The sequence below is a fragment of the Aegilops tauschii genome, chromosome 2 (assembly GCF_002575655.3).
Source record: "Aegilops tauschii subsp. strangulata cultivar AL8/78 chromosome 2, Aet v6.0, whole genome shotgun sequence".
In the NCBI taxonomy this organism is placed as follows: Eukaryota; Viridiplantae; Streptophyta; class Magnoliopsida; order Poales; family Poaceae; genus Aegilops; species Aegilops tauschii.
The window spans coordinates 184,811,439-184,883,527 of NC_053036.3; the positions used below are offsets into that span (position 1 = coordinate 184,811,439).

A 72,089-nucleotide genomic window follows, 5' to 3' on the forward strand; every position below is an offset into this window, starting at 1 on the left:
GCAGTCCACTCTTGAAGCTAAACACTGCAATGACTTACAAAATTGGCACCAAGGCATTGAGTGCCATTCTGGATGCAATGAAACTCATACGCTCCCCACCTGTTGATTCTTGTTCAGAATATGATCCTAATGACTATTCTAACCTCGAGGAGTCAAAGGCAGATGGCCTGTCCTGTTCACCCATCAAGGTGCCTGTTCTAATTTGGCAATGTTTTATTGATTGCGGGTATCTTGCATATGTTGTCTTGCATTTCTTCTACTTTGTCGCACCGCCATCTGCTTAGTTTACTCATCATATATGTCGAGATGCCATGCCCATCCATTATCAATACATATTCCATCTGTCATCATACCATGTTTTTCCACTCAAATGCTGTTCTTGTGCATCAGACATCAAAAAGGAAGAGGGTGATTGCCGAACCTGAAGGAGCACCAGCAAAGTCCTTGAAAAACGTGGTGGTGCCGGAGAAATCAGACAGCACCCCACTTATATTGCCTATACAACCAGTGACACAAAACGTAGGACCGACTCCAGCAGACTGTACCCATACTTCACTGGCCACACCACTAGCCCCACCACACAGGACCTGCACTCCAGCAAAAGGTATACCGATTTCATTTGCCATAGCACCAGCTGTACCACAGAAAAATCCCACTCCAGCAAAAAGTACAACAAGTCCACCGGCCGAAGACCTATCCCAACTGCAGAGACAGCCAATTCCTGCAGATTGGAACCCCATTCCATTTATTCCCAGTTTAAAAGACAATGCTTTCAATGTTGTTAGGGACTACGTGCATATATTCCCATCATGGGAAGATTATTGTGAAGACAAACACCATTTTCACATCTTCCTGTCCAACTTACGTGTAAGTGTTATTATTCATGGTTATTATTTTCCTGTTTTCTGCTGATTGAACACATCAATGATTTACATTACATTGTTGTAACTAGGCGAGGGTCAATCTGGATAGTCATGACGAGCAAAGCTTGCTTGTGCTTTTCAAGGAAGCATTGCAGCAGTATCGGTGTTTCCTGAGGAAATCACACTTTGATGGCAAGTCTATAAACGAATTTCTGGTGAAGTCTCCTGTGCTAAATTTAGAAGACATTGAATGGAAAAACCTTGTTATGCACTGGTCTCGTTCCCAGGATGAGGTACTATCTATGAAATCACATGACAATTTGAACTTCTACTTTTCCGCATGTGCCTTACGGATCTTTTTTGCAGGAAATCTGCTCGAAGAAGAATTCCGGTTTGACAAGAACGACAGGATATCGCAAATATGCTGCCCGCTGCTTTGCTCTTTTTAGTACCTGTTGTCCTGTATCACTGTACTTGCATACATACCTGGTTCATTATGTGACAGAAGTATGCATGATAGCTTGCTTATCAATTGTTCGCTCCAAATTATCTGATCTGTATGAATGGTTACATTAGTGTAGAATATATCCAATGCCAATGTTTTTTTAGCTCTGCATTGTTCTTGTAAGTACATGTTGTCCTTTGTCAGTGTACTTATAATGATAGGTAGTTGTTCATGTACCATCACTCTGCAGCTTATTTTCCTTTGCCCTCCATTTTCTACACATCAGATCTATATTTACTCTTGCCATAAGGTTGGTACTGAAGAAGTTTAGTTGTGCATTGCTCTTGGCTGTACCTTTTGCCTGTATCGCTGCACTTACATTTAGCTAGTTGGTTATGTAGCATCACTCTTCATCTTATCTTAAATATTCTCCATTTTTTCGTATATTATCACATCTATGTTTACTCTTAACAAAATATAGAATAAAGGCAATGCTTTTGAAGAAGATTCTGTGGTAAACTTCTTGAATTGCCCCCCCCCCCATCAGCATGGACAAGGCCTTTATAGAGCCTGTCTTCGCCAATAATGTAAGTTTGTCCATCTCAAGCCTTCAAACTTTGTTGTATATATTTGGTTAGGCATGACTGCAATAGCTGTTTATTTTTGGTGTTTGCATCAAATTGCTTGTTTAAAGTTTATTATGTAGTTCATAAACAAAAGTTTGTCCTTTCTCAATTTAAGTTTTCAGTTGTACAACCAATTTCCTTCTTCATACCATGTAAATTAAACTATACAGAGCAAGTGATCTTCTTTTGCACTGCATGTATGCTTCTGTTCTTCATCGTAATCCAGTGGTGTGGTGAACCTACCCACTACAGCACAAGTCATATTCTGCAATGTCTTAACTATGAACAATGTCATATCATTCTACTATTATTTAAACCATCTCTTTATCTGCCAATCTGAAATGGTATAAATTGACAGCACACTAACCATTGATACTTATGAGTTCTTGATCTGTAATCCAGTGGTGTCGTGAAGCTGCCAACTCCTTCACAATGTCATTTCCTGCCATGTCTTGACCTGAACAATACCATATTGTGTTAATGCAATTTTAAACTATGTCACTTTATTCGTCAGTAAGAAATGTGATGAATTGTCATCACTGATACTTTTATGTGCAAAACCTGTCATCTGTCTGCTTGTTTATCTTTCAGAGTGAGGAAGATATAAGTGTTGGACAAGCGCAGTCTCATCATCTTGCTCAGCTGCTTGCGCTGCAGCTCCCCAGCAGGGCTAACCTTTCTTGAACTCTATTGAAGTGCTGTCGGTTTTGTATATTATTTTGTCGGCATGTTTATTTGCACTAGTGGCGATCTTTGATGCCCAGTGTATGTAATCTGTTGTTTGCTTGTGCTTTATTATCATAGTGGCGAACTTTGATGCCCAGTGGATGTAATATGCCGTAATTTCTTTATTGTATAGTCTAGGTTTTTTCTTATTCACGATGCTGCAGTTATTTTACTGTATATATATCCTGTCTTCGCAGTAAACCGGCCAAACCATAAAATTACGGTACATAATCGGGCCGTCATGCAATCACGATGTAGGTTGGGCCTGAAACGTGCCGAACAGCTCACGGGCCGGCAGCAGCCCGAAATGAACCCCGGCCCATGATTGTGCGAATCAAATCACGGGATTTTAACAGGCCAAAATTGTCTCGGTCCTTGTTTGGCCCAATCAGATATCGGCTGCGAGCAGGCCGGATGCAAACTGGGCCGTAGTTAGGCCCAACTATATGACGGGATTTTAACAGGCCGAAATTAATATAGGGCCGAAATGTTAAACGGGCCTTTAACAGGCCAAAACTAATATCAGGCCGAATTACTAAGTGGGCCTTTAGCAAGTGGGCCCAAAAGCATAGTGTCCAGTTGACGGGCCGAATCTGATATGGGCCATAATTGAGCCCAAAGCCTCTTAAAGGGCCGGACCTGATCTGGGCCGTAATTTGGCCCAGAACGTGGTAGGCTTTTAACGGGCCGGATCTCATATGGGCCACTATTAGGCCCGGAGCGTGGCAGGCCATTAATGGATCGGATCAAATATGGGCCGGCATTTGGCCCAAAACATGGCAGCCAGTTAATGGGCCGGCCTACTAGGGTCCTCAAAATCTTGTGGGCCTACAGCTGGGTCGGCCCATTAATGTCAGCAAAATCTCGTGGGCCTTTAGCTGGGCCGGCCCATTATGATCCGCAAGAATCTTGTGGGCCTTTACCTAGGCCGGCCCATTATGGCACACAAAAATCTTTTGGGCCTTTACCTGGGCCGGCCCATTATGGCCCGCAAAATCTTGTGGGCCTTTAGCTGGGCCAGCCCATTATGGTCCGCAAAATCTCGTGGGCCTTTAGCTGGGTCGGCCCATTATGGTCCGCAAAATCTTGTGGGCCTTCAGTTGGGCCGGCCCATTTAAACTTGATGGGCCGGTCCACGTGTCAACATATCATAGGCGCGTCTCACCCATTGAATGAGTGACACCTGTGCCAACGCGGACCTGACACATGTCTCCTCCAGCCAATGATGATTTTACACGTGAAAAATCCCCATTGGTCGGGGCTGTTAACGGGTTATCGGATCCAAAACCCGACCCGATAGCTTAACGGCGTTCCGTTACGGTGGATGCCACGTGTCGGTCACCCTTGACGAAAGCACTTCTGTGACGCGTGATTTATCGTCATGGAAGTGGACACTTCCGTGATGATAATTTTGGTAATGTCATGGAACACTTCTACGACAGCACAGGTATGACTATCTTGATTCTGTCGTAAATTTGTCATGGATGTACATGCATGACAAAAAACGCGGCCTACTGTGACAAACACGTATCATCACGGAAGTGTATTTTTTGTAGTGCAACGAACGTGGACAGAGGAGGAACTAGAACTAGAGGGAGGGGGCACCGCACACGGCTTAGGGATCGTGGTGTGTGCTGCCCCTCTCCGTCCTCACATATATATAGGTGGAGGGGGAGGGGAGGCAGCCTACGGGCGCCCCCAAGGGGGTCGGTGGCCGCCCTGGGCTCCAGCCCTGGCCGCGCCCCCCTTCCTTCTTAGGCGCGTGGGGGGAGGCAGGAGGGGAGGCGCCCCCCTTTCCTTTCCCTGCATGTGGAAGAGAAGGAATGAGGGGGTTGGCCCTCTCCCTTCCTTCCCTAGGGCCGGCACCATGAGGTGGGGGCGCACCAGCCCCATGTGGACTGGTGTGCTCTCCCTCGTTGGCCCGTTTGGCCCAATATGCTCCCATGGCCTCCCGGAACCCCTTCCGGTGATCCGATAAATACCCGGTGCATCCCGAAACCTTTCTGGAGACCAAATACTATCATCCTATATATCAATCTTCACCTATGGACCATTTCGGAGCTCCTTGTCATGTTCGTGATCTCATCCGAGACTCCAAACAACACTCGGTCACCAACTCACATAACTCTAATAATACTATATCGTCAACGAACGTTAAGGGTGCGGACCCTGCGGGTTCGAGAATGATGTAGACATGACCGAGACACTTCTCCGGTCAATAACCAATAGTGGGATCTGGATGCCCATATTGGTTCCTACATATTCTACGAAGATCTTTATCGGTCGAACCTTTATGACAACATACGTTGTCCCTTTGTCTGTCGGTATGTTACTTGCCCGAGATTCGATCATCGGTATCTCCATACCTAGTTCAATCTCGTTGCCGGCAACTCTCTTTACTTGTTCCATAATACATCATATTGCAACTAACTCCTTAGTCACTTTGCTTGCAAGCTTCTTGTGACTGTATTACTGAGAGGGCCCAGAGATACTTCTCTGTCACACGAAGACAAATCCCAATCTCGATCCATGCCAACTCAACAGACACCTTCAGAGATACCTATAGAGCATCTTTATGATCCACCATTTATGTTGTGACATTTGATAGCACACAAGGTATTCCTCCGGTATCCGGGAGTTGCGTGATCTCATGGTCGAAGGAATATGTATTTGACATTACGAAAGCAGTAGCAATAAATTGTACGATAATATGCTATGCTAACGGATGGGTCTTGTCCATCACATCATTCTCCTAATGATGTGATCCCGTTATCAAGTGACAACACATGTCTATGGTTTGGAAACCTTAACCATCTTTTGATCAACGAGCTAGTCTAGTAGAGGCTTACTAGGGACACGGTATTTGTTTATGTATCCACACATTTATTTAAGTTTCCGGTTAATACAATTCTAGCATGAATAATAAACCTTTATCATGATTAAGGAAATATAATAATAATGACTTTATTATTGCCGCTAGGGCATATTTCTAACAGTGTCCCCTTTGGTACTCTAGCGAAGGGGTAAGTTGTGATTGGAGCCTTCTTCATCAACTTTGTTGCTCCGGTAATTATGCATGCGTAATACTTATTGGACCATGGGTCCATAGCAGTAGCTCTGTAGTATCTCCTCTCTTTGTTCTTTAATACCAAGATCGCATGAGCTTCCTAAGAAATTATGTTGAGTTGTGATAAATTAATGTTCTATGATCAGATTATATATTATAGATGTTTTTTTGGTTATTTTCTCATGATTCATATATATACACGCTCGCCATTCTATTAGTCTTGTGATGACCATGTTTAGATGAATGATCTCCATGAGGGAGTGGTGTGTATTGGTTGGGTGTAACCTTGCAAGTAATATATCCCAATGAGAAGGGAAAAAGGCATTTAGTGTGTTATTTCCACTAAGGACAAGAAGATAGTTCCCTAGTTGTCTCGGCGATGGACTCAGGTGAGGAGAATGATGAGGGAGTGGTGTATATTGTTTGGGTTCAACATTATGTCATCTTGTTTAATTCAATGCACTGCTTTTACTTACTACTTTGAGATGCAAGATGAATCTCAATCTTGAAGTAGAGTATTAGATATAGATGCAATTAGAAGACGGTCTATAGATATAATGACAAAATGCATATATGACATGTATTATCAAACATAAACATTGCAATTTAATTGATACATAACTGCAATTTATTCACCATACATATGTTGTTTGGAGAGATGACACTTGTGAAATTATGGATTGCGCTCTTGTATTCCTCCTAAATACATTCTCGTTCTCTTACTTTATTGTTGTTTAATATTATGAATTTCAATTTCATTTGCATATAAAATAATTTCCATATAGTCGATACATTAATCCTTGTAACTAAAAAGCTAATGAGATTGACAACCTCACTAGTTAAGTTGGAGACCAAGAAAAGTTTCTTAGTTGAGTGCAAGACTGATCATTGGAGCATAGGAGAACTCCATGAATTTATACTTTGGTTCTCAAGCACTGAGGAAGTATTATTCCGATACTACAAACTCTTACTTTTGAGGACCCAATAGACATTCAACTAACAAACACTGCTAGTTGGGATATGAGGAAGCAATCATTGGGAACGAGCTTCGGAGGAGTCCAAGATCATCATTATCCTTTTGAAGGTGTCATCAAAGAGTTCACCTTGACACAAAATCATTATTGGTTGGAGCTAAGGTTCGGTGGCTGCCGGGTGGTGTCCAGATCCTCTCTCACGGGGTTCGATGAGACCGTGGAGTGTGGAGATTAGAGCGAAAGCTTTGACCGAATGGGGGTCGGTGCCAGTGACGTTGGCGCTTATGGGAACCATTTACTCCTTGAAGGCGTTGTCGTAGACCTTCTTCTTCCCTGTCGGGGTGTCATTATCCCACAATCGCTGGCATGCGGTACTGGCAAGCTTGGCTTTTGGTGGTGTCTATTTGTTTAGGGCTTGTTCGTGTTCATCATTGGGTTTTTGTCTTGCATGTTGTCCCATGATCAACCATATTGTTGTGTGATTTTGGCCTCATTTTTCTTATACCTCATGAATTCTCTTTTTCTGAATGAAATTGAAGCACCTTGCACCTCTCACGAGGTTCTGTACAAAAAGTAAATCAAACATATGAGGCACTAAAAGAGCACACATTTGAGGTGCCAATTGCAATCCATATCGTTTCTCGCATGTATATTGTTCGGTTGTCCCTCCGAGCGAAGGATTTGTTCCCCTAGGGAGAGAGTGATGAACAAATGTTTTTGTTCGCTCAAAATAGCCACTAATAGCGAATGTTTCAGAATTTCCATGTGAAAAAAAAATTGTCATGGTATTTGCTATGTTCTAAAGAAAAAATTGCCATGTTGTATAAAAAATTGTCATGCTGCATTGATGTATTTGCCATGCGTTTTCGGGGATTTGCCATGATTATAGCATGGAAAATTGGGAGCCTAAAAAAATGACAAGAATTTTCATGCTTAGGATTTTCCATGTTGATGAAAAAATTACATTCTACATCAATGTAAAATGGTGACAATTGCCATGCTCCAGTAACATAGTTTGCCATCTCCAAAAGTGTTCGCTCATTCCATCTAGAGCGAACCATGAACTACCGCTAGCTCGTAGATCGCTTGAAGCAGTGTTTGGGGACGAATACTTTGGTACTTCTGCACGAGATCCAACGTGCCTGAGGGTGTTCACTTGAATGCCAAAAAAATCCGATGTCGGATCTATAAGCTTTCTGAAAGGAAAAAAATCTGCCGCTGCCCACCTATATGATGTTTTTTTCAATGTTTAGCACTCAGGCAGAATGATCTGTCATCATTTTGTCATATTATTTAAGACATTTTCCCGAAGAGTTTCCTTTTCATCAACTTCAAGGCTAACATACACCTAAGTTAGCCTTTACCCCCCTAGTGTTTGACATTGACCACTTGGAAAATGATTATTTCTCCGACCAAACAACCCTAACTACTCTGTAACGAGTGTGGCACTCTGGAAAGCATTTACTGGACATTCACGAACGTAAAATGGTGGCAATACCCATGCCCCGACAACATGATTTACCATCCCCAAAAGTGTTCGCTCGGATTGCCATCTAGAGCAAACTGTGTACTACTGCCAGATTGTAGTTTGCTCAGAGGAGCACATGCTTTGGGATACATCTTTGAGATACAACGTGTTTGATGGTGTTCGCTCCAAATGCTAAAAAATACGAAGTTAGATCTATAAATTTTTCAAAAAACATCTAGCTGCTCTGCCACCCCATCTCCATTTTTCATCCCCATCCCTACACGCAGGTATGCATCAATTAGAAACCATGATTCTTTCTGCGGGAACAACCATGGTTTTGGTACTATTCTGCCACTCAAGAGTCCAAAAATATGTTACTATACCACAATATACAAGTTCAACTAATTAAGTCCCTTCCTTAAGGAGATATCTTCATTTATCATAGTTGTCCATAGAAAAGTATGCTAAGGTACTTTCTATATCAACATGGATGGAAAGAAATGTAAAAGGAATGTATGGACGCCAATGTACATCAATGAAGTGGACAAAAAAGCGATGGGTAGTAAGATGAAGAGGATTCCGGTTCTCTTGGCCCATCTTCCAATAATCGCCAATGCAAATGGGTAAAGAAGCACCATAATCCACAGGTTGAATAGCAGACCCAGTGCACCATGCCTTTTCTGCGCTGCAGACCATGTCCCCATGTATAAGATTGATTTACCAATTGCTACACCAATAGCCAAGATGTTGGAAAACAATACCACAACCGCCGGTATCATCATGGGAACCCAATGCACTTCATACATCTCAGCATACTTGTCATCTGTATCAGCCACTGGTTGCTTTGTGGTGACTCTGAAGTGTATACCTTTTTTTGTAAGGATATTCACCACCATGTGCAACACCGCTGTCGGATATGCAGTTACCGAGCCAATCATGAAAAATTGCTCGTTGCGCCACCAGTCCAACCATGTGATTCCTGCCCACATTATCTCAAACATGCCAATCACATGGATCATCACAATGACGATGATAAGGTACACAATGTACCTGGTATATGGTCTCTGTACAAGTATTTCTGTAGGAAGAAGCCACATCACTGGACAGAAGGCGTACATTAGGATAAAGAGTGATGTTAATGGGTAGATAGTGAAATTGATGTATGAGAGTCGCTGCACCAAGCTGAGTCGACGACCAGCAAACAGAGGGCTAATGTGTGAGAAGAACATCTCTAGGGAACCACCAGACCATCGCACTATTTGGCGGAGGCGCTCTGTTAGATTGATGGGTGCAGTGCCACGGAACGCTTCACGTTCCATGGTAGCATACATGGAGCGCCAGCCTTGCCCATGGATGCGAAATCCTGTTACTATGTCTTCTGTTGCCATATTGTATATGTAGCCAATTCCCCTACCCCAATCTGTCGAATCATCATAGGAAGATGACACTACTTTTGTCATCTCTTCAAGAAATGAATCATCTAGTGTTGGTGGTAGTGTGACACCTTCTTCTTGCTTTATGGCTGCTAAAACTGAGTTCAGGAAGGGTAATGAGTTACCGAACCTGTTACTGTCGACTATGATGTCCTCGGCTCTCCAGCAAGGTGGATCAATACCATAGAGTGCAAGGCGACGAAACATGCAACCTGTGCCAAGGTAAGTAGGCCCTTGCTGACCATTGAGGCCGTACATGGCGCCATCAAAAAAGACACGATTATGGTTTCCATACCGGTCTGTAGGGTCGACATTATCAAATCTTTGCGGGAACTGAACAAATCCAGTATTATCCCCTTCCCGTGGGTCTAGCATGAAGCAAACAGCTGCATGCAGGGCTTCTGAATTGTTGATGTAGTGGTCACAATCAAAGTTGATGAAGAAAGGTGCATTTGAAAGTAGAGCTGAGATACGTAGCTCTGCATTTAGAGCACCTGCCTTTTTGTTGTGCTCGACACCTGGGCACTTTTCACGAGCCACATATACCAGCATCGGCAGGCGCATATCAACACCGTCAAAGTTGAGTGAGCTGTCATTGCTCTCGTGTACACCTAGTGGAACCACATGTTCTGGATGGCTCTGCACAATCTGTTGTAAGAAACAAGTTACATATTTGTCAGAAAATGAAATGTTGTTTGCCAATCTACATATGTTATAAAAGTAATAGTTACTTAAAAAGACTTCTATACCTTAACAATTCCTGCATGGTGCCCAGCCCTATGTTTTTCTGCTGGGTCAAGCCATGTGCCTGGCCATTGTGTTCCATCAGCCATCCAAGTCACTTTTGCATCTTCATCCTTTGTCCCTGTTTTACTATAAATATCCGCCCTTTGGCGGATGGTGTTAGGAAGCATATCTAAATGCTTCTTGAACTCCTCATATTGCGTGCATACATGCTTATAATCCTGAATGAACTCCTTATGTGAGGCCCCTCCGCACAACGGGCCCTCTAGTTCAAAATAGCTTTCCGGTGCTCTTGGGTCAATCTGATGCTTTCTACAGAAGGGAACCCACAAAGCAGCAAACTTTGCAGTCTCAACCAATGCCTCATAGAGGACCAATGAGCCACTGTCATCTGATAGGTAGCAGTTGCACCTGCCAATATGATAGTCGGCTGCAAGGATAGAGAGAACACAATTCATGGTGTACAATATGGGCTCATCAGTAGCACTAGCAGTGGTGACAATGACATCGATGCCTGGCAGTTGGGAGCTCCTGCCTGGTGTGTCAAATTGTTTCCTGAGTGTAGCAAGGTCGGGTATCATTTTAATGGGATTATACTTTGGGAGCTGATAGCTTAGCCATGATAAGCTAAACCACACATCTGCCACGACCGAGATCACCCAAAACCACATGACATCAGAATTATTATTCTTGATGCGCCATCCGACGAATAAGATGACGGCGATTACTCGTATCAGGATCAATACCCTGTTTATCATGAGCGGAGAAAAATGTAATCAGTGGATGCAAATGTTTGCAAATGTATAGTCTAGCTATGCAAGTGCCTACTACTAGTACTTAGTGTTTATTAACACAAGCTATTTCATTTTATATTCTGAGAACAAATCGATCTATCTCAAACGAGAATGTTTCAGGACTTCAGAAGAGTGTGGTGTTTTGGATCCCATGCTCCAAGGAGCCTGATGTTTTTTCCCAACTTATACACATTGATTTGTTCTACATATTTTCAGTTTTCTTTTACTAAAAACACATTAATGTGCGAGTTGCACACCCAAAAAAATTGATCGACCCATAGTAGGAAGTGCCGGATTCACTTTTGATACACATATTTGTCTTTTTTATGTAGCCCATAAATGACTAGAATGTATTTCTTATAAAATTTATGGACCCATGATAGCAGTAGAAGATTCACACATATTTGTCTCTTATATGTAACCCATAAATGACCATATGTATTGATAAATTATATGGTATATGTATTTTTTTAAATCTATTATATATGTGCATTGTATTGTATATGGTTCGCACCCGTAGGCCATATTATATATAGTCTGTCAAAAAATAAAGAAGATACTTTTCTACGGAACTAGACTTTTGTAATATTGTGCACTAGAATAAAACAAACGTTTGATCATTACTACCCCCCCCCCCCCCCCCCCCCCCCTCCATAATTCTTAGAATAAAACAAACGTTGATTAATACTCCAGGAGTACTTTCGTTTCAACCCAGAAAAGTTTTTATCTCAGTTAATATTGAAAGGTCCTTTGCCTCAAACACTTAAAAACTGATGTTGCTTGCGGAGATTTAAGATAAAGTTCACTGGATTTCACATTTCAGACACAAAATTTGCTATCAGTTTAAAAAACATACACCAAGCTGGGCCCCTTAGATTACTGAAGATAGATGCACTGCAGAGCGAATTGCAAGGAGGAAAGCCCACCTGTACGGGTACAGGATGATATTCTTGACTCTCCTGTTCGAGAACAGCAGCGGCCGGCCGCCGCCATTCTCCAGGTCTGGCGCCACTGCCATGTCGCCCGGCTGGTCGACGTCTTTCCAGTACTTGTCCTTGGCTTTGCCGCCGTGACCATTGGCCGCGACCGGCGTGACGACCAGTGCTCCTGCGTGGACGCCGTTGCGGTTCGAGAGGAGTGGCTCGCTGAGTCCGGTGGCGGCGCCGGCGTCTGTCGCCGGCGACGTCGTCATTGCCTGCATGGTGCGTGCATGCACGTAAATGGTAGGAAATCCTGCCTTGATGTTTGTGCTAATGCGCTCAACTGTCACACGCATGCACAGAGATATGATAAGGTAAGCAATAATACGTACCTGAGGGCGATGATAATGCTACTAGCTAGCTCCGCGTATGTGCGGTGCCGGAGCCAATAAGAAATAGAGAGGAAGAGGAGACAGTGCTTTGCACGGTACGGTATAGAAAGGAGGTCACGGGTGTATTATATACACACTCTCGCGTGTCCAGCTAAGGCCCGCTTGGCATGGGCGTAAATTTGCACACCCGGATTTAATTTACAGATGTATATTACCGGTTGCATACGATTTCCAGCTGGAAAACGACGCCTTGATATGTGTATTCTTTACGGGGGGTATTTAGGGGCCAACCGACGTTCCAAGCGGGGCCTAAGCTGGTACACTGGCGTGCAACGCATGCACAGATGCACTGCCACACATCAGGTTCCAAGTATCTCGACCAACGCACATGATGAACAGTAACAGGACATGACGTGTCACTATGAGGACAAATGGCCATTAAGAGCATCTATAGCCGGACCTCTCAAAGTCGCCTCATACGCCCGGGTGGGCTGCCTGGTCACTGCCCGGTCATATTTTTTCGACCCAGACAAACGCCTCAAACGGGCCTCAAACGCCCAGCCTGAGCGGCACCCACCCACTACTAGGGAAAAGCCTAGCAGCAGCGTGGGTTCTAGGTACATTAGTAGCGCGGGGACATGCGCTAATTATAAGGCGCTACAACTAACCCGTAGCAGCAGCACGTGCACACCCGCGCTACTGCTATACAAGTGTAGCAGCAGCGTGCTTCATGGAAGCTCGCTACTGCTAATAGCTCTTGCGCGCATTGCCTGGACGCGCTACTGCTACTGTGACGCTGCTGCTAACTTTCTCCACTCGCTACTGCTAATTTTAGTAGTTTTTTTTTGCATATATTTTTTGTATTTGAACATGCTGTATACAAGAATCTTTAGCGGATACAAATGTCATCATGATACACATACAAATGGCTGCGAGACCACAAATGTAATCATAGCATATACATACAAATAGTCTCATCATAATCATCATCCAACACAAAATGGTATTTCGTATCATCTCGAAAATAGCGATACATGCAAGTCTCGATTACTTGCAACTACATCGTCATCCATCTAAACAGTGATATACGCGAGAAGAGCTATCACTTTGAGTGAGAGCGGAACTATGCAGTACATGAGTTCGTATCCCTCTCTCGCATTAGCGTGAATCTAAATTAACTACTGCATGTCGCTTGGAAACCGGAAACCGGTACACCTGGGCCTGACACTCCGGCCACTCGTCGTATATATATTCCTGGCGTAGCACTTCTTCGCCATCGATGATCTATGCACCTGCATCGTCACATGAGTCGATGATATGCAACATATATAGTTGAGCAACAGAAAGAGACAGACTTGGCAAAAATAGAAGCAACATATCATAAGCATAAATAACAAAGTTGATCGTACCCAAAATGCCCTAACTAGAGTGATCGTCGCTAGTCGAGGAGGACGGTTTAATTACATCATAAATAAAGTTTCGTCGTGCATAACTCAACGTTTCGTCATACAGAAAGTATGGACTAAACGGACACATTGTCATATATCGACAATCACTCCAACATGTCGTGCCATCCATCCAAGTCGGGGAGATAGTCCCCGAGCCTAGTGAAAGGCTTCAGGTCGAGACGCTGAGAGGCTACCCGTGTTCGGACGTCTTCCCGCGACATTTGTCCTTCTTCGTAGAACATCCCTGTTTTTCCAACGACCTCCTTCATGATGATTTGGGCAAGTTCGCGCTGAATGTGATAGAACTCAGCTCGAAGTCGATGATCCTCGATATCTCCTACGTTCTTTGCCCATTGCAGAATATGGGCATCGCCGGATGTAGGTGACATGCGAAGGTTCTGGTGATCCTGTCTGTACTCCAGCATGTGGTGTAGGACATAGAATCCATCATTAAGAGAATCACTCGGTTGCTGGATGCAGCAGAAGTCGGTCTTATGGCCGAAGGCGAGCCTGCTGCCCCTTCTCTTCTTGTCCTTGACCTCTCCACCCCGTGCTTCGTAGTAAAACATAGCACTGTCGAGAACATCCTTAATGTGGGTGTAATCCTTTTTGTTAATGTTCTTCGACGAGTCCAAGTGAAGAGCGTGGGAGTATCGGGGGTAGAGGATGATGAGGACGGCGCGCCCGCCATTGCGCAAAATAAGTACACCTCAAATTAATTAGCCTCCACCGTGCAAATGAATGATTGAAATCGAAGGAAGGATATCCGCGCGGATGACTTACAGGGGATGATAAGGCACGAGAATCGCCTCCTTGTCCTTATTGGCGAGCATGAAATTGACGATGTATTCCCTCGCGTATTCACGGTGCTTTGCGCAGACTCCCAAGAAGCCCTCGTGCATGAAGTACGGGTCAACGACACAGATATGAGGTATCTGCTCAACCCCGATGATGTAGTTCATGTGCAAGGCATAAAGGCGGACAAACGTAAAATCCAGCTTCTTCACGTGAAACATGTCGAATATGTAATCGAATCGAAGGAAGAACTTATCCGCGGGGAAGAAGCCGACGTACGACAATTGCCGCGGAATGTTAACCACGTAGAGTGGGTATCCTGGATCTTTCGAGGCGATGAGGCCTTTCTCTATCCGCAGCACATCGTCATGAAGTCTCCCTAGATCGCCGAATCTGGCCCCTAGCGCTGCTGCAGGTAGGATTGGTTGACCAGGGATATGCCATTTATCTGCACCGGGGTTATCTATACGGTCTTGAACCCGAGGCTGCTGAGGCGGCTGGATCATAGAACCAGCTTTTTTGCCTTTCCTCGATCTCTTCCTAGACTTCTTTACTACCGGAAGGTCGTCCATAATACGTTCAGCCTTCGGAGACGGCAATTCAGGCACCGACTCATGACGCTCAAACCCTAAGTAGGGGCCAGTATAGACATACTGTTGATTGCCATCGTCATCCTCATCCTCATCCATGGCGACGTCATCAGCGACTAATGGAGCCTCTTCCTTACCCCGTGCGCTATCACGCAACCCGACACCCGGCACTAATTGGGTAGGTGGGGTGTTGATGTTCATACCTTGCTGAGGCTGCGTGCTCATGGGTGTGCTCCCGGCCGCCTCCAGACGAAGCAGACTCTTTGGCCACAACAGGACCCACCCATTGCAACAATCACCAAGCCGCCGCGGGGTCTCGTCATCATCCCCCACTAGTACCAGAGGAGGCAAATTCTCGTGGCCCGGTTTGACACTGGCCACGGAAACCTTGAAGACTTTCGGGGGGATCGGCCGGCTGTGGAACAATGGTTCCTTCGGCTTCATTATCGTCGCCTTCCCCACGTCCACCTTATGGTCGCCGATGGTGTACAATATGGTGCACGGGGTTTCGTCGGGCTGCAAAGAAAAGTCTGCAACGTGAGACATCCGGAAGGCAACGAAAACGGGAGATTATACATTTATTGAAGGGGGCCGGTGTGACAGATACCGTGAGGGCGTCGAGCTCAGCCAAAGACGAAGCACCGCTGAGCACGTCCGGTGCGGGAGCAGGGCTAGTCGAGCTGCTCCCCAAGAAGTCAGCAAGGGGAAAGTCCGCTGCATTTTTTTCTGGATTTTGCCTGGTCCAATTTAAAACGGCCGGAACCAAGGAAGTATACATATCTACAACCACCTATTTTGTGGAAGCTACCGCTGTTGCGACTGTCTGAGATGATTTCTTCTCAACCGCAATCTCAACCTTCTTGTCGATATTTTCTTCAGTTAACCTCTGTCTTTCCTTTCTCTCCTCCGTGATCTCACGGTAGTACTTCTTCCACGTCGCGCCGTCTCCGACACCGTGCACGCATCCATATGACAGTCGAGTCTCCACCGGGAGTCATTTCAATATGTTCAACGCCCGGTTCAATGGAGTGTCCCACTTGGGCCTCGCCAACGCCTCAGAAGGCGAGTCGCTTTCAGCCGCAATCCTGTGCTGCTCTCTCTGCAAAAGGCACAAGGATCGTTTACAAATATGACTAACATGCAGTCGAATTGATCAGAAACTAAAATTACCAGCAGTCTTATGAACTCCGTCGTGACCGCGTTCGTCTCGAAAACCTTCTTCACTGGGCCCCAACGGTGCCGGGCCCTGAGGATGTCACGCTCCTGCGGGACGGTGAACTCCGCCAAGGGGTCTGGGATGCCCAGACTCGCGGCTTCCGCGTCCTCCTTGGCACATTTGGACCTCTTCCCGCCATAACCACGACTTCCGAGGTGGTGGCTCTCAATGTTCCTCTCTTGAAGCCCCTTCATGTACTTAGACTTTTTTTGGCAGCTTCGGCCTCGCAAGCCGCCTTGAATATTTGAAACTGCTCTTCCGTGATTTTCGGATTATCCTTTACAATCTCGGAGTAGGGTTCCTTCTTGCCGATGATCCTTTGCTTTCACCCTTGTTTTCCAGGCGGCCAACGCGTCGCTAAACTTGGTCATGGCGTGTTTGCTTATCTTCTTCATTGTCGGGTCCATATCTGGATCTTTATAATCCTTTTCATTCCGGTCCGGGAACAAGAATATCTGATGAAACTTCTTTAGGAGGGAGGGCCTCATATTATCTATCTTCTGTAGTTTCTCATCGTTGATGGTGGCGGTTGTCCGTACGATGCAGCCTATTTGATTGCCGTAGCACGCGCGCGCTTCCTGGGGCGCTTTTGGCTCAAAATTGCCGTCGTCCACCTCCATGACCACCAGTCTAGTAGTCCCGAGCTTGTTAGGAAGCCGGTGCCTCTTTGCTTTCGGTTCTACACCGGCTCCGCTAGTCTCGGCGCCGGTCTCAGTCTGAGCGCCGGTCTCGATGCCGGTCTTAGTCTCAGCGCCGGTCTCGATGCCGGTCTCAGTCTCAGTCTCAGCGCCAGTCTCAGTCTCAGCACAGGTTTGCGTGTCAGTCTCAATCCCCGATGCCACCGGTGGGCCCAGCAACAACATCGGTTGATCGTCGGCAAGGCTAAAAAATTCGTCTGCCGCCCGGTAGACGTCGTCGCAATCACCAGAACCCTGTCCTTCATCGTTGCTAGCCATGTTTCCTACGATTAAATCTAGTCAATTAATTCTAGACCTAATAAAATAAATAATGACATAAAAAGGCCTATTGTTTTGCAGGAACGTTGACTCCTTCCCGGTGCGGCAAATCCCGGGCACTCGATATGTCCTAGTTTGCAGCACAAGTCATGCCGAAATTCACGAAAAATTTCGGCAGGACCTTTGCTAAAAAGTGGACAAATCGAGAACCAGAAATTTCCGGAAACGGAAATGAATTAACATTCCGGCAAAACATAGGCCACTCGGCTTCATTCCCTGGAAACAACAAAAGGCCACTTGGGCACAATCGAAACATGTGCAAACACAATTGAGGAATTTGCATATATCCTGACCACTTCAAATTTGCATGTCCTAGCGTTTGACACTACAAAAAAAATCTACACAAATCTCATGCTCTCTCAAACTCAATTCAAAATATAGATTATATTTAGTTAACTACTGAACTAAACTTTACTCTAAACTAAACCCTACTGCCCTAATTAACATCTAGTTAAACAAACTCAATGCAAAAACTAAACCCTACTGAACTAATTAACATCAACATTATCTACTACTTAACATCTATTATTACCGTAACTAAAAACATCAACATTATCTACTACTTAACATTAACATCTATTAACTAAAAAGGATGGGTGGGGGGGCTTACAGAGAGGTGAGAGACGGTGGCGGGGAGGTGCTCGGCGACGGAGGTAGGGGCGGCGAGGGCGGGCCCGGGATCGGGAGGCGGCGGTCCTGGGCGGGCTCGGGGGCGGTGAGGTCGAGGGCGGCGGCGGTGAGGTCGAGGGAGGCGACGGTGAGGTCGAGGGCGACCCGAGAGGCGGCGGCGGTGAGGCTGGGCGGCCTCGGGCAGCGGCGGTGAGGATGAGCGCGGCGTCGACGCCGGCAGGAGACGGCGGCGAAGTGGGGGCGACGGCGAAGTGGGGCGAGGGATCGATTTGGGGGAGAAGTGGTGGCCGGGGGAAAACCGTTTTTGGTTAAGTCAAAAATAACGGTAGCGCGTTACAGAAAACGCGCTATAGCTAAGTTAGCTATAACGCGTTTCAGCGAACGCGCTACTGCTACATCTTCATCATTTTTTCCCTTTTTCATTTATTTTTCTTTACATTTTATATTTTTCCTTTCTTCTTTTTCTATTTCTTTCATTTTCACTTACTTTTCTATTCTTTTTCATTTTACTTTCTTTTCGTTAGCAGTAGCGCTTTATGCATAAACGCGCTGCTATAAGTATATTAGCGGTAGCGCGGTTTTTGGAAGATCGCTACTACTATGTGTAGCCCATCGGCTAAGTGATTGGAATTTTAGTAGTAGCGAGTTTTCGGTGAGACGCGCTACTGATATATGTGCATCTGCAGCGCGCTTATTTTGCACGCGCTACTGCTGTCTAGCAGTAGCGTGCTTTTTTAACAAGCGCTACTGCTAAAGTTTTGTGTATAACGTTTTCCCTAGTAGTGACCATATCCAGCCCAAATATGGGGCGGATATGGTGTGGCCCAGGCACGCCTGGGCGCGTCCGCCTGACAAGCCCGACCCACCACCGACCCCACGGATGTCCCACAAAAAAACCCATCGCCCTCGTCGGTCTGAAACCCTAGCTCACTCACTCTCCTCTCTCGCTCCGTCCTCTCATCTCCCCTCACCGATTCCAACCGAATCTGGCGCAAATGTCGAGCTCCGGCAGCCGCTGCGACGACGAAGTGGATATGGAGTATGAGCTAGCTTGCCCTCCGCATCGCCTTGGAGCGGTCCAAGGTGGAGACCGGGGCAGCTCCGGATCTGCAGCCTCGCCCCGGCTTCCCCGTTGGCGCATCTCGGACGCTGGCGCGGGCCCCTCCCGGCCCATTGGCAGCTGCGACAGGCGGCCATCGCATTCGGCGCCTTCGCCACGCCGTCACATCGCCCTGCCGGCTGCTGCTTCCCCACGCCGTCCCCTCGCCCCGCCGGCTGTTGCTCCCCCTGGTGGACAGCGGTGGGTGCTTGTGCCCACCCCGCCGGCCGGGACGCGCACGCCGGAGTTGGAGGCGCGCGCCGCCCGCTGCGAGAGGCAGCGGGCAAGGGAGAGGGAGGCTGTGGAGAGCTCTGTCCGCCGCCGGCGTGAGTTACCGGCGAAGCCCAACGAGGTCCAACGGCTCCTCGCGTGGGTCTACCGCCGGTCGCTTACGACGGCGGAGACGGACGCTCGGCGGCTCCGTCGAAAGAACGCCAAGGCTCTTCGGTTTGCCGTCGAGCAGTCCGAGCGGGAGGCGTTGGAGAAGGCGAAGGAGGCGGCTCGGCTGGCCAAGCTCAGGCGCCAGCAGGACCGGGCCGTCTAGTGCCTCAAGGGCCTCGTCATCGTCGACTCCTCCTCCTCCGACGACAACGGCTCCTCCTTCGACGAATCGGACGATCCTCCACCAGCCAATGACGGATACAGCTACGCCGGCGACCAGAAGGGGAAAGGGCTGGTCCGGAAGTTGTGAAGTTGATTTTAATTACAAGTTTTAGATGTAGTATATAGTGGTCCGTCGTTTGTGCGAATTTTGGCGGATCTTTTGGAGAACTATTGTGCAATTTCTATGTCCGGAGCTGATTTACGTAGTTTGATCGACATTGCATGCTATAGTATGGATATAGATGTTCGGATATGATAGACACGGATGTGGACCACGCGATTTGTGGAGTGCCCGATCACTGTCCGCGGACGCGTCCGGGCACGTCCGTGGGCGTTCGAGGGCCCGGATTTGGCGAGTCCGGCCTTAGATGCTCTAAGGCGTGGCGTGTAAAAACAATAGTATAGCAAGTATGCGTGGCGTGGATAATAACATTCGTCTGTTGAAGTTAGGCAACATAACAACATTACAGTTTCAACTCAAAAAATTACAGTGGTCTGTTGAAGAACGTGGAAGAGGAAGTACCGGTAGTAGAAGTGACAATATATCACGATCGTAGCACCAACGCATACAAGCAAAACAGGAGGTGGGCTGACGGCGAGTGGCGTCCTTGGAGCCAATCCGTCGTGTGCAACGCTTGCAGCAGTGCACCCTCATCTTCCTCCACATATGGTGCACGGGCCTCAACTGCCTCGAATCTTCTACGCACGCGCGGCACGCTTCCTGTTTGTGGGAGAGATACAACTAGCGATGTGGCGGGGGCGCCGTGCCACGTTCTTACGACGTCTGACAGATGCGCCTCATCGTCGTCTTTTCCTGGCAGCTGGATGTGTTTCTGACAACAACAAAAATTAAAAGGGTTTCTAACATTAGGAAAAGGCTTTAAATCAGACGGATGATTTTACAGCGCGCATCAGCCGCGCGGAGAGCCGTCTGATCATTTGATCCGATTTTAGCTAGGCGACCGTGCACAACGTTGTTGTCTGGCCTTCTGCACCACTCCGCAGGGGCTTGACTACCAGGACTCCACATGCACCCGTAGACCATCAAATGACACCAGCCATTAACTCAAGAAGACAAAAAAAGAAGAAGAGAGAGACAAGACCACTATTAGGCCAACTACAACACACGACTCCAAGCGAATGTCCGTTTTGTTCTGATTTTGTTTGTTTGGGCCGGCAAAACGGACAGGCACGTCTGTTCATGGTCGTGCGGCCGTCGGTGCGCCCAACCGCCCGTCGCATCCCAAACTGTTCACTTTTTGGACTTGAAATTTGACACCAAAACAAACCCAAATAGACATTGCAAATAATTTAAAAACATTAATATAAACATTAACATCCACAAAAGTCCAGTCCAACACTTGAAGCCTATAACGAGCCTAACACCTCCCTACGGCCCAACCGACGACGCATGAGCTCCACGATAACGCCCCCAAGAGGGTGACAGTGCTAAGCATCGCCGCTGCTGAGTCCGAGCAAACAGACAAAGGTTTTCACCCACACCGTGGCACAAGAACAAGACCTACAATGACGTCTTCGGGAAGCAAGCAACACCCACGAGCGCTATCGCCGTCAGCGCTAGAAAGCGTGAAGCTTTCGCTCGAAAACTTGCCTGCACCACTTGGAGGAGCCCTAGTCACCACCACAACGAGGACCAGCCCATCCACACCATATCCGGGCACCGTCAAGACGGGTCGGAGCCTCCCGCCACTACACCCCTTGTCACACGGCCAATAGGTGGAGTTAGCACGGCCACCACGAAGCCTGCTCGAAAGCCAACCATGGAGTCCGCCATCCAGTGTCGTCGCCCCGGCATCCTCAAACGAATTCATCACGGATGCCATAACATGCGGTCGCCACCCAACCAACCAGAGAACACCGCCCCGACATGGGCATCGAGTGACCAGAGCCCCCACATGGAGCAACCAACCCCTGAAACGGTGGCCAGCCACGCCGGTGGCCATTTGCCAGCAAGCGCTACTGGGAGGAGAGGGTGTCGCCCTATTAGATATGGCCACTCCAAATCTAGACGCGGGGGGGGGGGGGGGGGGGGGGGAGGGGGCTCTTTGTAGTCGGCAACTTTGGCCACCCGATGGTAGTACATCCACCCGCCAAAATACTACCTCCTTCGGCTCCCCGCGACCTGCTATACCACCATCGTCCACGGCCGGGGGCTTCCACACCCTCCTACAAGACCCGCAACCACATGCCGCAGGAGAAGCCCATCACCGCCACCCAAACGCCACCTAGAAGGCCTCACCTCCACCACACCGCAGCCTCCCACGACTGGAAGACGCCGCTAACCGCATCCCAAGCCGCCCCACAGCCCGCGCCGACCACACGTCAAGAATACCGCATGGACACGCACCAACTACCACCTTGCTGCGCCGCCGACTCCACCAACAAGGACACGACGGAGCCGGACCCCCGCGGCCCAAGCCGCACTCAACCCGTGCCGCGAGATGGCCGTCGGCCGCAACGACGCGGGGGAGGGGAGTGGGATTTTCTCCTGGTTTTGTATACATGTAATTAGGTTGGCAGAGAAGTGAACATCCGATACATGGCCAAGCTCTGGGTAGCCAGCTAGCCACATGATGGTGCGGCAAGCTTGGTGAGGTGCGATGGACCCGGAAAGTGACCGGCCGAGAGCTTACATCGACAAAAAGAGGGCACGGAGGAAAAGGAAGGATGACGTGGACAAATAAACCGGTGTGGTCGTTGTGTTTACCACTTGGACGAACCACCGTCGACCACCCAAAGTGCCAACCTAATTTTTAATATCACTTTAGCATTGGGAAACATTGCGTACTGGCGGACTGGCCGAAGCTTCGGCCGGTCGCGCACGCGCCACTCGATCGTGTAGCCATCCCGCTCAGCATCTCCACGATCCAAGTTTTTTTTTGAGTGGACTCCCGGATCCAAGTTTGCATCGTTGGTTTTCCCTTTCTTGGCCCGTCATGTGCCCTTGGCCCACCACGGCCGCTTGATACGTCCATTTTGCATCACACTTTTATATTGATATTTATTGAATTATGGGTTGTTATTACACATTATATCACAATACTGATACGTGTCCAACATATCTACTTTTCCTAACGCTTTTCCTCTTGTTTGGACTCTAATTTGCATGATTTGAATGAAAATAACCCCGGACTGACACTGTTTTTAGCAGAACTACCATGGTGTTGTTTTTGTGCAGAAATAAAAGTTCTCGGAACATAACGAAACTTTGCGAGGATTTTTTATATCAATAAAGAGAATTTCTGGAGCCAAGATCCACCAGAGGGGGGCACCTGGGTGGGCACAACCCACCGGGGCGCCCCCCCTCCAGGCGCGCCCAGGTGGGTTGTCCCCACCTGATGGCCCCGCAGACCCTAAAATCGATGCTATAAAATCACATTTTTCCAAAAAAATGAGGGAGAAACAATTATCGCGTTCCATGAGACAGAGCCGCCGTCACCTCCTGTTGTTCATTGGGAGGTCAGATCTGGAGTCCGTTTGGGGCTCCGGAGAGGGGGATCTTCGATCCTCATCATCACCAACCCTTCTCCATCGCCAATTCCATGATGCTCCCCACCGGGAGTGAGTAATTCCTTCATAAGCTCACTGGTCGGTGAGGAGTTGGATGAGATTCATCGTGTAATCTAGTTAGTTTTGTTAGGGCTTGATCCCTAGTATCCACTATGTTCTGAGATTGATGTTGCTATGACTTTGCCATGCTTAATGCTTGTCACTTGGGGCCCGGGTGCCATGATTTCAGATCTGAACCGTTTATGTTATCACCATTATATCCATGTTCTAGATCCGATCTTGCAAGTTATAGTTACCTACTACATGTTATGATCCGGCAACCCCGGAGTGACAATAGTCGGGACCACTCCCGGTGATGACCGTAGTTTGAGGAGTTCATGTATTCACCATGTGTTAATGCTTTGTTCCGGTTCTCTATTAAAGAGAGGCCTTAATATCCCTTAGTTTCCATTTGGACCCCGCTGCCACGGGAGGGTAGGACAAAAGATGTCATGCAAGTTCTTTCCATAAGCACGTATGACTATTTACGGAATGCATGCCTACATTATATTTATGAACTGGAGCTAGTGCCGTATCGCCCTAGGTTATGACTGTCACATGATGAATATCATCCAACAAATCACCGATCCAATGCCTACGAATTTATTTTATATTGTTCTTGCTAAATTACCACTGCTATCGTTATTGTTGCACTTGCTACAAAACTACTACTATCACTGTTACCATTACTATTGCCGTTGTCACTATTATCAAAACTATCAAACTACTTTGCTACTGATTACTTTGCTGCAGATAATTAATCTCCAGGTGTGGTTGAATTGACAACTCAGCTGGTAATACTTACAAATATTCTTTGGCTCCCCTTATGTCGAATCTATAAATTTGGGTTGAATAATCTAACCTCGAAAACTGTTGCGATCCCCTATACTTGTGGGTTATCAAGACCTTTTGCTGACGCCGTTGCCAGGGAGCACAACAATATTTGTTGAGTCACTTGGGATTATTATCAATTTATCACTATGAAGAATCGGAAGGATGCTAAGACTAAGATTTATCCCTCTAAGACGAGGGGAGGTAAGGAACTGCCATCTAGCTCTGCTTTAGATTCACCTTCAGTTATAAGTAAACTTGCAACACCACCACATGCTATGAATCCTGATATTTCGCAAGTTATTGATGATGCTACTTCTACTATGAATGATACTTACGATGATGCTAGTACCTTGCTTAATGATGATGATGTGCCATTAGGTGAATTTCTTGAGGAACAAATTGCTAGAGTAGGACAACATGATATTGTTGAAACTGATGATGAGCTTGAAACTGAAAATCTTGAAACACCTACTATAACTAGTCCTCCTAGATATGAATTGCCAAAAGTACTGGAAGGTTATGTTATGAATGAGGAGACAACTAGAGATATTCTTGCTTGTAAGGATAGAGATGATCTAGAGAAATTATTATGCAAGTATAAAGAAAAATCCTTGAATGCTAGAATGCAATATGATCCTAAGTTTGCTACTTCACCTATCTTTATTGATGATAAGGATTATGAATTCTCTGTCGACCCAGAGTTAATTACTTTGGTTGAATCAGATTCCATGGTTATGAAACTGAAACTGTTGTGGCACATCTTACTAAGTTGAATGACATAGCCACCCTTTTTACTCATGTTGAGAAAAAATCGATATTACTATATTCTAAAATTATTTCCGTTCTCATTAAAGGGTGATGCTAAAGCTTCGTACAATACTCTTCCTCCTGGTTGTGTGCGTAGTCCCCAGGATATGATTTATTACTTCTCTGAAAAATATTTCCCTGCTAATAAGAAACAAGCTGCCTTGCAGGAGATATTTAACTTTGTGCAAATTGAAGAAGAGAGTCTCCCACAAGCTTGGGGGAGGCTTTGCCAATTGCTTAATGCTTTGCCTGATCATCCTCTTATGAAAAATGAAATACTTGATATCTTCTATAATGGACTAACCGATGCTTCTAGGGATTTCCTAGATAGTTGTGCTAGTTGTGTTTTCAGGGAACGAACTATTGGGTAAGCTGAAGAAGTACTGAATAACATATTAAAGAATTATGATGATTGTACTCTTCCTGAACCACCGCTTAAACCCACTCCGAAGAAGAGGGGTATTTTATATCTCAGTCCTGAAGATATGCAAGAGACAAACAAATCCATGAAGGAAAATGGTATTAAAGCCGAGGATGTCAAAAATTTACCTCCTATTGAAGAAATACATGGGCTTAATACACCACTACCATCTAAGGTGGTAGAGGTAAATTCTCTAATGAAATTCAATGATAATGATAATCCTCACAATATGCACCCTTGCCAATGCCTTTATGAGTTTGAGAATTACATTAGAAAGCAAGATCACTTCAGTGCTAATGTTATGAAACAATTGAAATACAATTATGATATGATTGCTCGCTTGAGTGACTTGTTATTTAGAATCTCAAATGATGTTAGAGGTGTGGGAAAACATGCTTCTATGGTTAAAACCCAGTTAGAACAAGCTGCTAAATCTCAAATAAAATTACTAGATGAAATGAATAATAACATAAGTGACTTTGCTGTTAGAGTAGCAACTAGAGGAGGTAAAATGACTCAGGAACCACTTTATCCTGAGGGACACCCAAAAAGAATTGAACAAGACTCTCAAAGAGCTAACACTGATGCACGTAGTCCTTCTAAAAAGGAAAAGAAGAAGAAAAAATGATAGGACTTTGCATGCCTCTAGTGAATCTGAAGTAGAAAAACCTCCTGATAATGATAATGAAATTTCTATCTTTGATGCTGAACTCAGTCTGGTAATAAACATTCACCTTCTAATAATGAAAAAGATAATGATTAGGTTCACGAAGACACTCAAACAAATAATAAAGAACCAGACAATGATGTTGAGATAGAACCTGCAGTTGATCTTGATAACCCACAACCTAAGAATAAAAGATATGATAAGCGAGATTTTGTTGCTAGAAAACACGGTAAGGAAAGAGAAACGTGGGTTCAGAAACCTATGCCCTTTCCACCTAAGTCAACTAAAAAGAAAGATGATGAAGAATTTGAACGCTTTGCTGAAATGCTGAGACCAGTCTTTTTGTGCACTCGCTTGACTGACATCTTAAAAATGCCTCCTTATGCAAAGTACATGAAAGACATCATCACCAATAAGAGAAAAAAAATCGAAATCTAAAATCTCCACCATGCTTGCTAATTATACTTTTAAAGATAGAGTACCTAAAAAACTTGGAGATCCGGGAATACCAACTATACCTTGCTCCATCAAAATAAATTATGTGAAAACTGCTTTATGTGATTTAGGAGCTGCTGTTAGTGTTATGCCTTTCTCTTTATATAAAAGACTTGATTTCAATAAACTCACACCTACTGAAATATCTTGGCAAATGGCTGACAAATCAACTGCCATACCTATCGGTATCTATGAGGATGTGCCCGTTGTTGTTGCTAATGTTACTATTTTGACTGACTTTGTTATACTTGAGATGCCCGAGGACGACAACATGTCGATTATTCTTGGTAGACCCTTCTTGAATACTTCAGGGGCTGTTATTGATTGCAATTAAAGCAAGATCACTTTTCATATCAATGGTAATGAGCATATGGTGCATTTTCCGAAGAAGCAATTTCAAGTGAATGGTATTAATGTTATTGAAAAATCTCTGACAATCACTATTGGAAGTTTTCAATAAATCTGGACGTCGAACTCGAGCTTTCTGGCTCGGCTCGTTCTCGCCCAGGCTCGTATCGTGTTTGATTCGGCCCAAGAAATAAAAAGGCCAAGCCGAGCTGCGTTATTGGGCTTGTTTCGTCCTCGGGCCGAGCCCAGCTCGGCTCGAGCCATCCCGTGAGCTCGTCCAATTCTGTAGCCCAGAATGGCCCAGCCTCACAGTCACACTTGACCTAGCTAGCTCCCACCTCACCCCGAGCAGCATTCATCCTCATTTCCCCCCGGGCTAGGTTAGCTAGCCGCCGCCACCGTAGCAATTCCTCGGCGTCCTTGCTGGCTCGGCACACCATACACTAGCCGATGACACACACGCCGCTTGTCCAGATCGCCCAAGGAGCCATGGAGAAGAAGAAAGAGAGGTCATCGACCTCCATTCTTGGGAAGGAGCCAGCGATAGGAAGGAAGAAAAATGGCAGGAGCAAGACCTCCATGGGCGCCGGCTTCGAGCCTTCCGTTCGCTCAAGGCCAATCCAAGCATCGTCCTTGTCGACTCGCATGTGATGGCAAAGCAGCAGGTGCAAGCACTCTTGGGGAACGGAGTATTTCAAAAAATTTACCTACGATCACGCAAGATCTATCTAGGAGATGCATAGCAATGAGACGGGAGAGTGTGTCCACATACCCTCGTAGACTGAAAGCGGAAGCGTTTAGTAACGCGGTTGATGTAGTCGAACGTCTTCGCGATCCAGCCGATCCAAGTACCGAACGTACGGCACCTCCGTGGTCAGCACACGTTCAACACGATGACGTCTCTTGAGCTCTTGATCCAGTTGAGGCCGAGGGAGAGTTCCATCAGCACGACGGCGTGGAGACGATGATGATGAAGTTACCAGCGCAGGGCTTCGCCTAAGCACTACGACGATATGACCGAGGTGTGTAACTGTGGAGGGGGGCACCACACACGGCTAAGAGAAGACTTGGTGTCTCTTTGGGGTGCCCCCTGCCGACGTATATAAAGGAGGGAGGGAGAGAGGCCGGCCCTCCTAGGGGCACGCCAAGTGTAGGGAGTCCTACTAGGACTCCCAAGTCCTAGTAGGATTCCCTTTCCTTTTCGGAGTAGGAAAGAAGGAAAGGAGGGAGGGGGGAAGGAAAGGGGGGGCGCCCCCACCCCTTGTCCAATTCGCTTTGGCTAGGGGGGAGGCGTGCACCACCTCGTGGCCCTTCTTCCCTCTCTCCACTAAAGCCCAATAAGGCCCATTAACTTCCCCCGGTGAATTCCCGTAACTCTCCGGTACTCCGAAAAATACCCGAATTACTCGGAACCATTCCGATGTCTGAATATAGCCTTCCAATATATCGATATTTACCTCTCGACCATTTCGAGACTCCTCGTCATGTCTGTGATCTCATCCGGGACTCCAAACAAACTTCAGTCATCAAATCACATAACTCATAATATAAATCGTCATCGAACGTTAGGCGTGCAGACCCTATGGGTTCGAGAACTATGTAGACATGACCGAGACACATCTCCGGTCAATAACCAATAGCGGAACTTGGATGCTCATATTGGCTCCTACATATTCCACAAAGATCTTTATCGGTCAAACCGCATGACAACATACGTCATTCCCTTTGTCATGAGTATGTTACTTGCCCGAGATTCGATCATCGGTATCATCATACCTAGTTCAATCTCGTTACCGGCAAGTCTCTTTACTCGTTCCGTAATGCATCATCCCGCAACTCACTCATTAGTCACATTGCTTGCAAGGCTTTATAGTGATATGCATTACCGAGAGGGGCCAGAGATACCTCTCCGATACATGGAGTGACAAATCCTAATCTCGATCTATGCCAGCTCAACAAACACCTTCGGAGACACCTGTAGAGCATATTTATAATCACCCAGTTACGTTGTGACGTTTGATAGCACACAAGGTGTTCCTCCGGTATTCGGGAGTTGCATAATCTCATAGTCAAAGGAATATGTATAAGTCATGAAGAAAGCAATAGCAATAAAATTGAACGATCAACATGCTAAGCTAACGGATGGGTCTTGTCCATCACATCATTCTCCTAATGATGTGATCCCGTTTATCAAATGACAACATATGTCTATGGTTAGGAAACTTAACCATCTTTGATTAACGAGCTAGTCAAGTAGAGGCATACTAGGGACACTTTGTTTTGTCTATGTATTCACACATGTATCAAGTTTCCGGTTAATACAATTCTATCATGAATAATAAACATTTATCATGATATAAGGAAATATAAAATAACAACTTTATTATGTCCTCTAGGGCATATTTCCTTGAGTCTCCCACTTGCACTAGAGTCAATAATCTAGTTCACATCGCCATGTGACTTAACACCAATAGTTCGCATCACCATGTGATTAACACCCATAGTTCACATCGCCATGTGACCAACACCCAAAGGGTTTATTAGATTCAAAAATTTAGTTCACATCGCTATGTGATTAACACCCAAAGAGTGATCATGTTTTGATTTGTGAGAGAAGTTAGTCAACGGGTCTGCCACATTCAGGGCCGTATGTATTTTGCAAATTTTCTATGTCTACAATGCTCTGTACGGAGCTACTCTAGCTAATCGCTCCCACTTTCACTATGTATCCATATTGAGACTTAGAGTCATCCGGATCAGTGTCAAAGCTTGCATCGATGTAACCCTTTACGACGAACTTATTGTCACCTCCATAACCGAGAAACATGTCCTTATTCCACTAAGGATTATTTTGACCGCTGTCCAGTGATCACTCCTGGATCACTATTGTACCCTCTTGCCAAACTGATGGTGAGGTACACAATAGGTCTGGTACACAGCATAACATACTTTATAGAACCTATGACTGAGGCATAGGAAATGACTTTTCATTCTCTTTCTATTTTCTGCCGTGGTCGGGTTTTTGAGTCTTTACTCAACTTCACACCTTAGAACTCAGGCAAGAACTCCTTCTTTGACTGATCCATTTTGAACTCCTTCAAAATCTTATCAAGGTATGTATTCATCGAAAGTCTTATCAAGCATCTTGATCTATATTTTATAGATCTTGATGCCCAATATGTAAGTAGCTTCACTGAGGTCTTTCATTGAAAAATTCTTATTCAAGTATCCTTTTATGATGTCCAGGAATTTTGTATTATTTCCAATCAACAATATGTCATCCACATATAATATCAGAAATGCTACAGAGCTCCCACTCACTTTCTTGTAAATACAGGCTTTTCCAAAAGTCTGTATAAAACCATATGCTTTGACCACACTATCAAAGCGTACATTCCATCTCCGAGATGCTTGCACCAGTCCATAAATGGATCAGTGGAGCTTACACACTTTGTGAGCACCTTTCGGATTGACAAAACGTTCTGCTTGCATCATATACAACTCTTCTTTAAGAAATCTGTTAAGGAATGTAGTTTTGACATCCATTTGCCAAATTTCATAAAATGAGGCAATTGCTAACATGATTAGGACAGACTTTAAGCATAGATACGAGTGAGAAACTCTCATCATAGTCAACACTATGAACTTGTTGAAAACCTTCTGCAACAACTCGAGCTTTGTAGATAGTAACACTACTATCAGCGTCCGTCTTCCTCTTGAAGATCCATTTAATCTCAATGGCTCGCCGATCATCGGGCAAGTCAATCAAAGTCCATACTTTGTTCTTATACATGGATGCCATCTCAGATTTCATGGCCTCAAGCCATTTCGCGGTATCTGGGTTCATCATCGCTTCCTCATAGTTCGTAGGTTTTTCATGGTCCAGTAACATGACTTCCAGAAAGGATTACCGTACCACTTTGGTGCGGACTATACTCTGGTTGACCTACGAGGTTCGGTAGTAACTTGATCTGAAGTTTCATGATCAGCATCATTAGCTTCCTCACTGATTGGCGTGGGAATCACTGGAACTGATTTCTGTGATGAACTACTTTCCAATTCGGGAGAAGGTACAATTACCTCATCAAGTTCTACTTTCCTCCCACTCACTTCTTTTGAGAGAAACTCCTTCTCTAGAAAGGATCCGTTCTTAGCAACGAATATCTTGCCTTCGGATCTGTGATAAAAGGTGTACCCAACAGTCTCTTTTGGGTATCCTATGAAGACACATTTCTCCGATTTGGGTTCGAGCTTATCAGGTTGAAGCTTTTTCACATAAGCATCGCTGCCCCAAACTTTAAGAAACGACAATTTAGGTTTCTTGCCAAACCACAGTTCATATGGTGTCCTCTCAACAGATTTAGATGGTGCCCTATTTAACATGAATGCATCTGTCTCTAATGCATAACCCCAAACGATAGTGGTAAATCGGTAAGAGACATCATAGATCGCACCATATCAAATAAAGTACGGTTATGACGTTCGGACACACCATTACGCTGTGGTGTTCCAGGTGACGTGAGTTGTGAAACTTATTCCACATTGTTTTAGATAAAAGGCCAAACTCGTAACTCAAATATTCACCTCCACGATCAGATCGTAGAAATTTTATTTTCTTGTTATGATGATTTTCCACTTCACTCTGAAATTCTTTGAACATTTCAAATGTTTCACACTTATGTTTCATTAAGTAGATATACCCATATCTGCTTAAATCATCTGTGAAGGTCATAAAATAACGATACCCACCGCGAGGCTCAACACTCATTCGACCGCATACATCAATATGTATTATTTCCAACAAGTCAGTTGCTCGCTCCATTGTTCCGGAGAACGGAGTCTTGGTCATCTTGCTAGTGAGGCATTGTTTGCAAGCATCAAATGATTCATAATCAAGTGATTCCAAAAGTCCATCTGCATGGAGTTTCTTCATGCGCTTTACACCAATATGACCTAAACGGCAGTGCCACAAGTATGCCGCGTGATACGTCCATTTTCATGCTTTTATATCAATATTTATTGCATTATGGGTTGTTATTACACATTATGTCACAATACTTATGCCTATTCTCTCTTATTTTACAAGGTTTACACAAAGAAGAAGAATGCCGGCAGCTGGAATTCTGGGCTGGAAAAGGAGCAAATATTAGAGACCTATTCTGCACAACTCCAAAAGTATTGAAACTCCACGAAAGTCAGTTTTGGAATATATTAAAAATATTGGGCGAAGAAAGCACCAGAGGGGGGCCACACCCTGTCCACGAGGGTGGGGGGCGCGCCCCCTGCCTCGTGGCCCCCCTGGCAGGCCTCCGGTGCCCATCTTTGGCTATATGAAGTCTTTTGCCCTGAAAAAATCCGAAGGAAGCTTTCGGGATGAAGCGTCGCCGTCTCGAGGCGGAACCTGGCGAAACCAATCTAGGGCTCCGGCGGAGCTGTTCTGTTGGGGAAACATCCCTCCGGGAGGGGGAAATCATCACCATTGTCATCACCATCGATCCTCTCATCGGGAGGGGGTCAATCTCCATCAACATCTTCACCAGCACCATCTCCTCTCAAACCCTAGTTCATCTCTTGTATCCAATCTTTGTCTCAAAACCTCAGATTGGTACCTGTGGGTTGCTAGTAGTGTTGATTACACCTTGTAGTTGATGCTAGTTGGTTTATTTGGTGAAAGATCATATGTTCAGATCCTTTATGCATATTAATACCCCTCTGATTATGAACATGATGATTTGTGAGTACTTACGTTTGTTCCTGAGGACATGGGAGAAGTCTTGCTATAAGTAGTCATGTGAATTTGGTATTCGTTCGATATTTTGATGAGATGTATGTTGTCTTTCCTCTAGTGGTGTTATGTGAACGTCGACTACATGACACTTCACCATTGTTTGGGCCTATAGGAAGGCATTGGGAAGTAATAAGTAGATGATGGGTTACTAGAGTGACAGAAGCTTAAACCCTAGTTTATGCGTTGCTTCGTAACGGGCTGATTTGGATCCATATATTTCATGCTATGGTTAGGTTTACCTTAATTCTTCTTTCGTAGTTGCGGATGCTTGCGAGAGGGGTTAATCATAAGTGGGATGCTTGTCCAAGGAAGGGCAGTACCCAAGCACCGGTCCACCCACACATCAAATTATCAAAGTAACGAACATGAATCATATGAGCATGATGAAAACTAGCTTGACGATAATTCCCATGTGTCCTCGGGAGTGCTTTCCTTTATATAAGAGTTTGTCCAGGCTTGCCCTTTGCTACAAAAAGGATTGGGACACCTTGCTGCACCTTATTTACTTTTATTACTTGTTACCCGTTACAAATTACCTTATCACAAAACTATCTGTTACCGATAATTTCAGTGCTTGCAGAGAATACCTTACTGAAAACCGCTTGTCATTTCCTTCTGCTCCTCGTTGGGTTTGACACTCTTACTTATCGAAAGGACTAGATAGATCCCCTATACTTGTGGGTCATCAAGACTCTTTTCGGGCGCCATTGCTGGGGAGTGAAGCGCCTTTGGTAGGTGGAATTTGGTAAGGAAAATTTTATATAGTGTGCTGAAATTTACTGTCACTTGTTACTACGGAACATAATCCTTTGAAGGGCTTGTTCGGGGTATCTTCACCCCGACCAGTAGAGCAAAGAGTTGCTCCTCAACCTACTGAACCTACTGAAAATGTTTACTTTGAAATTCCTTCGGGTATGATAGAGAAACTGCTAGCTAATCCTTTTACAGGAGATGGAACATTGCATCCCGATTTGCACCTAATCTATGTGGATGAAGTTTGTGGATTATTTAAGCTTGCAGGTATGCCCGAGGACGTTATCAAGAAGAAGGTCTTCCCTTTATCTTTGATGGTAAAGACATTGACATGGTTTAGGCTATGTGATGATATTGGATCATGGAACTACAACCGATTGAAATTGGAATTTCATCAGAAGTTTTATCCTATGCATCTGGTTCATCGTGATCATAATTATATATATAATTTTTGGCCTCGTGAAGGAGAAAGTATCGCTCAAGCTTGGAGGATGCTTAATTCAATTTTATATTCATGCCCCAATCATGAGCTCTCAAGAGAAATCATTATTCAAAAATTTTATGCTCGGCTTTCTCTCAATAATCGCTCCATGCTCGATACTTCTTGTACTGGTTCTTTTATGATGAAGACTATTGAATTCAGATGGGATTTATTGGAAAGAATTAAACGCAACTCTGAAGATTGGGAACTCGACGAAGGTAAGGAGTCAGGTATAACACCTAAGTTTGATTGTGTTAAATCTTTTATGGATATCGATGTTTTTCGTGAATTTAGCACAAAATATGGACTTGACTCTGAGATAGTAGCTTCTTTCTGTGAATCATTTGCTACTCATGTTGATTTTCCTAAGGAGAAGTGGTTTATATATCATCCTCCCATTGAAGTAAAAGTAGTTGAACCTATTAAAGTTGAAGAAAAGACTATCACTTATAATGTTGATCCTATTGTTCCTACCGCTTATATTGAGAAACCACCTTTCCCCGTTAGAATAAAGGATCATGCTAAAGCTTCAACTGTGGTCAACAAAAGTAATATTAGAACACCTACACCCCCTGAGAAAATTAAAGTTGAACCTAACATTTCTATGGTTAAAGATATCTTGGTCGATAATATTGATGGGCATGTTATTTACCTCTGTGATGATGCTGCTAGAATTGCTAGACCCGATACTAAAAATAAACATAGACCTGTTGTAGGCATGCCTGTTATTTCTGTTAAAATAGGAGATCATTGCTATCATGGTTTATGTGATATGGGTGCTAGTGCGAGTGCAATACCTCATTCCTTATACAAAGAAATTATGCATGATATTGCACCCGCTGAGATAGAAGATATTGATGTTACTATTAAGCTTGCCAATAGAGATACTATCTCACCGGTTGGAATTGTTAGAGATGTTGAAGTCTTGTGTGGGAAAGTTAAATATCCTACTGATTTTCTTGTTCTTGGTTCCTCACAAGATGACTTTTGTCCCATTGTATTTGGTAGACCCTTCTTGAATACTATTAATACTAAGATAGATTGCAAAAAGGATGTTGTTACTATTGGATTAGGGGATATGTCTCATGATTTTAATTTTTCTAAATTTCGTAGACAACCCCATGATAAAGAATTGCCTAGTAAAGATGAAATTATTGGTCTTGCTTCTATTGCCGTGCCTCCTAATGATCCCTTAGAACAATATTTGCTAGACCATCAAAATGATATGTTTATGAATGAAAGAAGGGAAATAGATGAAGTATTCTTTAAACAGGGACCTATTTTGAAACACAACTTGCCTGTTGAAATTCTAGGGGATCCTCCTCCACCCAAGGGTGATCCCGTGTTTGAGCTTAAACCATTACCTCATACTCTTAAATATGCTTATCTTGATGAAAAGAAGATATATCCTGTTATTATTAGTGCTAACCTTTCAGATCAGGAAGAAGAGAAATTATTAAAAAACTCTAAAGAAGCACCGTGCTGCTATTGGATATACTCTGGATGATCTTAAGGGAATTAGTCCCACTCTATGCCAGCAGAAAATAAAATTGGAGGAAGATGCTAAACCGGTTGTTGATCACCAACGACGGTTAAATCCTAAGATGAAAGAAGTGGTAAGAAATGAAATACTGAAGCTTCTGGAGGCAGGTATAATTTATCCCGTTGCTGATAGTCCGTGGTTAAGCCCTGTCCATTGTGTCCCTAAGAAGGGAGGTATTATTGTTGTTCCTAATGATAAAGATGAATTGATCCCACAAAGAATTGTTACAGGTTATAGAATGATAATTGATTTCCGCAAACTGAATAAAGCTACTATAAAAGATCATTACCCTTTACCTTTTATCGATCAAATGCTAGAAAGATTATCCAAACATACACATTTTTGCTTTCTAGACGGTTATTCTGGTTTCTCTCAAATACCCGTGTCAAAAGAGGATCAGGAAAAGGCCACTTTTACTTGCCCTTTCGGTACATTTGCATATAGACGTATGCCTTTTGGTTTATGTAATGCACCTGCTACCTTTCAAAGATGTATGACTGCTATATTTTCTGATTTTTGTGAAAAGATTGTTGAGGTTTTCTTGGATAATTTCTCCGTTTATGGAACTTCTTTTGATGATTGCTTAAGCAACCTTGATCGAGTTTTGCAGACATGTGAAGAAACTAATCTTGTCTTGAATTGGGAGAAGTACCACTTTATGGTTAATGAAGGTATTGTCTTGGGACATAAAATTTCTGAAAGAGGTATTGAAGTTGATAAAGCTAAAGTTGATGCTATTGAAAACATGCCGTGTCCTAAGGACATTAAAGGTATAAGAAGTTTCCTTGGTCATGCCGGTTTTTATAGGAGGTTCATTAAAGACTTCTCAAAAATTTCTAGGCCTCTGACTAATCTCTTACAAAAAGATGTTCCTTTTGTTTTTGATGATGATTGTGTAGAAGCATTTGAAATACTTAAGAAAGCCTTGATTTCTGCACCTCTTGTTCAGCCACCTGATTGGAATTTACCCTTTGAAATTATGTGTGATGCTAGTGATTATGCTGTAGGTGCTGTTCTAGGACAAAGAGTTGATAAGAAATTAAATGTTATCCAATATGCTAGTAAAACTCTAGACGGTGCCCAGAGAAATTATGCTACTACTATTCTTTTTAGCAGTTGTATTTGCTTGTGATAAGTTCAGACCTTATATTGTTGATTCTAAAGTAACTATTCACACTGATCATGGTGCTATTAAATACCTTATGGAAAAGAAAGATGCTAAACCTAGACTTATTAGATGGGTTCTCTTACTACAAGAATTTGATTTGCATATTATTGATAGAAAGGGAGCTGAGAACCCCGTTGCAGACAACTTGTCTAGGTTAGAGAATGTTCTTGATGACCCACTACCAATTGATGATAGCTTTCCTGATGAACAATTAGCTGTCATAAATACTTCTCGTACTGCTCCATGGTATGCTGATTATGCCAATTATATTGTTGCTAAATTTATACCACCTAGTTTCACATACCAGCAAAAGAAAAAGTTTTTCTATGATTTAAGACATTACTTCTGGATGACCCACACCTTTAGAAAGGAGGAGTAGATGGTGTTATTAGACGTTGTGTACCTGAGCATGAAAAGGAACATATCCTACGCAAGTGTCACTCCGAGGCTTATGGAGGACACCACGCTGGAGATAGAACTGCACATAAGGTATTGCAATCCGGTTTTTATTGGCCTACTCTCTTCAAGGACGCCCGTAAGTTTGTCTTGTCTTGTGATGAATGTCAAAGAATTGGTAATATTAGTAGACATCAAGAAATGCCTATTAACTATTCACTTGTTATTGAGCCATTTGATGTTTGGGGCTTTGATTATATGGGACCGTTTCCTTCCTCTAATGGGTATACACATATTTTAGTTGCTATTGATTACGTTACTAAGTGGGTAGAAGCTATCCCAACTAGTAGTGCTGATCATAACACCTCTATTAAGATGCTTAAAGAAGTTATTTTTCTGAGGTTTCGAGTCCCTAGATACTTAATGACTGATGGTGGTTCACATTTTATTCATGGTGCTTTTCGTAATATGCTTGCTAAGTATGACGTCAATCATAGAATTGCATCTCCATACCACACACAGTCTAGTGGTCAAGTAGAACTGAGTAATAGAGAGATTCAATTAATTTTGCAAAAGATTGTTAATAGATCTAGAAAGAATTGGTCCAAGAAACTTGATGATGCATTATGGGCCTATAGAACTGCATATAAAAATCCTATGGGTATGTCTCCGTATAAAATGGTTTATGGAAAAGCTTGCCACTTACCTCTCGAATTAGAACATAAGGCATATTGGGCCATTAAAGAGCTCAATTATGATTTCAAACTTGCCGGTGAGAAGATGCTATTTGACATTAGCTCACTTGATGAATGGAGAAACCAGGCCTACGAGAATGCCAAACTGTTTAAAGAAAAAGTTAAAAGATGGCATGACAAAAGGATACAAAAGCGTGAGTTTAACATAGGTGATTATGTTTTGTTATACAACTCTCGTTTAAGATTTTTTGCAGGAAATCTCCTCTCTAAATGGGAGGGCCCTTACGTTATCGAGGAGGTCTATCGTTCTGGTGCCATAAAAATCAACAACTTCGAAGGCACAAATCCAAAGGTGGTGAACGGTCAAAGAATCAAACATTATATATCAGGTAATCCAATAAATGTTGAAACTAATGTTATTGAGACCGTAACCCCGGAGGAATATATAAGGGACACTTTCCAGAATGTTTCAGACTCCAAAAAGGAATAGGTATGTGGTACGGTAATTAAACCGACTCCAAAACAGTTCTAATGGCAATTTTTCTCCGTTTTGGAATATTTAAGAAAATAGGAAAATAAGAAGTAGTATGAAAGGGACACGAGGCATCCACAAGGGTGGAGGGCGCGCCCTACCCCCTAGGCGCGCCGCCTGCCTCGTGGGCACCTCGTGTGCCCTCCGGACTCTGTTTTATTGCACAATACTTCTTCTGGTCGGTAAAAATTCATTATATAATCTCCCGAAGATTTTGACCACCGTACCACGCAAATATCCTCTGTTTTTGTTTTGAGCTGTTTTCTGCCAGAGTTGTCAAGGCCAGGCATCATGTCGTCCCCCTCCTCCAACAATGAGGGCGATGGTGCTTGGCTAATGAAGATAGAGCTGAAGAGAGAAGAACCCAGGGAGATCAACAAGGGTGATAGGATCAAGAAGGCCACGGAGGATCGAGCTCCGGCAGCAGAAGAGAAGACATCCTTCAACCTCATTACAATCTTCTTACCCCTACTGAAATTGAAGCTCATGAAAATATTCTGGTGCAAGAGCATATCACCGCACTCAAGGGCACTATTCGTAAGTTGGAGCACCTCCTACGCTCGATGTTGGACGACAAGCCTACATCATCAACAACTCCATCATCACCACCTCTGAAGAAAGAGACATAAATACATGGGTATGGGCACTCCCCTTGGCAACTGCCAAGCTTGGGGGAGGTGCCCCGGTATTGTATCACCATCACACCTCTATCTTTACCGTTTTTCTTAGTTCGATCCTTTTGGTAATATCTTGATCTAGTAGAATAAAGTTTTAGTATGATCTAGTTTTGAGTTTTGCTTTTTGATCCTTCTATGTAATCGAGTCCGTGAGCTATATATAACAAAGATTAGTTTTGAGTCAAGGGCTTGATTATCTTGCTATGATCGTGAGGGAATAAAAGAAAGAATAAAAAGAATTAAAGAGATCATATTGATCTTATGGAGAGTAATGACTCCACATATAAAAGAGTATGATGAATAAAAGTTGTTGAGAGTTGACAAACATAGTTTTGGTCATCGTTGCAATTAATAGGAAGTAATAAAGAAAGAGAGATTTTCACATCTAAATATACTATCTGGGACGTCTTTTATGATTGTGAGCACTCATTAAAATATGACATGCTAAAAGTTGATGTTGGACAAGGAAGACAACGTAATGGGTTATGTTTTCTTATATCCGAAATAAAGTATATTGTCATGGATCATCCAACATGTTGAGCTTGCCTTTCCCCCTCATGCTAGCCAAATTCTTTGCAGCAAGTAGAGGTACTACTTGTGCTTCCGAATATCCTTAAACCCGGTCTTGCCATGAGAGTCCACCATATCTACCTATGGATTGAGTAAGGTCCTTCAAGTAAGTTGTCATTGTTGCATGCAATAAAAATTGCTTTTTAAATATTTATGATCTATTAGTGTGGAGGAAATAAGCTTTATACGATCTTCTGATATGGAAGCAATAAAAGCGACGGACTGCATAATAAAGGTCCCTATCACAAGGGCAATATAAAGTGACGTTCTTTCGCATTAAGATTTTGTGCATCCAACCATAAAAGCGCATGACAACCTCTGCTTCCCTCTATGAAGGGCCTATCTTTTATTCTTGTCTTATACCTTATACAAGAGTCATGGTGATCTTCACCTTTCCTTTTTACACTTTATCCTTTGGCAAGCACATTGTGTTGGAAAGATCCTGATATATATATCCAATTGGATGTAAGTTATCATAAACTATTATTGTTGACATTACCCTTGAGGTAAAAGGTTGGGAGGCAACACTATAAGCCCCTATGTTTCTCTGTGTCCGATTAAAACTCCATACCCATAAGTATTGCGTGAGTGTTAGCAATTGTGAAAGACTAAATAATAGTTGAGTATGTGGACTTGCTGAAAAGCTCTTATATTGACTCTTTCCGATGTTATGATAAATTGCAATTGCTTCAATGGCCGAGATCATAGTTTGTTAGTTTTCAATGAAGTTTCTGATTCATACTTGACATTATGAATAGATTGTTACTTTAGCATAAGAAATCATATGACAATATATATATATATATTGCTGTTATAAGAATGATCATGATGCCCTCATGTCCGTATTTTGTTTTATCGACACCTCTATCTCTAAACATGTGGGCATATTTTTCGTTATCGGCTTCCGCTTGAGGACAAGTGAGGTCTAGGCTTGGGGGAGTTGATACATCCATTTTGCATCATGCTTTTATATCGATATTTATTGCATTATGGGCTGTTATTACACATTATGTCACAATACTTATGTCTATTCTCTCTTATTTTACAAGGTTTACACGAAGAGGGAGAATGCCGGCAACTGGAATTCTGGGCTGGAAAAGGAGCAAATATTAGAGACCTATTCTGAACAACTCCAAAAGTCCTGAAACTCCACGAAAGTCAGTTTTGGAATATATTAAAAATATTGGGCGAAGAAAGCACCAGAGGGGGGCCACACCCTGTCCACGAGGGTGGGGGCGCGCCCTACCCCCCTGGGCGCGCCCCCTGCCTCGTAGGCGCCTGGCAGGCCTCCGGTGCCCATCTTTGGCTATATGAAGTTTTCACCCTGGAAAAAATCAGAAGGAAGCTTTCGGGACGAAGCGCCGCTGTCTCGAGGCGGAACCTGGCGAAACCAATCTAGGGCTCCGGCGGAGCTGTTCTCCCGGGGAAACATCCCTCCGGGAGGGGGAAATCATCACCATCGTCATCACCATCGATCCTCTCATCGGGAGGGGGTCAATCTCCATAAACATCTTCACCAACACCATCTCCTCTCAAACCCTAGTTCATCTCTTGTATCCAATCTTTGTCTCAAAACCTCATATTGGTACCTGTGGGTTGCTAGTAGTAGTGATTACTCCTTGTAGTTGATGCTAGTTGGTTTATTTGGTGGAAGATCATATGTTCAGATCCTTTATGCATATTAATACCCCTCTAATTATGAACATGAATATGATTTGTGAGTAGTTACATTTGTTCCTGAGGACATGGGAGAAGTCTTGCTATAAGTAGTCATGTCAATTTGGTATTCGTTCGATATTTTGATGAGATGTATGTTGTCTTTCCTCTAGTGGTGTTATGTGAACGTCGACTACATGACACTTCACCATTGTTTGGTCCTAGAGGAAGGCATTGGGAAGTAATAAGTAGATGATGGGTTGCTAGAGTGACAGAAGCTTAAACCCTAGTTTATGCGTTGCTTCGTAAGGGGCTGATTTGGATCCATATGTTTCATGCTATGGTTAGGTTTACCTTAATTCTTCTTTCGTAGTTGCGGATGCTTGCGAGAGAGGTTAATCATAAGTGGGATGCTTGGGAAGGGCAGTACCCAAGCACTGGTCCACCCACATATTAAATTATCAAAGTAACGAACGCGAATCATATGAGCATGATGAAAACTAGCTTGACGATAATTCCCATGTGTCCTCGGGAGCGCTTTCCTTTATATAAGAGTTTGTCCAGGCTTGTCCTTTGCTACAAAAAGGATTGGGACACCTTGCTGCACCTTATTTACTTTTATTACTTGTTACCCGTTACAAATTACCTTATCACAAACCTATCTGTTACAGATAATTTCAGTGCTTGCAGAGAATACCTTACTGAAAACCGCTTGTCATTTCCTTCTGCTCCTCATTGGGTTCGACACTCTTACTTATCGAAAGGACTACGATAGACCCCCTATACTTGTGGGTCATCATTGCGCTATCATTATCAACTTTGCTTCTTTTGGCATCAATATTATGAATATGTGTATTACTACGATCGAGATTCAATAAACCATTTATATTAAGTGTATGACCATAGAAGGTTTTATTCATGTAAACAGAACAACGATTATTCTTTGACTTAAATGAATAACTATATTGCAATAAACACGATCCAATCATATTCATGCTCAATGCAAACACCAGATAACATTTATTTTAGGTTCAACACTAATGTTGAAGGTAAAAGGAGTGTGTGATGGTGATCTTATCAACCTTGGAATCATTTCCAATACACATCATCACCTGGTCCTTAACTAGGCTCTGTTTATCTTGCAACTCCTGTTTTCGAGTTATTACTCTTAGCAACTGAACCAGTATCAAATACCGAGGGGTTGCTATAAACACTAGTAAAGTACAACATGTATATCAAGTATACCTTTGTTCACTTTTGCCATTCTCTTTATCCGCCAAGTATCTAGGGTAGTTCCACTTCCGGTGACCATTTTCTTTGCAGTAGAAGCACTCAGTTCCAGGCTTGGGTCTAGCTTTGGGCTTCTTCACGGGAGCAGCAACTTGCTTGCTATTCTTCTTCAAGTTCCCTTTCTTTCCCTTGCCCTTTTCTTGAAACTAGTGGTCTTGTTAACCATCAACACTTGATGCTATTTCTTGATTTCTACCTTCGCTGATTTCTGCATAGCGAAGAGCTTGGGAATCGTTTTTGACATATCCCTTGCATATTATACTTCATCACGAAGTTCTAGTAACTTGGTGATAGTGACTAGAGAACTCTGTCAATCACTATCTTATCTGGAAGATTAACTCCCACTTGATTCAAGCGATTGTAGTTCCCAGACAATCTGAGCACATGCTCACTAGCTGAGCTATTCTCCTCCATCTTGTAGGCAAAGTACTTGTCAGAGGTCTCATACCTCTAGATATGTGTAACATCCCAAATTTTCAATTTGGAATGTTATACATAGATCATCATTGCATAGCATATTTTATTGCATTTTGGCAAATCCTCGATAAATCCTAAGCAACTCAAGGACCCTCGGAGAGAGTTCGGGATTTTCCCGATTTATCATATTTGATTTTCATCAAATAATAAAACGAGGATTTTGGTTTTAATTATTTTCTCTCCGGAAAAATATTTCACATTAAAATAAGTGAGAGGAGAAAATATGACTTCTCCAAAACAATTGAAATATTGGAGGGAAAATATTAAAATCATATATTGGATTTTATTCGGATTTTATTTGCAATTTTAATTGCATTAAAAAAATTGCACGTTTTCAAAACTGCATTTTTGTGTCAAACAAATGTTCACCTTGTTCTAATTATTTTAATTAGACGGGGAAAATTTGTTTTATCATTTTTGGATTTTTATTTATTTTTCTGTGATTTTTTTGATTCGGCGGAATATTAAAAAAAAACATCGCGCCCGACCGGGCCGAGGCCCAGCCGAGCCAGCCGGCCCACCTCCCCCGTCTCCCTCGCGCCCACGCAGCGCCGCCGCCCGAGTCCGTGGCGAGCACGGCCGCCGCCGCCTTGCCCCTCCTCCAAGGCAGCAGCCCCCCTCTCTTAGATACCGCCGCCGCCCCCCCTTCACCGCCGTCCCCGCCCCAAGCCGACCCCGCCGGAGCCCGCAGCGCCGCCGCCCGAGCCCGCCGCTCGCTCGCTGTCCGCCGCCGCCGGAGCCCGCCCCTCGCCGCCCGAGCCCCGCCGCCCCAAGCCGCCCTCGCCGAGCCCCGCCGGAGCCCCGCCGACCCTGCCGGAGCCCCGTCCCGACGAGGTACCGAGCCGCCGCCGCCGCTTGCCGGTTTTCTAGAAAAAAACCGTTCTTTTTTTCTCTAAACCCTAGATCGGTTTATAGTTTTTCGGTTTTATTATTTAGTGAATGTTCTCCGACCCGTTCGTTTTAACGAACGTGTTCGTCGGATTTTCGCTGTTAACGAACGTTCATTCGTTTAACCGTTCGGCAGTTTTCTTTTTCGTCGGATTTTTCCGCGATTATTCCAGATCTCGATTTCTTATCGGATCTTCGTTTTCGTTTAACTTTTCGCTCGTTTATCGGAATCAGGTGATTCAAGCGCCTAGAGTTTTGTCTCGAAATTCTCTTTCTGTTTAACCTACTCAAACAAGTTTTTGCTACTGTAAAATTTGACCTAGATCCATATTAGTAAACGAAGCTTGTTTCTTTCGCCGTTTGACTTTCGTTGCTTCGTTCGAGTTGATTCTTTTTGCAAACCGGAGTTCTTAAGTTGAACTTTCTGGTTGGATCTTTCATTCGAGTTTTACCTGTGCACTAGATGAGTACTTATTGTTGCTTGTTTGTTTGCGATAGAGTACCCGGAGTGCGCCGCTTGTTACTTCGAATCTCTAGGTTTCGCGGAGCAAGGCAAGTAACACTTTGATCATACTTTTCCATACCTAGTTTTATTTGCATTAGATCAATCCTCAAACATTGCATGGTTAGGAACTAATTAAACTGTGGGTATTGGGATGTAGTTGAGGTAGTACCTATTACCTGTGTTATTTATCAAACCCTTGGGAGTTACTTCTATGTTTGCTATTATATTGCCATGCTATGCTCGTAGACGTGGATTGGGTTTGAGAGATATTCATGACAGATGTGAGATAGTTAATTAATGGTTACTTAAGGTGGCAACTAAAACTCACATCTGGGTGGATTGAGGCACCTGGGGAACCCAGTGCTGCCTGTATTTTTGGATATCCCGGGGTACCCGTGTGATCATCCTATGGACCGCCACCCAGGCTCAAAGGGATCATAAGATTATTCATGCTAGAAACTTCCGTGTGCAGCCACAAGCTATTATGGGCTCTAGCATAGTTGAGTAGGTTACATGATCTCTTGAAGAGGTGGGCTAGCAGATGTAGGGGAAAGTAGGTGTAACTGTCCATCCGGAGTAAAGGGTGATTGTTTCTGAAAGACTGTGTCTCGGTCATCCGTTTCTCAAACATCATGCAGTGCGAGAATCAAGCAGAGGCGATCGAGTCTTGTGGGGAAAAGTGCACAAACCTCTGCAGAGTGTACAAACTAATCATGGTTAGCCGTGTCCCCGCTTATGGACAACTTGAGTATCTAGTACCTGGATTATCTTGTGAATCTCATCACCATGTTACTTTAATTAATTTGTTGGGTTAATGACGACACTTAATTGGGATTGAGTTGGAGGTACCTTCTCAATGTTTAACAACCACCATGATAGTTAAACATAACTTATTCCTTTGCAGTAGGGAAAAATTGGCTTTTCGCAAAACTATACCATAGAGCTTTCCACCAGCCATATATGCATGTAGTATAGCATTATTATGTTCATTATTCTCTATGTGTTATATTGCCAGCATATTCCATGTGCTGACCCGTTTTCGGGCTGCAACGTTTCATGTTGCAGACTTTTCAGACGACGAGTAAGGTGCCTTAGGTCGTGGTCTTATACTCAGTGATGCCGTTGGAGTTGATGGACTCACTTATCTTCCAAGTCTTCCGCTGTTATCGTATATAGATGGCCTTAAGCCATATTTATCATACTTATTATCTTTTGAGATATTCGATGTAATAAGTGTGTGATTGCTACTCTGTTATAAATCCTCCATTTGTACTGTGCGTGTCAGCATTACTGATCCAGGGATGACACTGGTGCACAGCAGCACAGACTATTTGAGGTCTGGTCGCTACAAAGGTGGTATCAGAGCACACGCTGACTGTAGGGCACGACCACTAAGCTTAAGCCCTAGAACACTTCTCTCTTCTCATTTCTGACCCCTCTCCACTTTCTACTCTTTTAGGAATGGCGGATGCAAGGAGCAAGTTCATGCAACCAGATGAAGACACGCCTTTTGGACGACACTTGAAGGAAGTCACTAAGTACTTGAACATAGGAATACCAAGCATCACCGGAACCTACAACGCCACATTACCTGAAGAGGAGAGCTGGAAGATTCAAGTTCAAGTTCCAGGAAGGACGTTTGCGCCTGTCACTGAGCCAATAAAATTGGTTTTTGAAGCACCAACCTGGAGTTTAGGGAAGAGCATGGCCGCCCACATCGCTATGGGACGCATTGGAGAAGTCTACCACAGGGAGCTTAAGGATACTATTTATCAGATTTGTGGACGCCGAGACGACCAATGGGAGATGATCAGAACCAAGAAGGATGGATCAATTGCAGCTTTCATCCAGGAGCAAAACCAACACATTCGTCGCCAGGAGAACCAGATGTGCTCAGACAAGGAAGATCTGAAGAAGGCATTGACGAAAATCAAGGAGCTGGAGGAAGAACTCAAGGCTACACGCGAGGATTATTTGGAGGAAATCGTCGCACTAGTAGGGAAGAATGACGACCTGGAGAAGAAGATTGGAGTATTCATGGGAAATCCAGTGCCAAAAGCAGAAGATGATGAATGCGCTTGCCTGGATAACTACATCATCATCGACGACACAGGCTCGGACCCCAGTGAAGATGACTTTGTTGATGAAGCTGGAGCAGATATCATGGAGTCTTCAACTGATCAAAATTTCTAGTAGACCACCATATCAGTAGTAGTTTTTCCCCATTTAATAGTATAGTTCAAGCACTTTGTAACGCTAGTTAGATCGATTGTATGCCTTGTTTGAATTGAATGAGTGATATTGATTGTATTTGACTCATGAGCACATGGGTAGTGTTTTCCCTCTAGACCTCATTCTATTCTTAACTCTCATCTTTTCTAACCCATCAGATGCCTCCGAGACACGACACCGGATTTGTTTTCCCACCAGAGATCACTCAGTTGATTCAGCAACAGAATGCCCTAATGCAAGTGTTAGTACAGAACCAAGGCAACAACAACAACAACAACAACAACAACCCACCACCTCCACCTGTTGATCACTTAGCCCGTTTCTTGAGGCTAAACCCGCTGGTGTTTTCCAGCAGCACCGAGCCGATTGTTGCAGATGATTGGCTCCGCAAAGTTGGAAGGGAGTTGGCCACTGCAGGATGCACAGATGCGGAAAGAGTGCGTTTTGCCGCACATCAGCTTGATGGACCCGCAGCATCATGGTGGGAGAATTACACAGCCACACACCCTATTGACACTGTCACATGGGACCAGTTTCAGCAAGCTTTCCGTATAGCTCATGTTTCATCAGGAGCTATGGCTATGAAGAAGCGTGAGTTTCGCAACCTACGCCAAGGAGGACGCACCGTAGGCCAGTATGTGGAGGATTTCAGTAAGTTAGCACGTTATGCACCAGATGACGTTGCTACAGATGCAGCCAAGCAGGAGAAGTTTTTGGAAGGACTGAATGATGAACTGAGCATGCAGCTAATGGTAGCAACCTTCAACAACTACCAGGAGATGGTAGATAGAGCTCTCATGATTGAAGGGAAGCAGCAGCAGATTGAAAACTGTAAGAGGAAGTATGGACAAGGGAAGTACAATTCTGGAGCTCAGCAGAAGCCACGTTTTGCCCCGAAACCTGGAGGTCAGTTTCAGCATACCCATGGAGGAGGTAATACGCACAACCATAATGGCTCCAAGAATGGTAATGGGAATGGAGGAAGCAACGGACAGAACCGTAATAACCCATCTACCCCAGCCAAGAGGGATCTAAGTCACGTTACTTGTTTCAAGTACCAGAAGACTGGACACTATGCAAATGATTGTCCTGAAGTCCAGAATGGTAATGGCAATGGAAGCTCTGGGAAGAAGCCGAACCCTTTCAATAAAGGACATGTGAACCACGTGAGCGTGGAAGAGGTTGAAGCACAGCCTGATGCAGTAATAGGTAAGTTTTTGGTTAAGTCATTTACTGCAATCGTTCTTTTTGATACTGGTGCATCGCATTCATACATATCAAGGGGATTTGTGGATAAGTTTAAGTTGCCCACCAAATTTCTCAGAACACCTATGTTAGTAACCTCGCCAGGAGCAGAGTATATGGCAAGCCAAGGGTGTTTTCAGATGCCATTGGCCATAGGTAGGCATGTTTTCCCCTCAGACCTAATAATTTTGGAGTCGCAAGGTTTGGATGTGATTTTGGGAATGGATTGGCTATCGATGTATGGAGGAAACATCGATTGCGCCAGTAAGTCGATTTTGCTTACCACCCCAGAAGGAAGAAGGATCAAGTATGTATCCCGGCATGTGCCAAAGAGGACTCAAGTGAATTCCTTATTAGGAGTTGTACAGGAGGAGGTACCAGTGGTGAAGGATTACCCGGATGTATTTCCAGAAGAGTTGCCAGGCATGCCACCAGATAGAGACATTGAGTTCTTGATTGAACTTTTGCCAGGCACAGGGCCAATATCTAAGAGACCGTACAGGATGCCCGCAAAAGATTTGGAGGAAATTAAGAAACAGATTAAGGAGTTATTGGATAAAGGCTATATTCGCCCAAGTTCGTCACCTTGAGGATCACCAGTACTTCTAGTGGAGAAGAAAGATGGATCGTTGAGGATGGTTGTTGATTACCGTGGATTGAATGAAGTGACCATAAAAAACAAGTACCCACTGCCGATGATCAATGATTTGTTTGACCGCTTACAAGGAGCTAAAGTATTTTCCAAGATCGATCTACGATCAGGATACCATCAGTTAATGATTCGAGAGCAGGATATACCTAAGACGGCTTTTACCACCAGATATGGGCTGTATGAGTATACCGTTATGTCATTTGGTCTGACTAACGCACCTGCCTATTTCATGAACCTGATGAACAAAGTGTTTATGGAGTTTTTGGATAAGTTCGTCGTGGTGTTCATAGACGATATTTTAGTCTTTTCCAAGAATGAGGAAGAGCATAAGGAGCATTTGCGTTTGGTACTTGAGATGCTCAGAGAACTTCAGTTATACGCCAAGTTCAGCAAATGTGAATTTTGGCTGAAGGAAGTTGGATTCCTCGGACATGTTATTTCTGGAGAAGGAATAGCAGTAGACCCTACCAAGGTTGACACAGTAACAAGTTGGGAATCACCCACGTCAGTTGGAGAAATCCGGAGTTTCCTTGGACTTGCAGGATACTACCGGAGATTCATCGAGAATTTCTCAAAGATTGCAAAACCCATGACTGAGCTATTGAAGAAAGACACCAAATTCAATTGGACCGAGGAATGTGAAGCTAGTTTCCAAGAGTTGAAGAAACGATTGGTTACATCACCAGTATTGATTCTGCCAGACCAACGCAAGGATTATGAAGTTTATTGTGATGCTTCTCGTCGAGGACTTGGAGTAGTGCTTATGCAGGAAGGAAGAGTTGTGTCATATGCTTCACGACAACTTAAACCCCATGAGAAAAATTATGCTACACATGATTTGGAGTTAGCAGCCGTAGTGCATGCGTTGAAGACATGGAGACATTTTCTCATCGGAAACCATTGTGAGGTGTACACGAATCACAAGAGTTTGAAGTATATTTTCACGCAGAAGGAGTTAAATCTCAGACAGAGGAGATGGTTGGAGCTTATTAAGGACTATGATATGAGATTGCATTATCACCCAGGGAACGCTAACGTAGTAGCTGATGCGTTGAGCCGCAAGAGCCATGTCAACACCCTCATAACAGGAGAGTTACCTCAGGAGTTAGCCGAGGACCTTCGCGAGCTATGTTTGGAGATAGTCCCAAGAGGCTATTTAGCAACATTGGAGATTCAGTCTACCTTGATGGAAAAGATCAGAGAAGCTCAGAAGACAGACAAGGAGATTGATGAGATAAAGGAAAAGATGAGCAAAGGAAAAGCCAAGGGATTTCGTGAGGATGAGCACGATACCTTATGGTTTGAGGACCGCGTTTACGTGCCAAATGATCCGGAGATCAGGAAGTTGATTTTGCAAGAGGCCCATGATTCACCGTATTCGATTCACCCAGGAAATACCAAGATGTATTTGGATTTGAAGGACACTTTCTGGTGGACCGGAATGAAGAAGGATATTGCGGAGTATGTAGCAGTTTGTGATGTATGTCAGAGATTGAAGGCAGAACATCAGAAGCCAGCAGGATTGCTACAACCATTGCCGATACCCGAATGGAAGTGGGATAAAATAGGCATGGATTTTATCACGGGATTGCCCAGGACTCGTTCAGGCTATGACTCAATATGGGTTGTAGTCGACCGTTTGACGAAAGTAGCTCATTTCATTCCAGTGAAGACCACTTACACCAATGCTAAGTTGGCGAAGATGTACATGACCAGGATCGTATGTTTGCATGGAGTTCCGAGGACCATTGTATCAGACAGAGGAACCCAGTTTACCTCGAAGTTTTGGAAGCAGTTACATGAAACATTGGGAACCAGGCTAGAATTTAGTACAGCCTTTCACCCACAGACAGATGGACAGACCGAAAGAGTCAATCAGATTTTGGAAGACATGCTGAGAGCTTGTGCACTAGATTATGGATCTAGTTGGGACGACAATTTGCCATATGCAGAGTTTTCTTACGACAACAGTTATCAAACCAGTTTGAAGATGGCCCCTTTCGAAGCTTTGTACGGAAGGAGGTGTAGAACACCGTTGTTATGGGACGAAGTAGGAGACCGTCAGTTGTTTGGACCAGATTTGATTAAGGAGTCTGAACAGAAAGTGAGGTTGATTCGCGATAGGCTCAAGGTAGCCCAGTCCAGGCAGAAGAGTTATGCTGATTCTAAATGAAAGGAGACAGTTCACGAAGTTGGAGACAGAGTTTATCTTCGAGTATCACCACTTCGAGGAGTGAAGCGCTTTGGAGTTAAGGGAAAGCTAGCGCCCCGTTTTATCGGACCATACAGATTTTTGGAACGTATGGGAGAAGTTGCCTACAAGCTGGAATTACCCGAAGGATTGTCAGGAGTGCACGACGTATTTCACGTTTCACAGTTGAAGAAGTGCCACGCAGAGATGGCTGAGATACCACTGAGAGATACAGTGCCGCTGGAAGCGATTCAGTTGGAAAGTGATTTGACCTATGAGGAGAAACCGGTTAAGATTCTTGAGTATGCCAGCCGAGTCACCCGCAGTAAGGTTATCAAGTTTTGCAAAGTCCAGTGGAGTCACCACACGGAAGATGAAGCCACCTGGGAGCGAGAGGAAGATCTACGGAAGGAACACTCTCACCTATTTTCTAGCCAACCCGAATCTCGAGGGCGAGATTCATCTTAAGGTTTGTAACATCCCAAATTTTCAATTTGGAATGTTATACATAGATCATCATTGCATAGCATATTTTATTGCATTTTGGCAAATCCTTGATAAATCCTAAGCAACTCAAGGACCCTCGGAGAGAGTTGGGGATTTTCCCGATTTATCATATTTGATTTTCATCAAATAATAAAACGAGGGTTTTGGTTTTAATTATTTTCTCTCTGGAAAAATATTTCACATTAAAATAAGTGAGAGGAGAAAATATGACTTCTCCAGAACAATTGAAATATTGGAGGAAAAATATTAAAATCATATATTGGATTTTATTCGGATTTTATTTGCAATTTTAATTGCATTAAAAAATTGCACGTTTTCAAAACTACATTTTTGTGTCAAAAAATGTTCACCTTGTTCTAATTATTTTAATTAGACGGAGAAAATTTGTTTTATCATTTTTGGATTTTTATTTATTTTTCTGTGTTTTTTTTGATTCGGAGGAATATTTTAAAAAAAACATCGCGCCCGACCGGGCCGAGGCCCCGCCGAGCCAGCCGGCCCACCTCCCACGTCTCCCTCGCGCGCACGCAGCGCCGCCGCCCGAGTCCGTGGCGAGCACGGCCGCCGCCGCCTTGCCCCTCGTCCAAGGCAGCAGCCCCCCCTCTCTTAAATACCGCCTCCGTCCCCCTTCACCGCCGTCCCCGCCCCAAGCCGACCCCGCCGGAGCCCGCAGCGCCGCCGCCCGAGCCCGTCGCCCCGCTCGCCGTACGCCGCCGCCGGAGCCCGCCCCTCGCCGCCCACGCCCCGCCCGAGCCCCGCCGCCCCAAGCCGACCTCACCGAGCCCCGCCGGAGCCCCGCCGACCCCGCCGGAGCCCCGTCCCGACGAGGTACCGAGCCGCCGCCGCCGCTTGCCGGTTTTCTAGAAAAAAAACCGTTCGTTTTTTTCTCTAAACCCTAGATCGGTTTATATTTTTTCGGTTTTATTATTTAGTGAACGTTCACCGACCCGTTCGTTTTAACGAACGTGTTCGTCGGATTTTCGCTGTTAACGAACGTTCGTTCGTTAAACGTTCGGCAGTTTTCTTTTTCGTCGGATTTTTCCGCGATTATTCCAGATCTCGATTTCTTATCGGATCTTCGTTTTCGTTTAACTTTTCGCTCGTTTATCAGAATCAGGCGATTCAAGCGCCTAGAGTTTCGTCTCGAAATTCTCTTTCCGTTTAACCTACTCAAACAAGTTTTCGCTACTGTAAAAATTGACCTAGATCCAGATTAGTAAACGAAGCTTGTTTCTTTCGCCGTTTGACTTTCGTTGCTTCGTTCGAGTTGATTCTTTTTGCAAACCGGAGTTCTTAAGTTGAACTTTCTGGTTGGATCTTTCATTCGAGTTTTACCTGTGCATTAGATGAGTACTTATTGTTTGCTTGTTTGTTTGCGATAGAGTACCCGGAGTGCGCCGCTTGTTACTTCGAATCTCTAGGTTTCGCGGATCATCAGCAAGGCAAGTAACACTTTGATCATACTTTTCCATACCCAGTTTTATTTGCATTAGATCAATCCTCAAACATTGCATGGTTAGGAACTAATTAAACTGTGGGTATTGGGATGTAGTTGAGGTAGTACCTATTACCTGTGTTATTTATCAAACCCTTGGGAGTTACTTCTACGTTTGCTATTATATTGCCATGCTATGCTCGTAGACATGGATTGGGCTTGAGAGATATTCATGACAGATGTGAGATAGTTAATCTATGGTTACTTAAAGTGGCAACTAAAACTCACATCTGGGTGGATTGAGGCACCTGGGGAACCCAGTGCTGCCTGTATTTTTGGATATCCCGGGGTACCCGTGTGATCATCCTATGGACCGCCACCCAGGCTCAAAGGGATCATAAGATTATTCATGCTAGAAACTTCCGTGTGCAGCCACAAGCTATTATGGGCTCTAGCATAGTTGAGTAGGTTACATGATCTCTTGAAGAGGTGGGCTAGCAGATGTAGGGGAAAGTAGGTGTAACTGTCCACCCGGAGTAAAGGGTGATTGTTTCTGAAAGACTGTGTCTCGGTCATCCGTTTCTCAAACATCATGCAGTGCGAGAATCAAGCGGAGGCGATCGAGTCTTGTGGGGAAAAGCGCACAAACCTCTGCAGAGTGTACAAACTAATCATGGTTAGCCGTGTCCCCGGTTATGGACAACTTGAGTATCTAGTACCTGGATTATCTTGTGAATCTCATCACCATGTTACTTTAATTAATTTGTTGGGTTAATGACGACACTTAATTGGGATTGAGTTGGAGGTACCTTCTCAATGTTTAACAACCACCATGATAGTTAAACATAACTTATTCCTTTGCAGTAGGGAAAAATTGGCTTTTCGCAAAACTGTACCATAGAGCTTTCCACCAGCCATATATGCATGTAGTATAGCATTATTATGTTCATTATTCTCTATGTGTTATATTGCCAGCATATTCCATGTGCTGACCCGTTTTCGGGCTTCAACGTTTCATGTTGCAGACTTTTCAGACAACGAGTAAGGTGCCTTAGGTTGTGGTCTTGTACTCAGTGATGCCGTTGGAGTTGATGGACTCACTTATCTTCCAGGTCTTCCGCTGTTATCGTATTTAGATGGCCTTAAGCCTTATTTATCATACTTATTCTCTTTTGAGATATTCGATGTAATAAGTGTGTGATTGCTACTCTGTTATAAATCCTCCATTTGTACTATGCGTGTCAGCATTACTGATCCAGGGATGACACTGGTGCACAGCAGCACAGACTATTTGAGGTCTGGTCGCTACAATATGGGCCAGAGTCTGAAATACCAGTTTCAACTCTTGGAACATCTCATATGCTCCATGGTGTTCAAAACATTTTTGAAGTCCCGGGTCTAAGCTGTAAAGCATGGTGCACTAAACTATCATGTAGTCATCATACCGAGCTTTGTCAAACGTTCATAACGTCTGCATCTGCTCCTGCAATAGGTCTGTCACCTAGCGGTGCATCAAGGACATAATTCTTCTGTGCAGCAACGAGGATAATCCTCAGATCACGGATCCAATCCACATCATTGCTACTATCATCTTTCAACTTATTTTTCTCCAGGAACATATCAAAAAATAGACGGGGAGCTACATCGCAAGCTATTGATCTACAACATAGATATGAAAATACTATCAAGACCAAGTTCATGATAAATTAAAGTTCAATGAATCATATTACTTAAGAACTCCCACTTAGATAGACATCCCTCTAGTCATCTAAATGATCACGTGATCCATATCAACTAAACCGTGTGCGATCATCACGTGAGATGGAGTAGTTTTCAATGATGAACATCACCATGTTCATCATATCTACTATATGATTCACGTTCGACCTTTCGGTCTCAGTGTTCCGAGGCCATATCTGCATATGCTATGCTCGTCAAGTTTAACCCAAGTATTCAGCATGTGCAAAATTGGCTTGCACCCGTTGTATGTGAACGTAGAGCTTATCACACCCGATCATCACGTGGTATCTCGGCACGGCGAACTGTAGCAACGGTGCATACTCAGGGAGAACACTTATACCTTGAAATTTAGTGAGAGATCATCTTATAATGCTACCGATGTACTAAGCAAAATAAGATGCATAAAGGATAAACATCACATGCAATCAAAGTAAGTGATATGATTTTGCCATCATCATCTTGTGCCTTTGATCTCTGATGTCTACTACACAACCTTCTTCTTGTAGACGTTGTTGGGCCTCCAAGTGCAGAGGTTTATAGGAAAGTAGCAAATTTCCCTTAGGTGGATGACCTAAGGTTTATCAATCCGTGGGAGGGGTAGGATGAAGATAATGTCTCTCAAGAAACCCTGCAACCAAATAACAAAGAGTCTCTTGTGTCCCCAACACACCCAATACAATGGTAAATTGTATAGGTGCACTAGTTCGGCGAAGAGATGGTGATACAAGTGCAATATGGATGGTAGATATAGGTTTTTGTAATCTGAAAATATAAAAACAGCAAGGTAACTAATGATAAAACTGAGCGTAAACGGTATTGCAATGCTAGGAAACAAGGCCTAGGGTTCATACTTCACTAGTGCAAGTTCTCTCAACAATATTAACACAATTGGATCATATAACTATCCCTTAACAGGCAACAAAGAGTCACTCCAAAGTCACTAATAGCGGAGAACAAACGAAGAGATTATTATAGGGTATGAAACCACCTCAAAGTTATCCTTTCTGATCGATCTATTCAAGAGTGTGTAGTAAAATAACACGAAGCTATTCTTTCCGTTCGATCTATCATAGAGTTCGTACTAGAATAACACCTTAAGACACAAATCAACCAAAACCCTAATGTCACCTAGATACTCCAATGTCTCCTCAAGTATCCATGGGTATGATTATATGATATGCATCACACAATCTCAGATTCATCTATTCAACCAACACAAACAACTTCAAAGAGTGCCCCAAAGTTTCTACCAAAGAGTCAAGACGAAAACGTGTGCCAACCCCTATGCATAAGTTCACAAGGTCACTGAACCCGCAAGTTGATCACCAAAACATACATCAAGTAGATCACGTGAATATCCCCTTGTCACCACAGATAAGCACATGCAAGACATACATCAAGTGTTCTCAAATCCTTAAAGACTCAATCCGATAAGATAACTTCAAAGGGAAAACTCAATCCATTACAAGAGCGTAGAGGGGGAGAAACATCATAAGATCCAACTATAACAGCAAAGCTCGCGATACATCAAGATCGTGCCGAATCAAGAACACGAGAGAGAGAGATCAAACACATAGCTACTGGTACATACCCTCAGCCCCGAGGGTGAACTACTCCCTCCTTGTCATGGAGAGTGCCGAGATGATGAAGATGGCCACCGGTGAGGGATCCCCCCTTCGAGAGGGTGCCGAAACAGGGTCACAATTGGTTTTTGGTGGCTACAGAGGCTTGCGGCGGCGGAACTCCCAATCTAGGTTATGTTCTGGAAGTTTGGGTATATATAAGAGGTTGTGGCGTCGGGAACAAGTCAGGGGGGGTCTCCGAGGCGGCCACGAGGTAGGGGGCGCGCCCAGGGGGTAGGGCGCGCCCCCCACCCTCATGGGTGCCTTGGGACCCTTCTGGCCCATCTTCGATACTCCATGGGCTTCTTCTGGTTCAAAAATAATCTCCGTCAATTTTCAGGTCAATTGGACTCTGTTTGGTTTTCCTTTTCTGCGATACTCAAAGGCAAGGAAAAAACAGAAACTGGCACTGGGCTCTAGGTTAATAGGTTAGTCCCAAAAATCATATAAAATAGCATATAAATGCATATAAAACATCCTAGATGGATAATATAATAGCATGGAACAATCAAAAATTATAGATACGTTGGAGACGTATCAAGCATCCCCAAGTTTAATTCCCGCTCGTCCTCGAGTAGGTAAATGATAAAAACAGAATTTTTGATGTGGAATGCTACCTAGCATATTTATCAATGTAATCTTCTTTATTGTGGCAAGAATATTCAGATCCATAAGATTCAAAACAAAAGTTTAATATTGACATAAAAACAATAATACTTCAAACATACTATCCAAGAAATCATGTCTTCTCAAAATAACATGGCCAAAGAAAGTTATCCCTACAAAATCATATAGTCTGGCTATGCTCTATCTTCATCACACAAAATATTTAAATCATGCACAACCCCGATGACAAGCCAAGCAATTGTTTCATACTTTGGATGTTCTCAAACTTTTTCAATCTTCACGCAACACATGAGCGTGAGCCATGGACATAGCACTACAGGTGGAATAGAATGGTGGTTGTGGAGAAGACAAAAAGGGAGAAGATAGTCTCACATCAACTAGGCGTATCAACGAGCTATGAAGTTGCCATCAATATCAATGTGAGTGAATAGGGATTGCCATGCAATGGATGCACTATAGCTATAAGTGTATGAAAGCTCAACAAAAGAAACTAAGTGGGTGTGCATCCAACTCGCTTGCTCACGAAGACCTAGGGCATTTTGAGGAAGCCTATCATTGGAATATGCAATCCAAGTTCTATAATGAAAAATTCACACTAGTATATGAAAGTGAAAACATAGGAGACTCTCTATCATGAAGATCGTGGTGCTACTTTGAAGCACAAGTGTGGAAAAAGGATAGTAGCATTGCCCCTTCTCTCTTTTTCTCTCTTTTTTATTTTTTTATCTGGGCCTTTTCTCTCCTTTTTATGGCCTCTTTTTATTTATTTTTATATTTTTCATCTGGAGTCTCATCCCGACTTGTGGGGGAATCATAGCCTTCATCATCCTTTCCTCACTGGGACAATGCTCTAATAATGATGATCATCACACTTTTATTTACTTACAACTCAAGAACTACAACTCAATACTTAGAACAAAATATGACTCTATGTGAATGCCTCCGGTGGTGTACTAGGATATGCAATGAATCAAGAGTGACATGTATGAAAGAATTATGAACGGTGGCTTTGCCACAAATACGATGTCAACTACATGATCATACAAAGCAATATGACAATGATGGAGCATGTCATAACAAACGGAACGGTGGAAAGTTGCATGGCAATATTGTTGGGGAACGTAGTAATTTCAAAAAAATTCCTACGCACACGCAAGATCATGGTGATGCATAGCAACGAGAGGGGAGAGTGTTGTCCACGTACCCTCGTAGACCGACAGCGGAAGCGTAATCACAACGCGGTTGATGTAGTCGTACGTCTTCACGATCCGACCGATCAAGTACCGAACGCACGACACCTCCGAAGTTCTACACACGTTCAGCTCGATGACGTCCCTCGAACTCCGATCCAGCCGAGTGTTGAGGGAGAGTTTTGTCAGCACGACGGCGTGGTGACGATGATGATGTTCCACCGACGCAGGGCTTCGCCTAAGCTCCGCGACGGTATTATCGAGGTGTAATCTGGTGGAGGGGGGCACCGCACACGGCTAAAATATCGTATATCAAGTGTGTTCTTAGGTGCCCCCTGCCCCCGTATATAAAGGAGCAAGGGAGGAGGAGGCCGGTCCCTAGGAGGGGGCGCACCAAGTGTGGAGTCCTACTAGGACTCCCTAGTCCTAGTAGGATTCCACCTCCCATATGGAACAGGAAAAGAGGAAGGGAAAAGGAGAAGGAAGGAAGGGGGCGCCCCCCTTCCCTAGTCCAATTCGGACCAGACCAAGGGGAGGGGTGCGGCCACCCTTGAGGCCCTTTTCCTTCTTTCCCGTATGGCCCAATAAGACCCAATACGTATTCCCGTAACTCTCCGGTACTCCGAAAAATACCTGAATCACTCGGAACCTTTCCGAAGTCCGAATATAGTCGTCCAATATATCGATCTTTACGTCTCGACCATTTCGAGACTCCTCGTCATGGCCCCGATCTCATCCGGGACTCCGAACTCCTTCGGTACATCAACATACATAAACTCATAATAAAACTGTCATCGTAACGTTAAGCGTGCGGACCCTACGGGTTCGAGACCTATGTAGACATGACCAAGACACGTCTCCGGTCAATAACCAATAGCGGGACCTGGATGCCCATATTGGCTCCCACATATTCTACGAAGATCTTTATCGGTCAAACCGCATAACAACATACGTTGTTCCCTTTGTCACCGGTATGTTACTTGCCCGAGATTTGATCGTCGGTATCTCGATACCTAGTTCAATCTCGTTACCGGCAAGTCTCTTTACTCGTTCCATAACACATCATCCCGCAACTAACTCATTAGTCACAATGCTTGCAAGGCTTATAGTGATGTGCATTACCGAGCGGGCCCAGAGATACCTCTCCGACAATCGGAGTGACAAATCCTAATCTCGAAATACGCCAACCCAACAAGTACCTTCGGAGACACCTGTAGAGAACCTTTATAATCACCCAGTTACGTTGTGACGTTTGGTAGCACACAAAGTGTTCCTCCGGTAAACGGGAGTTGCATAATCTCATAGTCATAGGAACATGTATAAGTCATGAAGAAAGCAATAGCAACATACTAAACGATCGAGTGCTAAGCTAACGGAATGGGTCAAGTCAATCACGTCATTCTCCTAATGAGGTGATCTCGTTAATCAAATGACAACTTATGTCTACGGCTAGGAAACATAACCATCTTTGATTAACGAGCTAGTCAAGTAGAGGCATACTAGTGACACTCTGTTTGTCTATGTATTCACACAAGTATTATGTTTCCGGTTAATACAATTCTAGCATGAATAATAAACATTTATCATGATATAAGGAAATAAATAATAACTTTATTATTGCCTCTAGGGCATATTTCCTTCAGTCTCCCACTTGCACTAGAGTCAATAATCTAGTTCACATCGCCATGTGATTTAACACCAATAGTTCACATCACCATGTGATTAACACCCATAGTTCACATCGTCATGTGACCAACACCCAAAGGGTTTACTAGAGTCAATAATCTAGTTCACATTGCTATGTGTTTAACACCCAAAGAGTACTAAGGTGTGATCATGTTTTGCTTGTGAGAGAAGTTTAGTCAACGGGTCTGCCACATTCATAGCCGTATGTATTTTGCAAATATTCTATGTCTACAATACTCTGCATGGAGCTACTCTAGCTAATTGCTCCCACTTTCAATATGTATCTAGACCGAGACTTAGAGTCATCTAGATTAGTGTCAAAACTTGCATCGACGTAACCTTTTACGATGAACCTTTTGTCACTTCCATAATCGAGAAACATATCCTTATTCCACTAAGGATAATTTTGACCGTTGTCCAGTGATCTACTCCTAGATCACTATTGTACTCCCTTGCCAAAATCAGTGTAGAGTATACAATAGATCTGGTACACAGCATGGCATACTTTATAGAACCTATGGCCGAGGCATAGGGAATGACTTTCATTCTTTTTCTATCTTCTGCCGTGATCGGGCTTTGAGTCTTACTCAATTTCACACCTTGTAACACAGGCAAGAAACGCTTTCTTTGACTGTTCCGTTTTGAACCACTTCAAAATCTTGTTAAGGTATGTACTCATTGAAAAAACTTATCAAGCGTCTTGATCTATCTCTATAGATCTTGATGCTCAATATGTAAGCAGCTTCACCGAGGTCTTTCTTTGAAAAACTCCTTTCAAACACTCTTTTATGCTTTGCAGAATAATTCTACATTATTTCCGATCAACAATATGTCATTCACATATACTTATCAGAAATGCTGTAGTGCTCCCACTCACTTTCTTATAAATACAGGCTTCACCGCAAGTCTGTATAAAACTATATCCTTTGATCAACTTATCAAAGTGTATATTCCAACTCCGAGATGCTTGCACCAGTCCATAGATGGATCGCTGGAGCTTGCATATTTTGTTAGCATCTTTAGGATTGGCAAAACCTCCTAGTTGCATCATATACAACTCTTCTTTAATAAATCCATTAAGGAATGCAGTTTTGTTTATCCATTTGCCATATTTCATAAAATGCGGCAATTGCTAACATGATTCAGACAGACTTAAGCATAGATACGAGTGAGAAACTCTCATCGTAGTCAACATCTTGAACTTGTCGAAAACCTTTTTGCGACAATTCTAGCTTTGTAGATAGTGATACTACTATCAGCGTCCGTCTTCCTCTTGACGATCCATTTATTCTCAATTGCTTGCCGATCATCGGGCAAGTCAACCAAAGTCCACACTTTGTTCTCATACATGGATCTCATCTCAGATTTCATGGCCTCAAGCCATTTTGCGGAATCTGGGCTCACCATCGCTTCTTCATAGTTCGTAGGTTTGTCATGGTCTAGTAACATAACCTCCAGAACAGGATTACCGCACCACTCTAGTGCGGATCTTACTCTGGTTGACCTACAAGGTTTAGTAACAACTTGATCTGAAGTTTCATGATCATCATCATTAACTTCCTCACTCATTGGTATAGACGTCACAGGAACCGTTTCTTGTGATGTACTACTTTCCAATAAGGAGCAGGTACAGTTACCTCATCAAGTTCTACTTTCCTCCCACTGACTTCTTTCGAGAGAAACTCCTTCTCTGGAAAGGATCCATACTAAGCAATGAATGTCTTGCCTTCGGATCTGTGATAGAAGGTGTACCCAACTGTCTCCTTTGGGTATCCTATGAAGACACATTTCTCCGATTTGGGTTTGAGCTTATCAAGATGAAACTTTTTCACATAAGCATCGCAACCCCAAACTTTAATAAACGACAACTTTGGTTTCTTGCCAAACCACAGTTCATAAGATGTCGTCTCAACGGATTTAGATGGTGCCCTATTTAACGTGAATGTAGCTGTCTCTAATGCATAACCCCAAAAACGATAGTGGTAGATCGGTAAGAGACATCAAATATCGCACCATATCTAATAAAGCACGTTTATGACGTTCGGACACACCATTACGCTGTGGTGTTCCAGGTGGCGTGAGTAGTGAAACTATTTCACATTGTTTTAACTGAAGGCCAAACTCGTAACTCAAATATTTTACCTCTGCGATCATATCGTAGAAACTTTTATTTTCTTGTTACGATGATTCTCCACTTTCGCTCTGAAATTCTTTGAACTTATCAAATGTTTCAGACTTGTGTTTCATCAAGTAGATATACCCATATCTGCTCAAATCATCTGTGAAGGTGGGAAAATAACGATATCTGCCACGAGCCTCAATATTCATTGGACCACATACATCTGTATGTATTACTTCCAACAAATCTGTTGCTCTCTCCGTAGTTCCGGAGAACGGCGTTTTAGTCATCTTGCCCATGAGGCATGGTTCGCAAGCATCAAGTGATTCATAATCAATTGATTCCAAAATCCCATCAGTATGGAGTTTCTTCATGCGCTTTACACCAATATGACCTAAACGGCAGTGCCACAAATAAGTTGCACTATCATTATTAACTTTGCATCTTTTGGCTTCAATATTATGAATATGTGTATCATTACGATCGAGATCCAACAAACCATTTTCGTTGGTGTGTATGACCATAAAAGGTTTTTATTCATGTAAACAGAACAACAATTGTTCTCTAACTTAAATGAATAACCGTATTGCAATAAACATGATCAAATCATATTCATGCTCAACGCAAACACCAAATAACACTTATTTAGTTTCAACACTAATCCCGAAAGTATAGGGAGTGTGCGATGATGATCATATCAATCTTGGAACTACTTCCAACACACATCGTCACCTCGCCTTTTACTAGTCTCTGGTTATTCTGCAACTCCCGTTTTCGAGTTACTACTCTTTAGCAACCGAACCAGTATCAAATACTGAGGGGTTGCTATAAACACTAGTAAGTACACATCAATAACATGTATATCCAATATACCTTTGTTCACTTTGCCATCCTTCTTATCTACCAAATACTTGGGGCAGTTCCGCCTCCAGTGACCAGTTCCTTTGCAGTAGAAGCACTTAGTCTCAGGCTTAGGTACAGACTTGGGCTTCTTCACTTGAGTAGCAACTTGCTTGCCGTTCTTTTTGAAGTTCCCCTCCTTCCTTTTGCCCTTTTCTTGAAACTAGTGGTCACGTCAACCATCAACACTTGATGTTTTTCTTGATTTCTACCTTCGTCGATCTCAGCATCACGAAGAGCTCGGGAATTACTTTTGTCATCCCTTGCATATTATAGTTCATCACGAAGTTCTACTAACTTGGTGATGGTAACTAGAGAATTCTGTCAATCACTATTTTATCTGGAAGATTAACTCCCACTTGATTCAAGCGATTGTAGTACCCAGACAATCTGAGCACATGCTCACTAGTTGAGCGATTCTCCTCCATCTTTTAGCTATAGAACTTGTTGGAGACTTCATATCTCTCAACTCGGGTATTTTCTTGAAATATTAACTTCAACTCCTGGAACATCTTATATGGTCCATGACGTTCAAAACTTCTTTGAAGTCCCGATTCTAAGCCGTTAAGCATGGTGCACTAAACTATCAAGTAGTCATCATATTGAGCTAGCCAAACGTTCATAACGTCTGTATCACTCTTGCAATAGGTCTGTCACCTAGCGGTGCATCAAGGGCATAATTTTTCTGTGCAGCAATGAGGATAATCCTCAGATCACGGATCCAATCCGCATCTTTGCTACTAACATTTTTCAACATAATTTTCTCTAGGAACATATCAAAAATAAACACAGGGAAGCAACAACGCGAGCTATTGATCCACAACATAATTTGCAAAATACTATTAGGACTAAGTTCATGATAAATTTAAGTTCAATTAATCATATTACTTAAGAACTCCCACTTAGATAGACATCCCTCTAATCTTCTAAGTGATCACGTGATCCATATCAACTAAACCATGTCCGATCATCACGTGAGATGGAGTAGTTTCAACAGTGAACATCACTATGTTGATCATATCTACTATATGATTCACGCTCGACCTTTCGGTCTCCGTGTTCCGAGGCCATATCTGTTATATGCTAGGCTCGTCAAGTTTAACCTGAGTATTCCGCGTGTGCAACTGTTTTGCACCCGTTGTATTTGAACGTAGAGCCTATCACACCCGATCATCACGTGGTGTCTCAGCACGAAGAACTTTCGCAACGGTGCATACTCAGGGAGAACACTTATACTTTGATAATTTAGTGAAGGATCATCTTATAATGCTACCGTCAAACAAAGCAAGATAAGATGCATAAAGGATTAACATCACATGCAATCAATATAAGCGATATGATATGGCCATCATCATCTTGTGCTTGTGATCTCCATCTTCGAAGCACCGTGCTCGTGATCTCCATCTTCGAAGCACCGTCATGATCACCATCGTCACCGGCGCGACACCTTGATCTCCATCATAGTATCGCTGTCGTCTCGCCAAATAATTGCTTTTACGACTATCGCTACCGCTTAGTGATAAAGTAAAACTATTACATGGTGATAGCATCTCATACAATAAAGCGACAACCATATGGCTCCTGCCAGTTGCCGATAATTCGGTTACAAAACATGATCATCTCATACAACAAATTATATCACATCATGTCTTGACCATATCACAACACAACATGCCCTGCAAAAACAAGTTAGACGTCCTCTACTTTGTTGTTGCAAGTTTTACGTGGCTGCTACGGGCTTAGCAAGAACCGTTCTTACCTACGCATCAAAACCACAACGATAGTTTGTCAAGTTGGTGCTGTTTTAACCTTCGCAAGGACCGGGCGTAGCCACACTCGGTTCAACTAAAGTGAGAGAGACAGACACCCGCCAGTCACCTTTAAGCAACGAGTGCTCGCAACGGTGAAACCAGTCTCGCGTAAGCGTACGCGTAATGTCGGTCCGGGCCGCTTCATCTCACAATACCGCTGAACCAAAGTATGACATGCTGGTAAGCAGTATGACTTATATCGCCCACAACTCACTTGTGTTCTACTCGTGCATAGCATCAACGCATAAAACCAGGCTCTGATACCACTGTTGGGGAACGTAGTAATTTCAAAAAATATCCTACGCACACGCAAGATCATGGTGATGCATAGCAACGAGAGGGGAGAGTGTTGTCCACGTACCCTCGTAGACCGACAGCGGAAGCGTTATCACAACGCGGTTGATGTAGTCGTACGTCTTCCCGATCCGACCGATCAAGTACCGAACGCACGGCACCTCCGAAGTTCTACACACGTTCAGCTCGATGACGTCCCTCGAACTCCGATCCAGCCTAGTGTTGAGGGAGAGTTTCGTCAGCACGACGGCGTGGTGACGATGATGATGTTCCACCGACGCAGGGCTTCGCCTAAGCTCCGCGACGGTATTATCGAGGTGTAATCTGGTGGAGGGGGGCACCGCACACGGCTAAAATATCGTATATCAAGTGTGTTCTTAGGTGCCCCCTGCCCCCGTATATAAAGGAGCAAGGGAGGAGGAGGCTGGCCCTAGGAGGGGGCGCACTAAGTGTGGAGTCCTACTAGGACTCCCTAGTCCTAGTAGGATTCCACCTACCATATGGAATAGGAAAAGAGGAAGGGAAAAAGAGAAGGAAGGAAGGGGGTGCCCCCCTTCCCTAGTCCAATTCGGACCAGACCAAGGCGAGGGGTGCGGCCACCCTTCAATCACGTCATTCTCCTAATGAGGTGATCTCGTTAATCAAATGACAACTTATGTCTATGGCTAGGAAACATAACCATCTTTGATTAACGAGCTAGTCAAGTAGAGGCATACTAGTCACACTCTGTTTGTCTATGTATTCACACAAGTATTATGTTTCCGGTTAATACAATTCTAGCATGAATAATAAACATTTATCATGATATAAGGAAATAAATAATAACTTTATTATTGCCTCTAGGGCATATTTCCTTCAGTCTCCCACTTGCACTAGAGTCAATAATCTAGTTCACATCGCCATGTGATTTAACACCAATAGTTCACATCACCATGTGATTAACACCCATAGTTCACATCGTCATGTGACCAACACCCAAAGGGTTTACTAGAGTCAATAATCTAGTTCACATTGCTATGTGATTAACACCCAAAGAGTACTAAGGTGTGATCATGTTTTGCTTGTGAGAGAAGTTTAGTCAACGGGTCTGCCACATTCATAGCCGTATGTATTTTGCAAATATTCTATGTCTACAATACTCTGCACGGAGCTACTCTAGCTAATTGCTCCCACTTTCAATATGTATCTAGACCGAGACTTAGAGTCATCTAGATTAGTGTCAAAACTTGCATCGACGTAACCTTTTATGATGAACCTTTTGTCACTTCCATAATCGAGAAACATATCCTTATTCCACTAAGGATAATTTTGACCGTTGTCCAGTGATCTACTCCTAGATCACTATTGTACTCCCTTGCCAAAATCAGTGTAGAGTATACAATAGATCTGGTACACAGCATGGCATAGTTTATAGAACCTATGGCCGAGGCATAGGGAATGACTTTCATTCTTTTTCTATCTTCTGCCGTGGTCGGGCTTTGAGTCTTACTCAATTCCACACCTTGTAACACAGGCAAGAAACTCTTTCTTTGACTGTTCCATTTTGAACCACTTCAAAATCTTGTTAAGGTATGTACTCATTGAAAAAACTTATCAAGCGTCTTGATCTATCTCTATAGATCTTGATGCTCAATATGTAAGCAGCTTCACCGAGGTCTTTCTTTGAAAAACTCCTTTCAAACACTCTTTTATGCTTTGCAGAATAATTCTACATTATTTCCGATCAACAATATGTCATTCACATATACTTATCAGAAATGTTGTAGTGCTCCCACTCACTTTCTTGTAAATACAGGCTTCGCCGCAAGTCTGTATAAAACTATATCCTTTGATCAACTTATCAAAGTGTATATTCCAACTCCGAGATGCTTGCACCAGTCCATAGATGTATCGCTGGAGCTTGCATATTTTGTTAGCATCTTTAGGATTGACAAAACCTCCTGGTTGCATGATATACAACTCTTCTTTAATAAATCCATTAAGGAATGAAGTTTTGTTTATCCATTTGCCATATTTCATAAAATGCGGCAATTGCTAACATGATTCAGACAGACTTAAGCATAGATACGAGTGAGAAACTCTCATCGTAGTCAACATCTTGAACTTGTCAAAAACCTTTTTGCGACAATTCTAGCTTTGTAGATAGTGATACTACTATCAGCGTCCGTCTTCCTCTTGACGATCCATATATTCTCAATTGCTTGCCGATCATCGGGCAAGTCAACCAAAGTCCACACTTTGTTCTCATACATGGATCTCATCTCAGATTTCATGGCCTCAAGCCATTTTGCGGAATCTGGGCTCACCATCGCTTCTTCATAGTTCGTAGGAGTTCGAATACTTATGTAACTCCAAAAATTCTGAAATACATTTTTGGACCTGAGAAAATTTTCTATTAATCGTCTGCAAAAAGAACCAACCTAAAAGCACTCTCCAGTAAAAAATGGCAGCTAATCTCGTGAGCGCAAAAGTTTCTGTTTTTTACAGCAAGATCGCAAAGACTTCACCCAAGTCTTCCCAAAGGTTCTACTTGGCACAAACACTAATTAAAACATAAAACCACATCTAAACAGAGGCTGGATGAATTATTTATGACTAAACAGGAGCAAAAAGCCAAGAACTAAAATAAAAATTGGGTTGCCTCTGTAAGTGCATCTAGTGCCCCTTAGTGATTGTGGTGTATTGAAGACTTATAGGTTAAGGGACTAATGTGTTTATGAGTGTACACAGGTCCATAAGTCTATGAGGAGTTTGATATTTACAGAGAAAGTCGACCCCTAAAAATGAAGTTCTTCGATTGAAGACTTTGGATTTCTGAAGACTTTCTGAAGACTTTGAAAGTGAAGAAATTGGTGTGACCTTGAAGGCTTGGTATTCATTCGAGGAACATGGAGCGTGAAGACTTTTGTTTTTGTAGTTTCATTTTCTCTTTCTTGAGTTATAGGAAACACCGTACTGTTAAAGGGGGTCGAGGAAATACTAAGGAAAAATTTCCAAGTGATGCTCAACTCAAAATCCTACACCTACCAATCCCTTCGAGTGAAGCCATTGGAAATCTCATACAGTTCAGTCATATTCTTCAGTGACAGAGACAAAGTTCTTCTGGTCTATGAGGAATTTGTTCTGACTGAGGAGTTAGGAATTCGCCAGTGCGGATTGCCTACACAGTGAGGAACATGATAGCCCTGAGGAATTTGATACTCAAATTTCCGACCGTTGCTGTGCTATGCGCCAGCTGTCCCAAAATATCTACCCACCTAACGTCATATCATTGAAGGGCATTTATGTCTTATCATGTCGGGCTGCTCCCTAGGCTATAAATAGCCGCCCCCTACAACCACTAGCTGGTTGGCTGCTCCGAGAGAAACTGACACTTGTCATTTGAGAGCATCCCATCCTCCGAGGACTTTGAGCGAAAATCATCAAGTGAGGAAAACCCAAACACAAACACCTACAAACCCAAAGTGATTGAGCATCACTGAAGAGATTGATCCTGCGTGGATTCGACGCTTGTTACCTTTGAAGACTGTGCTTCTTCCAGACGGTTAGGCGTCATGGTCTAGAGCATCCAAGAGGAATTGTGGATCGCCGAGTGACCGAGTTTGTGAAGGTTCGGAAGTCACCTGAAGACTTACCACGAGTGATTGGGCGAGGTCTGTGTGACCTTAGCTCAAGGAGAATACGGTGAGGACTGTGTGTCCGGGACTGTGTGTCCTCAGGTTTAAATACCTAACCGCTCCAACCAGATGTACAACTGAGACAGAAGTTGGAACTGGTCTACCAAATCATTGTCTTCACCAAGCTTACTGGTTCTATTTCCTCAACTCTTTCATTTCCTCATAACTGTGTTGTGTGCTTGTTCTATCTGTGTTTGAAGACTTTGACTGAAGACTTTCTCAATTTCCTCAGTTCAATTTCTTCAGTCTGTTTGTCTTCATCCTGTGTTATCCCGTGTTTACGCTTTCTGTACTCTGTGCTTGTCTTCATTTCATCATGATGACCATGCTTGTGTTCTGTTATGTTTACTTCTGAGTACTTATTCCGCTGCAAGTAGTTCTTCGCTAAGGAATTTCCTCACCCGCAAATTCCTCAGTGAAGAATTCATAAAAATCGCCTATTCACCCCCCTCTAGTCGATATAACGCATTTTCAATTGGTATCACAGCAAGGTACTCCCTTCTTCTGTGTGATTTTGGTTTAACCGCCTGGAGTTTTAGTTATGTCGACCGCAGGTATGATCAAGGTCTCTGCTGGGTGTCCTACCTTCGATGGGACGGACTACCCCTACTGGAAGAATAAGATGCGAATGCATCTTGAGGCAATTGATAACAATCTCTGGTATGTTGTGGAAAATGGTGTTCCCTCAGTCACACCTTCTCTGAATGTTGCTGATGTGAAGAGATTCAAGCAACTGGATTCTCAAGCGAAGAATATCATATGTGGCCATCTGAGCAAAGGACAGTATGGGAGAGTGAGTGCTTTGGAAACTGCTAAGCTTATCTGGGATAGGCTGTCCAAAGTGAATGAAGGAGTCTCAACACAGCGTGACTCTCGAGTTGATGTTCTTTGCAATCTCTTCAACCGCTTCAAAAGACTTGACAATGAAAATGTTCAACAAACCTTCGATCGCCTCACTGACATCTCAAATGAGCTTCAAGCGCTTGGTGCCACTAACATCACCGACCATGAGGTGGTGAAGAAATTGCTGAGATCGCTTGATTCCTCATTTGATACTCTGGCATTGATGATACAAGAACGTGCTGATTACAAGTCACTTGATCCCGCTGATATCCTCGAGAGGCTAAATACTCATGAGTTCCAGCTTGCTGAAAAGAGAGATCTCTATGGTTCGAGCTATGGCAGATCACGTGCACTGAAGGACAAGGCAGTTTCTGAGTCTGAAGATGAAGACTCTGGCAGCAGCCTTGGTGATCCTGAAGAACTGAGCCATGAACTAGCACTGCTCGTGAAGAAATTCCAGAGGTTCTCAAGACGTGGTCGCTTTGGAAAATCCTCAAGAAGCAATGATTCCTCATCCAGTGACTACAAGAAGAGGCTTTGTCACAAATGCAAGAAGCCTGGACACTACATTCAAGATTGTCCTCAGTGGGAAAAGGAATCAAAGAAGAAGAAATACAAGGATTACAGTTCTGATGATGCGAAGAAAAAGAAGAAATCCTCAAAATCTTCATCATCAAAATCCTCGAAGTCTTTGTCTCACAAGAAGAGCAGCTCCAAGAAGGCTCGGGCATTCATTAGCAAGGAAATGGACTCTGAGGCTGAATATGAGGAACATGAGGAAGAGGAGGCATCTGAGGAGTCCGAGTCTGGTGTGGCGAGTCTAGCTCTCGCTACTGGATTCGTCAGTAAGTGGTGAAGGCAATGATGACTACGCTCCCACCTATTGCTTCATGGCAAAGGGTGCCAAGGTACTCAAATATACCTCCTCTGAATCAAGTGAGAATGAATCTGATGAAAACCTCAAGCCCAGCTATTCTAAACTTGCTAAGATTGCTGTGAAACAACAAAAGGCTTTTGAAAAGGTTCAAAACATGCTAGACAAAAGTGATGATATGTTGGGTGAAGAAATGGATCGCACTAAAACCTTGACTGAAAATCTTCAGAGACATCAGTCTAGGTTTGACAATCTTCAAGGTCATCATAACACTCTCTTATCTGATCATGAGAAGCTTTCTTATGAATTTCTTCAAAGAAAGCAAGATCTTGAAAAGCTAAGAGTGAGTTATGAAGATCTTCAGAAGGAGCGCGATTCATTACTTGCTCAACAAATCAGCGCTTCTCAGGAAGAATTTTTTCCTCCGTGCTTAAAGTGCATTGAACGTGAATCTGCTAATTCTTCACCTGAATGTTCAAATGCATCTAATGCTACAAATTCTACCACTGTCTCTGCTATCACTAATTCCTCAACTGAGTGTTGGGAAACGTAGCAATAATTCAAAATTTTCCTACGTGTCACCAAGATCAATCTAGGAGATGCTAGCAACAAGACAGAGGGAGTGCATCTTCATACCCTTGAAGATCGCTAAGCGGAAGCGTTACAAGAACGCGGTTGATGGATTTGTACTCGCGGCGATTCAAATCGCGGAAGATCCGATCTATCGCCGAATGGACGGCGCCTCCGCGTTCAACACAAGTACAGCCTGGGGACGTCTCTTCCTTCTTGATCCAGTAAGGGGAGAGGAGAAGTTGAGGGAGAACTCCAGCAGCACGACGGCATGGTGGCAATGGAGCTCGTGGTTCTCCGGCAGGGCTTCGCCAAGCACTACGGAGGAGGAGGAGATGTATGAGGAGGAAGGGGGCTGCGCCAAGGGAAGGGTATGGCTGCCCTCCCACCCCTCACTATATATAGGGGAAAGGGGAGAGGGGGCTGGCCCCTCTAGATGGATCTAGAGGAGGAGGCAGCGGCCAGGGGAAACCATAGATGGGTTTGGGCGCCCCCACCCCCTACGAAACTTGCCCCCCAAGCCGGGAGGGGCGGCTACCTTAGGGGTGGCGCCCCCACCTCTCCTGGTTACATGAGAGGGGTTGGGAGGGGCGCACAACCCCTTAGTGGGCTGGTTTGCCCCTTCCCCTTGGCCCATAAGGCCCCCCAACGCTTGCCGGGGCCTCCGAAACCCCTTTCGGACATGCTCGCCATAGCCTGGTACCCCCGGAACAATTCTGGACTCCAATACCCTTCGTCCAATATACCGATCTTCACCTCCGGACCATTCCGGAGCTCCTCGTCATGTCCGGGATCTCATCCGGGACTCCGAACAACCTTCGGTAACCACATCCCATAACAACTCTAGCGTCACCGAACCTTAAGTGTGTAGACCCTACGGGTTCGGGAACCATGCAGACATGACCGAGACACCTCTCCGGCCAATAACCAATAGCGGGATCTGGATACCCATATTGGTTCCCACATGTTCCACGATGATCTCATCGGATGAACCATGATGTCGGGGATTCAATCAATCCCGTATACAATTCCCTTTGTCTATCAGTATGTTACTTGCCCGAGATTCTATCGTCGGTATCCCTATACCTTGTTCAATCTTGTTACCGGCAAGTCTCTTTACTCGTTCCGTAACGCATGATCCCGTGGCTAACTCATTAGTCACATTGAGCTCATTATGATGATGCATTACCGAGTGGGCCCAGAGATACCTCTCCGTCATACGGAGTGACAAATCCCAGTCTCGATTCGTGCCAACCCAACAGACACTTTCGGAGATACCTGTAGTGCACCTTTATAGCCACCCAGTTACGTTGTGACGTTTGGTACACCCAAAGCATTCCTACGGTATCCGGGAGTTGCACAATCTCATGGTCTAAGGAAACGATACTTGACATTAGAAAAGCTCTTAGCAAACGAACTACACAATCTTGTGCTATGCTTAGGATTGGGTCTTGTCCATCACAT

General features: G+C 43.8%; 1 protein-coding gene across 1 annotated transcript; it reads right to left on the reverse strand.

The window, feature by feature from the left end:
* Window positions 1-8,527: 8,527 nt before the first annotated feature.
* Window positions 8,528-12,698, reverse strand: LOC109755438 (probable mixed-linked glucan synthase 3). The gene is made up of 4 exons (XM_020314349.4): window positions 12,453-12,698; window positions 12,067-12,335; window positions 10,352-11,093; window positions 8,528-10,250 (listed from the first exon to the last, which is right to left on the reverse strand). Exons 2-4 carry the CDS (start codon window positions 12,330-12,332, stop codon window positions 8,646-8,648), a joined length of 2,613 nt encoding a protein of 870 aa, XP_020169938.1. The 5' UTR covers window positions 12,333-12,335; window positions 12,453-12,698; the 3' UTR covers window positions 8,528-8,645.
* Window positions 12,699-72,089: the final 59,391 nt, after the last annotated feature.

Excerpts from the sequence above, each read along its gene's own strand:
- LOC109755438 (XM_020314349.4), bottom strand. The coding sequence starts at position 12,332 with ATGACGACGTCGCCGGCGACAGACGCCGGCGCCGCCACCGGACTCAGC. Across the intron at positions 11,094-12,066 it reads ATCATCCTGTACCCGTACAG|GGTATTGATCCTGATACGAG; the intron begins GTGGGCTTTCCT and ends CATGATAAACAG. Across the intron at positions 10,251-10,351 it reads ACCATGCAGGAATTGTTAAG|ATTGTGCAGAGCCATCCAGA; the intron begins GTATAGAAGTCT and ends TTCTTACAACAG.